At 38.6% G+C, this 72,089-nt stretch overlaps 2 protein-coding genes across 4 annotated transcripts; one reads left to right on the plus strand and one right to left on the minus strand.

The window, feature by feature from the left end:
* The first annotated feature begins 3,036 nt into the window (after nt 1-3,036).
* HOS1 (ubiquitin-protein ligase) lies at nt 3,037-34,238 on the plus strand. Its single transcript, XM_089141791.1, has 10 exons — nt 3,037-3,432; nt 20,043-20,430; nt 21,063-21,197; nt 21,309-21,484; nt 25,950-26,357; nt 26,643-26,801; nt 27,255-27,782; nt 31,959-32,096; nt 32,400-33,178; nt 33,265-34,238. Exons 1-10 carry the CDS (start codon nt 3,358-3,360, stop codon nt 33,437-33,439), a joined length of 2,961 nt encoding a protein of 986 aa, XP_088997917.1. The 5' UTR covers nt 3,037-3,357; the 3' UTR covers nt 33,440-34,238.
* A 7,295-nt stretch (nt 34,239-41,533) lies between these two features.
* On the minus strand, nt 41,534-49,708 carry LOC149029408 (small G protein family protein / RhoGAP family protein). Of its 3 annotated transcripts, none has more exons than XM_089141804.1 (10): nt 49,589-49,708; nt 49,095-49,160; nt 48,711-48,985; nt 47,510-47,572; nt 47,412-47,430; nt 46,891-46,989; nt 46,718-46,795; nt 46,392-46,636; nt 43,162-43,324; nt 41,534-42,310 (listed from the first exon to the last, which is right to left on the minus strand). In XM_089141804.1, exons 2-10 carry the CDS (start codon nt 49,153-49,155, stop codon nt 42,165-42,167), a joined length of 1,149 nt encoding a protein of 382 aa, XP_088997930.1. In that variant the 5' UTR covers nt 49,156-49,160; nt 49,589-49,708; the 3' UTR covers nt 41,534-42,164. The 3 variants fall into 3 exon arrangements, with proteins under 3 accessions (XP_088997930.1, XP_088997927.1, XP_088997924.1); XM_089141801.1 differs by having other exon boundaries at nt 41,535-42,310; nt 49,095-49,190; XM_089141798.1 differs by having other exon boundaries at nt 41,535-42,310; nt 49,095-49,196.
* Between the last annotated feature and the right edge of the window lie 22,381 nt (nt 49,709-72,089).

The raw sequence follows: 72,089 nt of genomic DNA on the forward strand, positions 1-72,089 counted from the left end.
AGAAAATAAAAAAAGATGAAGCCGAAAGAAAAACTATTCTTTTTATGATTTTTTATTTTTTATTTATTGGTAGGTGAGAGAAGATGACAAGTTTTTTTTTCTTTTCCCTTTAGTTTGATAAGAATAAAATATCAATTTTTAAAAAAATTTTTAGTAACAGTATAAGTAAGGGTGTCGATTCAGTACGGTATGGTACGGTATTGAATTTGAAAACCTCAAACCATAACCGTACCGTACCCTATTTATACGGTACGGTATGAAAACGGTAATTTAAAACGTACGGTATGAAAACGGTATAAAATCGGTATGGAAAAACGGCACGGTTCGGTATACGGTGCGGTTTTGTTACGGATTGTCTTGCTTCTCTGTGCCCTCTTCTTCTTGTTTTGTCACTTGTAATGGGCTTTTTATATGGGAACAGTTCTTGCTTTTTTAAAGTCTAGATATGTGATGGTGGAAGAAGCCACATATGCTGATATGCAATTGCAAAGCTCCGAAATGCTTGAGCTCAGCAACATTGCCATGATCTACAAAAACCCATAAAAGAGCAATCATTAAATCTATTCATTATTTTCTGTCTTTGCTTGTCGTCCAAGGGAGAGGGAATTCTTCTCTCAAGACTTCCAATTCATTCACTAGATTTGTCTATTCCATTGCCCCCTCGACCGAGTCCATGCCACGCAAACGAATAAGAAAGGGTAGTAAATAATAATTAGATCATAACATTTGATTAGTTACTACCCAAGCATTATATAATATCACTCTCATGCTCCCAACACCGACAATGTTCTCTATCTTTGTGACTCTTGTCCTCCGATTCTTCAAAGTGAAGCGTGACTCTCTGAGATAAGTTTAGGGTTTAAACTTTAAAAGGGTTAATATCTTTACGGTATATGGTACGGTAAGAATGGTATTTATTTCTTTCCCCTTTAGTTTGATAAGAATAAAATTTCGGTGCGGTACGGTAAGGTTTAAACGTTTATTTTTTTTACGTTTTTAACCAAATTGACACCCTTAAGTATAAGATCAATTGGCACTTTAGGTTTAGGGTTAATTTTTCCATTGACTAAGGATAGTAATGTAATTTAATATTGAGCATAATAAGTAATTACAATTTCAAGATTATTTTAAGATCTTTAAATAAATAAAAATCCCATGTCATCACTTAACTAATAGCCTTAACAATAAGGGACATAGTAATTATGGCAAAGTTTAAAGTCAAAATAGTAATTTCATAAATTAAAAATAATAATAATAATTAAATTATATAAGGGCAACCGTAATTATCCCAAAAATCTAATGTTGAGTTGGTGACAATTGAAAATGCACCAAGAGAGGAGCTACACTTTTATAAACTTTGCTTGGGTCCTACGCATTTAATGCAGAGGACCGTCAAGCCAGCCGTCAAATCGGAATTTTGGTCAAAATTTCGATCTTGACCATTGAAATTCAACGGTCGAGATTCAATTTTGACCGAGATTTCGGAATTGACAGTCCGAAATCTCGGCTTGATGTTAATGCGCATGACCCAAGCAAAATTACGCTTTGCAGTTTTGCTGATCAAGTTTGTCAATCAATTAAAAATAAATAAACAATTTAAATTATTTTTCGATCAATTTCTTGCCAACCAAACAATCATAATGTTCGTAGAACAAATTTAAAAAGTTTTCCCATTCTCAAAATCCCACCCGGTAAAGTCCCTTATTCAAATGGGTCCTTAGCCTTAGAGTATACGGTCTACCTTCTATTAGCTGCTGCAGAGATCGAGATTCTGATCTGCCCCTTTGCTCTAGAGTCCAGAGAAATGGTAGGTGGTTTCTCTTCACAATGTTAGGTTGTACATTATAACTATAATGTGGTTTCTCTATTGTCTTCTTCCTCTCCTCCTCTCTTCGAGTTCTACATCTTCCACATCTACCTCATCTATTCAAAATTTTTTTCTTCTCTTCTCTTTTGTCTCTCCTTGGTTCATTCTCCGCCTCCATCTTGATCTGTTGCATCTTTCTGTCTCTCTTACCGCCTCTCTTCTTATTTCCCTCTATTGTTTTTTTTTCCTTCTTCTCTAGTTGTTTCCATTCCTCCACTCATACCTTTCTTTCTTCTCTCCCTCTTTCGTCTCCCATTTCTCTCTTCTCCAACTCTCTGTTTTTGTTCGGTTAGAAAAAAAAAAAAAAAATTCAGGTTGAAGCGCGCTTTGGTGCATCCGTGGAAAAACTACAAATCCGGAAGTGAAAGTTTCTACTGTGGTGAGCTTTGTAGGTAGTCCCCTCTTGCTGCTGGTCTCCGCATCTATTGTAGTGACGGATGGCAGTTCAACAACTTGTTCGCAATAACAGTGCTACCACCGCAACAACCAACTTTTCGCCCTTGTGGCGTGTTTTATGTCCGCCCTTGTGGAGTGTACGTGTCTGCCTTTGTGGCATGTCTCCCCCTCTGTGGGCATTGGTTATAGATGATACGTATATTGTGTCTACTGTGTTTACTGTTATAACTCTCATTTTAAGGATTTATTGAGCTTGCCCCATTCCTTAGTTTGGATGACTCTGTCTATTGCATGTACGACAGTTTTGATCAATTTTCGCTCCATGGTTCGGATCAAACCTTGTGTTTTCATACAACTATCTTTTGTATTTTCCTTTTCTATTGTGTGCCTGTATTTTCTTGGTTTATGAATGAAGTCTTTAACTTCTTATAAAAAAAAAAAAAAAAAAAAAAAAAAAAAGAAAAGAAAGAAGAAGAAAAAAGAAAAGAAAAGAAAAGAAGAAGAAGACTATAATGTTGTTATTTACAGTCCTGTCTGTTTTTTTTTTTATTTTTTTATTTTTGTGGTGAAAAGTGAAAACCCCTTTCATTTTATTATTCTTCGTTTTTGTCATATTTCCGCGATTCTGTACTTCCGAACCACTTGTTTTGAAACCATGGATTGCTTGCGTGACAGACCATTCGAACAGCTGGGTCACCCGACCCACCCGAACCAGATAAATGATTTCGGGCCTTATGTGGCTCCATTCGACGATCCACCGCCGCCGAATGATTCAATCGACCCTCCATTGGGTTTAAGTGTTTAACTTTGATCTTCCATGTCTGGTTTGGTGCCTCAGAATAGAACCAAGCAACTCGGCAGCAAAAGAAAGCAGAAGTCTTCAAGAGTCGAGTGAGAACATGTGAAGAAGCCCTCAATGTTATTCTTGATTGTCTTCTACTGTTGATTTGCAAATGAGAAACCTATAAACTCGTGAAGGCTTTTTCAAACAGAATCAAATTGGTATCATTCTCTCTCGTCGTATTTCTGCTTTCCGTTAGGGTTCTGAAACCGTTCGAATATCGGCCAAGTTCAATTGTTTTACTCTATATGCCATGGAGAGGAGAATGTCCCACGAAGGTAGTCAGAGCTATATTCCACAACCAAACTACGACACCCGGGCTGTAAAGGTACAACGCTTTCACTGGTTTACTAGTTTGTGTCCTCCAGTGGTCCATTTAATGGAGTGATTGGAGCTTTGTTTTTCCTTTTATAATTTCAATTTGAAACTTGAACAAGTGGAGCTCGTCTTGTATGTTTATTTTCGACATTGGAGCTTGTGGATTATACTCTTGAGTGGGTAGTGAAGTGAGGGGGAAAAATGAATAATTGATAACTGTCAGAAACGAAAGTGGAAGTTGCACTGGCCTTAAATGATCTTCCACAGTCATCTTGTTAATTGAGTTATGGAGTTGGGTTTGGTATGATTATTCAAGTGGCAGATAATTTGGCATTACTGCATCAAAAGACGTAGCTCTCAAGTTGCAACACTTAAGTGAGTTACTTTTATGTTAGAATGGACAATTCCTATCTCAAAATTCTTTCCAGTTAATGCATTGCAATTTTAGGGGGACTGATAGCTTTCATATTAAGGGAAGTAAAGAAGAATCAAAGATCAACTCTATCACCTTCTAAAGAACTTTATTGGCATAGGTCTCTTATGAAAAATGGTGTTATTCCACCAAGAATCAGAACCAATCATATGGAGCATATTTTGGGATCAAATTGGCTGCCCTGTGATGCTCTCTTTTTATTTATTATTTATTTTTGGTGTTGTCATGTCTGAGATCTTGCTTACTTAACCAGTTTACCTTACAAATGCATCCTTATTGTTTTGTTTCTCATCTTATTATGAATCAATGGTCCTAACTACTTAACTAGTCATGCTACCAATGATGGTGCCTATTTGATCATGCAGATTATGTCTCACATTGTCACATATCATTTCATCCTCTTCAAAGTCAAACTAATTTACATTGTTACCTGTAGTATCTTTGAAGTTGGAAGGTATTGACTATGATTAGTTTTCTACCAATGTTGGGACTATGGAACTTTCATTCCTTGATGGATATTAAATGTAGCATAAGAGCCATTGGTAAATCTTAAGGAGTGATATAATGTTAGATTACACTCTCTGGAAAGGAAATGGCTTCCAAACATATAAGAGGAGCTTTGAATATGTGAATAGATGATGTAGACGCTTTATATATAGATGTTTGTGTGGTATAACTTTATAAGCTCTCATGGAACCAGGTGCTAGTATGCTAAATTGATAGTTATAACATGATTGGGATCCTAAGATAGCATTGGGGATTTCTGGAAAAGCATACGATTGCTAGACTTTCACCCGCTTATCTTCTATTGGGATTTTATGATCTTTTTTTATTTTATTATACAATTGGTATATAGTTTTAGTCACTTTGACAAGATGGTCGAGAAGGTGGATTATCCCATTGAATACCTCTAGTCAGTTCTTGTTAACCCCTAAGTCCTATAGTTTTCTTACTCATAATCATTACAAGAATGTATTTGTTCCCTGCGTTGATGCAAGTGAGGGGAACCAATTAGGCCTCACTTCATTCCAACTCATAATATGTGGTACATTCCTCTTGGCTGTAATTTTCAACTAAAAGTCACCTTGTTTATTATATTAACAACCAATGTCCAATAGTCTGATTATAGAGGAGAAGAAACGTCTAGTTTTCTCTCATCTTTGGAACCTTGTGCTTGCATTATATGCCATTTGGAGTCTAGAGTTTAGTCAAGTTTTTAAATTCTATTCTGGTCGTAAATGAAATCTCATTTCATCTCGGTATCTTGGTGGGGTTGAGACAATCAAGATACTGAGATTTTGGTTGAAATCTTGCCTGAACTTGGTGCAATGCCAAGTTTCAGTGGTATGTTTAGGTGGGTTTTATGCATTTTTTGGTTTTGTTTATTCTTGGACAGACTATTCTAAGGCCTATAAACACATATCAACTGGTTTTTGACTGAAAAATAATCCACAATGGTCTTGTAGATTTGTGCTTATGCTTGGTTGTATATGGTTGAAACCATGGTCTCGCGAGATATCTCGCTATTTTGAGATAGCGAGACGAGAGGAGAGACGAGATTTGCAAGATGGGAGATGTCGCCACATCTCGCCAAGATCTCGCCACATCTCGCCGAGATCTCGCCTCTCTCTCTCTGCAACCATCAAAACTTGCCAAAAACTTGATTTTTTGCCGGAATTTGTTGGGGATTCAACTTCTAAACATCTTTAAGACATCTACAACATCAAATTATCGTCATTCAAGCCTATTTCAACTAGATCTTCAACAAAGGTAAGATTTCCCCCCAAATTTGAATTTTTTTCAAATAGCATATTCTACAATGGGTGTGAGAGTCTAGTGTAAATATATGTTGATCCACAAGCTTTGATCTAACTTTCATGGAAACCAACTTAATGTGGCATTTAAACCTATATGTGACATACTATAGTGATGAGTTGACTTGGGAGTCATATGTGGCCACCGTTCAGAATCAGTTGATGCTGAATGCTCGAGTGATACTCTTGCTGTCTTGTAGTCTTGTAATCTTATTACTCACATACTCTTGTGATTGTGAACTTATGGATTATGATTTATGACTTACTAAAAGTCTAAAACTTCTTATGGTTGTAAAATTTTGAAGACATTTAAGTTCTTTAATAGTTTGATGTGTAATGTATTTAATACTTTATAGTTGATAACATGAATTACTTGATATGTCTACATTTATGTTTTACACATAGGGTTGACTTAGAAGACATACTTAGGGTTATTTTCTCATAATTCTAAGGCCACCAATGTGTTCAAAAGGCCTTAAATAGACTAAATACTAAATTTCAGCCCAACCAGGGCCCTAAAACCCACCGAGATGGGTCATCGAGATTACCCAAAATTTTAGTAGATCTCGACCGAGATCTCGCCATCTCGGTCGAGATCTCTCTATTTTGGAGTGGTGAGATCTTGCTCGAGAGCGAGATCTCCCACCATGGTTGAAACTAAATGTATGTCACATATCTAAACATGCTTGAAGTATAAAGTGACATAAATGATAAGCAATTTCTATTGAAGTAAAAAACCTAGACCTAAATTAAGGTATGCATAGCACGTAACTAGTACATACAAACATAATCAGTAGTCAAGTATCAAGTATAGGGCACTTGCAAACTTTGCAAGAATAACAATTTACATAACAACTCTGGTTTGTAGGAAATACGAAACCAACAAAATTTCTCTAGAATATAGACTAATAGGAGCTGTTATGTCAGCCTCGCTCAATCTCACTGTAAGTTTGTTAGACTTGATGGGTATTACACTTTGATTGTGACACAGAGGAATCCTACATTATAGACTTTGAGAAAATTAGATGTAATCTGACGCCACAAACATGTATGTTGCATCATCAACATATAAAGGCAAACCATCCGAAGATATGGGTTACCAAGTTGTGACGTACTATCACTATTGCCCATTGATCCACCATCTTATGAGTCATATGGTGCTCTGTCTAGAGCATATACCAAGTGATGCAAACAGAAATTCTAGGGTTTACCTTGTAGGGATGTTGCTCTAGATGTACGTTTATTTTAGGATCCTCTTCAATAGAATTAGTAGTCAATTTGGGTTTAGAATGTTGAAGGGAATGGGTTGGTTATGGATGAGTTTTATCACTTTTGGTTTTGAAATTGTTAGGGTTTGAGAGGATTTAGGGTTTTGGGAATTCAGGGGATATGGGGTTTCTTTGTGAAAAGGGCTGTGAAGAAAATATTTCATAAGGGATTGGTTTAGGTTAATGTTTTATGGTCAAAAGATATGAAAACCCAACCCATGGGATATATGTAACAAAAAAAAAAAAAAAAAAAAAAAAAAGAGAAAAAAAAAAAAAAGAAGCCGGGAAAAAAAAAAAAAAAAAAAAAAAGAAAAAAAAAAAAAAAAAAAAAAAAAAAAAAAAAAGGGGGAAAGAAAAAAAGAGGGGGGGGGGGGGGGGGGGGGACCCCGAGGAAGAAAAAAAAAAAAGAGAAAAAAAAAAAAAAAAAAAAAAAAAAAAAAAAAAAAAAAAAAAAAAAAAAAAAACCAAGCAAAGAGGAGGGGCCAGCCAGCCCACAAAAACACCAAACCCAGATCGACCATATGATAAAAGCACAGGCCCCCACAAAAGAACACCCACACACCCGGGGAGGATAAGTGGCAAGGGAGCAGGCCCCCGAGCACGCCGCACCCCCGATCGGATAAGTAGGCAAGGGCCCGCCCGGACGAGGCGTAAAGAAGCTAGCCATAACATAGGATTAGATTGCATCTTGGAACATAGGATCTCTAACTGGTAAGAGCTTAGAATTGATAGATGTTATGAGAGAAGAAGGATTAATGTAGCTTGCATTCAAGAGACTAGATGGAGGGTAAAAAAGCCAAAGAGTTGGATGACTTAAACTTTGGTATCGGGATAAAACAAATAAAAATGGAGTGGGTATAATAGTGGATAAAGATTTAAAAAATGATGTGGTGGATGTTAAAAGAGTGGGTGATAGGATTATTGCTATCAAGCTTGAATGGAGAAAGAGTTCGAAATATAATTTGTGCAATCACCTCAAGTAGGACTAGATGAAAGTCTAAAGCTAGAATTTTGGGAAAATATGGGTGGATTACCAAGAAATTCGTCAAGGAGAAAAGATTATCATAGGAGGTGAGTTAAATGGACATATTGAAAAGATCAAAGAGGATATGAGAGTGTTCATGGAGGTTATGGTTTGGAGAAAGGAATGACGAGGGATTTCAATGGATGCTACGCGATCACAATAAATACTACCAAAAAGAGAGATAGCATTTAATTACCAAAAGTACACATAGAAGCCAAATAGATTCTCCAACTAGAAGGACCGATAGATGGTGCAAGGATTGCAAGGTGATACCGGGAAAGCAACCGCACAACATAGACTTGTGGTCTTGGATATGTGCTAGTCCCAAGAACACATAAAAGGTCTAAGGTAAACCATCCCAGAATAAGATGGTGGAATTTGAAAGGAGAGTACTCTAAATCCTCGAATGAAGTAGTCAAACAAGGAAAATGGGAAAAGGGGATACCAATGCAATGTGGAATGAGATGGCTATGTGAAAGAAGGTGGCTAAGGATGCTAGGTGAATCAAAAGGAAAGATCCATCAAGAGAGACGGGTGGTGGGATAGTGAGGTCAAGCTGCCATTAGGAATAAAAAGGCTAGTTTTAAGACATGGCAAAGAACTAAGGATGTTGAGGATCTTCAAAGGTATAGGTTAGATAGAAATGAAGCTAAGAAAACGGAAAAGCAAGGGAAAGAAAGTATGAAGAGTTATACAATAAGTTGGGCACAAAGGAAGGGGAAAAATCTATTTATAAGATAGCTAAGATGAGGGATAGGAAGAGTAGAGATCTTGACCATGTTAGATGTATTAAAAATGGAGATGGTAAAGTATAGTTTGTGAGGAGGATATTAAGAAAAGGTGGAAACCTACTCTAGTACTAAATGACACCAAGCACTATGGACATACACCACCAAGGCACGGCCGAACATATACGTAGAATCGATTCCGAGGTAAAAAAGCAAGGAGGATGAAACTCCAAGACACAAGGTCCGATGAAATCCCAATTGAAGTATGGAAGAGCTTAGGAACCCATGGACAGTTTGGTTGACTAAGTTGTTTAATAAGATTATGAGCGGGGAAAATGCCGGATGATTGGAGGAGAAGTGTTGTGGTTCCAATTTACAAAAATAAAGGAGATATTCAAAGTTGTAATAACTATAGAGGCATTAAATTGATGAGCCATACGATGAAATTATGGGAGAGAATAATTGAAACCCGGTGAGACACAACTACGAACGGAGAACCAATGGGTATGCCGGGAAGATCTACAACGGAGGCTATTACAAAGGAGACTATGGAAAGGTATAGAAAATGTAGGAAAGACCTCATATGGTATATGACCTAGAAAAACATGATAGAGTCCCTAGAGCGTAATTTGCAAGTACTAGAGAAAAGAAGTGTTGCAAGTAAATATGTAGATATAGTTAAGGATATGTATGATGGTTCGGTGACTAGTGTTAGAACAGTGGGGGGACAAAGTAAGGAATTCCCGATAACAGTTGGGCTACATCAAGGGTCAACTTTAACCCATATCTATGCACCGGTAATGGATGAATTAACCAAAGACATTCAAGATGAGGTCCCCGGTGTATGCTCGGATGATATTGTGTGATTGATGAGACCCAAGTGGGGATTAATACCAAATTAGAATCATGGAGAGTAGCTTTGGAATCAAAAGGCTTTAAACTTAGTAGATCGAAGACAGAATATCTAGTTTGTAACTTTAGTCATGATCGGCAGATGATGAAGTGGTGATACTTGACGATAAAGAGATTCCTCGAGTGATTGTTTTAGGTACCTAGGTTCAATCATAAGTAAAAGAGGTGATTTAGAAGATGAGGTCCCAAAGAATTAAAAAGGGTGGATGAAGTGGAGAGGTGCACCGGGTCTATGTGATCGCGTATTCCATTAAAGCAAAGGAAAATTATAGGACCGTGTCCGACCAGCTATGAGTACGGGCAGTGTTGGGCTGTTAAAAAGAATCAAAGATAAACTCAGAGCAGAAATGAGAATGCAAGATGGATAGTCAAAACTAGGATGGATAAGATAAAAACACAAAGAGTGCGGAGTCTCCCATAAGGAAAGCTAAGAAATCGTAGGGGCACGGCCACTCAACGAACCTAAAATGCCCTTCGAGAAGAAAATCCAATTGAAGGAACTAGAAGAGCTAGGGGTAGACCTAAGATAACCTTAGGAGAAGTGGTGAGAAAGGATATGTATAGCTTAGGCCTTGTATCTAGCATGGCCTTGAACAGAACTGATTGGAGGGCAAGAATCCATGTAGCCGACCCCATTTAGTTGGGAAAAGGCTTATTGTTGTTGTTGTTGTTGTTGTATGCTATGGATGAGGGAAGAAGAAGGAAGGCTAGGGATGGGGTTGTGATGTTGTTTTCTTACTTGAGAATTGATGAATGCTGGATTCAAGAACACTTGCTGAAATTGAAGAAGCAAGCAATCCAAATCCGCTGTGGCCCTCCCAAGAAGACCACGACCTTACTTGCTTCCAAACTCAGAATTTTATTAATCAATTTCAAGATGTGGTCACATGGTTTGAAGGCTTTATTTATAATTTCAAATAAAGAAATAAAAAGGGACTCTAAGTTGAAAAACTCATTAGGACTCTTACTGCCTAACCAATTCTAACTCAACTACTAATTGAATCAAGGCTTTGACTCAAGTAAGAAACTCCATAACTAACTCTAAAGGACCCCAATCCATATTCTAAGAGTACATATGGAGTCTTAAAGATAAGGAGAATTAAAATGGACTCATATTACGGGATTCCAATGTAATTAGGAACCTCACCTAGACAAGGACTCTTAAATAGCTTACAAAATACTAATGGAAAAAAAAAAAAGTTCTAAGGTCCAGACAACATCCTGGACTCGATGGGACCAGACCTACAAAGTAAAATTACTAAAATACTCATGGTTCAAATTCGGGCCCCAAGGGTTTGGGTAATCAACCCTAGGCGCTGTTGGATCCCTGAAAATAATTTACATCAACATGTATGGTGTCTAGTGTGCAGGTGATGTGACCCTGGATTGCAGGGCCAGATATAGGACCTTTTTGAAGAGGCAGTTACTGAACTAGGGTTCAATTCCTTGCTGTTTGGGTTTAATTCTCTAACTGTTCAGGTCTAGAATTAATGGACAGCGGCTAAACCTTGCTCAATTCACTCTGAGAGGCCTGCGGTTAGGGTTAGGTTAAGCTCCAAGCTTTGGATATTGAAGGGGAAAGTCTAGGGTTATGTTTAGGAGAGGATTTGGTCTGAAAAAGTAAGAGAAATATTCTGTTTCAAGAATCTGCAATTGCATAATTTTCCCAAGTAAATAAGGTCTCCTAATGTGTTTAGGACTCTTAATTAGGGATAGGATTTGGATTGAAGGTAGGGTAAGGGGTGGGGATGGTAGTCCTAAAAGATTATAGGCTTTGGGCTAAGGGTTGAGGAGATATTGGGTTTCTAATAGGTTTAGGGTTTTAGGTTTTCAATGAAGAAGATAAAGTGTGGGAAAACTCTGCAACTTCAAAGAGAGGGCTGTAATTAAGTTTGGAAGTAGGGAAAAGTAGAGGAGGGAGGTGCAATCCTGGGGGTAGGTGGTAGGGGAAAGATATAGGGGTTCTCTAGGTTTTACTTAGGGGAGGGGGGCTGCCGCCGTAGGGAATAAGAAATAGGGGGAGGCTTGCGATGAGGTAGGAGAAGGGAATTGGGTAGGGATGGGGGTTTAACTTACTTGATGGGGAAGGGCTGGTTGACTGAAGACTGAGTTGAAGGGTACTCAAGGGCTGCTGCGAGCTTGAAGAAGATGAAGAAGAAAGCTGTAAGCCTGTAATTGCACAAAACACTCTTAATCCCTCAAACCGAGGTCATGGGCTAGGCTCCCATTAGTCCAAGTCTCTGAAATTTTATTTAATCTTCAACTGAATTGCTACAATGAGGTGGGGGCTTTATATTGCCTTACACTTGAGCAAAATAGACTAGACTCTATCTAGAAAACTTAATTGGACTCAAACTAGGGAATCCACTTTGGATTGGGATTCCCTTATGACTCAACAACTTAATAACAAACTAGAAAGGAGTCTTCCAAAAATCTCCTAAATAAATAATAACTTGCAAAAGTAAATGACTAATTTCTAGAAGGAATCATTGTTGAAAATTGGATTCCAATGAAGACGTAGACTCTAATTTATAATCCAATTGAAAAAAAGAGAGGTAGATATGGGATCCTAAAAATATCAAGGATTTTTTGGGACCCTTTTGGTGTTCAACGGGGATGGGAAAAAGACCGTAATGCCTTTTGAGGGTTCATCGCTTTTTGGTATGCTAATGTGGCCTGATTTGTGGTCCAATTTTTGATGGACTTGATGTGGGTTGGGTATGGGAACATTAGCAGGGTAGGGGAACATCTCATCGATAAACAAGGATGCAATATTGTCATCCTGTGAATGGGAGCCATATTCAACCGTAGGATACGATGGATTAGTGAGTAGGCATGTGCTCCCCCATCTCATTCAATTGATCATATGGGTTGAAATAGGATTTATTCCTCTTTGAGGGTGCTACAAATGAATGACCATCATTAATAAAAGATAGGGCATGCCAATACCTACTTGATCTGGTTGGCGATACCCAGTCCGCCTATAGAGCCAGATAATCTATCAATATGCATCATATCAATCTATCTACTAGGTTGAAACTGGCCAAGAGGTCCTCTTGAGTAACCCCTAGTCCTAGTGGATGAGGAGGATCTGGGCCTGGAGGGTAATTTAACATGGTCTTAATCCTGTGTGGCATGTATATACTGTGATTCTCTAGTGAATCTGAGGGCTACTTTGTATTTGGCAGTGGAACCTCAGAGTTCCCACATCCATCATAGTCTCCACCACCATGGCACCAGCACCTCCATTGTTGCTAGCATCACCCCCGCTAGTAGCAACATCTCTAACATCATTACCACTATGAACCTAAGTTTGACATTTACTAGGAGCTTGAATCTCATCTATATCCTGTGCCTGACTCTAGGGTCAAGCCTCACTTTGAGATTGTACTCTATGGTCCCTATGCCACCGACACCACATGAGGAAATGAACTAAGCCTCATATTTGTAGCTGTAGCAGCTCTACGGCTTCCATAGCCTAGAATGATACAGCCGCGCCATCTTTTGCATATACCTGACATTCATCAGCCATTAACTCATTGGCATCAATATCAACCCATAGTTGTAAGGCGTCGCCTAGGTGTCCGGGCACCTTCGGAGTGCCTCAAATCGGCGTCGCCTTATTTTCAGGCAATAAGGCGAACTGCCTTGGGGTATGAGGCATCTCCTCAGGCGCCTCGGACGCCTTATACTCCAAGGTGTCTGCTTTTTTCTTTTTCTTTTTTAAATTAGATGAAAGATGCCAAAACGAAGGCATATATTGAATTAATTATTAGATTCCAATTGTAAAGTATCTATTGTTTGAACCTATATGCATATTTATAATGATGCTACATGTGATCAAATGTTAAAATAAAAAAAATAAAAAAATTGAAAGAGAATAAGTTCTTGACTCGAGTCTCACACTCTCACTCTCACTCTAATCCCTAATCTCTTCCTCTCTTCCATTCCCGCGACGACACTCTGGCAAGCAGCGGCCAGTGACAGGCGACTTCTTCTCTTCCTTTCTTCCCATGACTTTTTATTTAGGACCTACTATGTGTGGTTTGTAGTATGTTGGATGACTTGAGGTAGGCTAATGTTAGTTTTTTTTTTTATTATATAAGATATGATAAATTTATAATGAATTAGAGTGAATGAGACGTACACTAAAAATTTCACTTAAAATGCCTCAACCGCCTCAAAAGCGCCTTAGAGGGCGCCTCGTCGACTCATCGCCTCAACTATCATAAACCGCCTCGCATCGCCTCATCGCCGTGACAACTATGCATCAACCTCCTCAGCTATAATAGGGTTAGGCATCCTTCCAGGCTGATCGAAAAGTTTCTGGCCTCTGTCCCTCACCCAAGCCACAATAGGGTCTTAGTCATCTGAGTTGACGTGAAAAATATTGACGAGATGGATGGTATTCTTGTGCTTATTGCTCTATATACCCATGCATATGTATTGTATCTTTAGCCACAAGTTATAGTGCACATACATTAGGTCATTAAGGTGTTGAGTATCCAATCTGTTCGCCTCTTTGATTGAATCAGTGTAAAAGTACTCCAGGTTCTTTCACATCCTCATGCAAAATGTATGGGAGAGGACCTTGATTGCTACTCACTTTGAATTCTTTGATGTTTTGCCACACATGATCCACCATTCATCTGATTACAATAAAAAAGATGAAGTTATTATGCTTATGTTTTAAAATCATTAATCTAAAATGTTATTTTAAAACAATACATATCACTTGTCAGTACTAGGATCATCGCGTGCCAGGCCTTTTATTACAGCTTCTGTTCCAATGTTCCATTTTGCGTATCTAAAACTTTTCATTTACAACCATTTATAATAGTGGTTAGATTATTACTAATTGACTTATTCACATTATTAACTTATTTCAAATGGAACTCCTTACTCTCTCATTGTAGTGTTGCTCATAGATGGAGAACAGTATTTGGTTCCTACTTTGCAACCATTTGCTTCATTACTTGTATTATATCCATGTCCAACATTAGTTTATTGTTATATTGGTACATGGGGGTTCGGATAGTATGCACAGTTACAGATCCACAGTTACATATTGTCATAGTCAATTTGTCAATTTTAATTTCATGTGAGGTAGATTACGTAAACTACTATTACTCACCAGCTTTACACAATGGATGCATAATTTGTTGTGTTCAACAGTCACTGATGATCTTTAGGAAAGTTTTATTGCCCCTTGGACTTATGTTGCCTTCATTGTCAAGTAAATGGTGGCATGATGGGCCCCTTCAAAGCAGATTCCACCATTTGTAGAACCTTTATCACTGGGTCCAACTTTTTTACCTCATTACCTATCTCCAGAAATTGTCTGATTAAATGGTTGTTTATGCCTCTCTACACCCTGAGTGCTAGAACCTCTCCATTGAAACCACTCTTCAGATGCAAACATAGCTCTGAGTCCAGATTTCCCAGTTTCAATGCTCCTCAATGCAATGAAGTTAGTGGTGAATCTAGTAATCCCTTGACAGAGTAGGCCCCCACCACTTTTTTCCTTAAAATAGATTTAAGGCATAATTGTGATTGTACACAAAGTTTGTTACCTTCCTTGCTTTGTCAACAATACTTCAAAAAATCTCGATTTTGTCAATGTCTTTCAACATGAGATCAAGGCAGTGGATACACATTTTGCCCAAAGAAGGCTGTGTTTCTTGTTGTCTGTTAACTTCTTGCCAACCTTTTTTGAATTTACCACCATTGTCCATTATAACTTGGAAATATTTTGCACCCCAACCTCAGTCACCACTTCTTTTAGGAGGCTGTAGATGTATTTGACATCCTTTATTTCTTTGGATGCATCCACTGACTTCAATAATACAGTCCTCCTACTGTAGTAAACCATAACTCTCCTAGAATGGCTTCATCTCTGCTATGTACTCATCAACCTCGGCCTTTTGTTGTAGTACCCATTCATTATCTCATATGGTGTGGTTGGCTAGAAGCAGTGTTAATCATAGTCGGGTAGTAAGGACCCTGTGCAGTGTTTGCTGGATGGTGGTGTACACAACATCCACCATGCTATTGGCTCATTTACCACACTTCATGTTCTTCTAAGCCCCCATTGTTATTCAGCTGCTGAGCATGCTTCTTTCTATACATCTTGGGACCTTGCTGCAGGAGAGGATCAACTCGTGGGAGCACTATGGTTGTGATGGAACTCCATGACTCTATGGTCTCCTGAAAGGATTACCTAAACCAAGAAAAACACCCCCCTGAACTAGATGTTCCAATTCTAGCTGCTCCAGCTTTAGAAGTACCAGCTTGTGTACTATCTCTTTGCCTTTCTAGCTCCTCAGCTAATGATGCCCTACTCTTTGCCGTTGGTTGGCCCATTTTCTTAGCTTTCGCTGCTATCTCTACGTCACCAGGCACATAAATAGGATCATCATTGTCATCATCATCGTCATCGTCATCATCGTCATCATCATCATCATCATCATCATCATATGACCATCTCCAATGGAAGGTCTCACTGCCTCTTCAAGTGTAACCCTTACTCTCTCTTCCTTTACCTTCCTCTTGGTCCTTCCCTCCATTTAATCTTTTATAGGACTATGATATGCACTTCACATCTCTTGAAGTCCCAGTTAGTTGTTGTTTGAGTCTATTAGACCCACCCCCCATGAACCGCTAGTGACGAAAATTTCATGCTTTTCTTTTATCACCATCAACTGGAGTACCATGTAGCCATGCAGTGTCACCTCTAAGAGGTCACTTAGTTGGCCTTTGGCTTTGCTCCTCTTGCTTCTGTAAACACCCTTCTCCATGCCCCTGTGAATTCCCGTTCCTGCCTTTATGAATATTGTCTTTCACTGTTTGACGTTATCACTGTTGTTGGGTTAAGGCTGCATGGAAGAATTGCTCGCGAACTCTGTTCATGCGGGAGCCTTGGGCACTGGGTTCACCCTTTTTTATGGTCTGCCATTATCACTATTGCATGCATAAAATGCTTTCATAAATCACTGAAGAACATTAATTTAATTTCTTTTAGAGAAACAAAACAAGTATTTAGTTATCTAGTATTTGTCCCCTTACCGGTATACTTTCATCATACATAAAACCATCTTTTAAAACTTTTGCCAAAATAAAATTGCGATACCATAACAAATTTGTCTATGAAATGATAGGGCAGCACCTGAAAAACATGAAAACAGCCCTTTAATATTTTCTTTCATTTTCAAAATCAAAATTGGTATTTCCTCTTTATTATATTTTCTTATATGACTCCTAATTTTGATAAAATAAAATAAAAATTTTCGGAGTGGAGAAATATTTTAACAACGTGAGGCTGTACATTGGCCCTTGGCATTCAACATATATTTATTCGATCCCGGGCCAGAGCCAGGATTAGACATTTTGGGGGGGGGGGGGCAAATAATGAGAGTTCGGGTCATCTCCCGTTTGGCGAACACTAACGCTTTTTCACCAGGGGAGGGCATGTAGGACCCATTGGGAGTCTCACATTTGAATTATTTTTATCATATTAAGATGTGGGGCCCACACATTAAAATATAGATAGATTATTAGGACAACTAAGATTTAATATACAATTATAGGTAATTATTAAAAATATATTGAAATAAAGCATGAGGGCTATTGTACGAGTACAATTGTTAAAATTTAAAACATTAAAAAATCATGAATAGTGCGTACTAAATTTAGGAGTAAATCATTGAGAAAAATCAAAGAGATAAGATTAAAAACAAAGCTTAGCAAATAAAGGTAGAAAAATCCTAATATGTAAGTGACATGAGTGAAGAACAAGATGTAGAAGTAGAAGAAGAAAAAGAGAGAAAATACTCAAACGAGGGAAGAAAGAAAGAAAGAAAGAAGGCAAAGGAGAAATTGTAGGAGGAAACATAGATTTGAAGTCCGTTGACTAAAAATGGGGAAAACAGTCAATTTCCATAAATTAAGTGGGAAAAAATTTAATGGTTTTGATTAGATTTGATAAAATTGATGGTTGAAATTTTAAATGTCTAGCTACCACCTTCCCAAGAATATTTATAGTAGGTAAAACTTAAAAGTAATTGAAATTTTAGGAGAAAGTTTAGGGAGTCGATAGTTCTAATTAGATTTTGAATTGGCAATTCCTTAAAAATATGTTTCTAATGGGGGTGGGGGGGGGGGGGGAGGCAAATAATGTATTTCACACATGGAAAGAGAAATTCAAAGGAGAAATAAAGAGAATCCAAGAACTTTTAAAAAAATCGAGGGGGCCATGGCCCCCTCAGCCCCTGAGTAGCTCCGCCTTTGATTCGATCACTATATGATACATTTATCATATATTTCTTTTATATTTTTGATGAAAAAGCAGATTCTTTAAAACCTTAAAAAAAAAAAAAAAACATATTGCAAAATAAAAAATCGACCAGTGTTCAGCATATATTGATAATATCATTGATTGAACAACTTCTGAACATATATTTTCCAAAATAATAGTTTAGAGAAAAATGGTTGGTTGCGAGAAGGTTGCCCCGGGTGCTTGAATTGAGGATGGTTGGAGGCGCCCTTCTACATCGGGAGAGAAATAGCCAACCGTACTGGGATTCCAGCCTAAGCCTCTTGAAGGGTTTCCAAAGCTAGGCGTGCGTTTTGCCTACTTAAATCTTGGTTTTGGGAGCTTCAATCCACTACTTCTATTTTGCTGTTGTTTCGTCAACAAATACCCTTGGTTTGAAGTATATTTTGCTGAAAATAGTCAAGACCTTTCTCTTATGGGGTTTCCTGTAGAAACCAACATCTCTATTGAAATATCGATCGACATTTTTGTCATACATAGGCCCCTTGAGATACTGAAATCTCAAGTTAAGTACTGAAATTTCGAGATTTCACAATGAAATTTTGTTCCAAAAAATTTTGGCCTCCCATTTCATCTCCCCCTGGGGGGGGTCAAGACATTTGAGATCTCACGAAATCTAGCTGTGATTTCATTCCATAGTTCTGATAAAGTTCTTGAAAATGAGTGTGATAGCATAACTTCATCAATATCAATACAAATTTGCCTCATTTTGGAAGTTGCGACTTTGGTCAAATTTCTAGAAATCATCGTGGTATTTTCAATTTTCTTCTGGTTGGATTTTTGCCTAAATTAGATAACAAGCTTCCTATTGGAGTTCACTTCTTTATCCCGGCTATAGGTTGGAACACTTCTGATGTGTTCCATATCCCCTGAAGAATATCTTTTCTATGGTGCACAAGTGGGATGTCATCACATGTTATTTGACTTTTAGAGGCCATAAGTAATTAAAGGAGTATAAAGGAGAAAGCTTTTCCTCTTGCTTTGGTAAAATTCTGTGAGTGTGGGGGTTGGGGGTAGGGATAAAGACAACTATAAACATGTTTTAGGTCACCTCCATTGTGAAATTCACATTATTTAAGATAAATAATGTGCTATATTACTGTAGCTGGCTAGCTCTTTAGGCTTCCTTTCATCAAAGAGAAGCCCGCGTTGCTGTTTCTGCACCCCTCTCCCACCCAAAAAGAAAAAAAAGCCTCAAATGTACGGGTAGTTTCTTTGCATTTGTCTATTTGTAACCAAGAAGGTTAAAACAGATTTATGACCATATCCTTTTGCCCTTGTAGAGCAATGTGCCAATTACTTGAGGGGCCAAATATCTAAAATTTGCAGATTCCTGTTTTCTATTTCTCTCTCCTCCTTTCTCAATCAAGATCCAAAGTATGCACAGCAACCTTGTACTGGTACTTGGGACATTTTTCTGTTACTTGTGGTCCCCAATAACCATGCGGTTACCATTAATTCACAAGAACCTTTATAACACCGTTATCAGTGTTTCCCAGCAATCTATGCTGCACTCCTATCAGCAGTTTAAACTACCCATGCAGCACTTCATCAGTGGTTTGCAGTGACCTATGCTGCATTTTTGTCAGTCATCTTTGTGCCCATTACTATTTGTCTTCTTAAGAAGGGCTTATGATGTGGCTGACTTGCTGATGCTGATATGATGTTTTTGATTGTAGTTGGTTTTCTCAGTACCTTGTTCTGTTTATTGCTGTCTATATCTATTTGACATGATTTCCTTCTATTTATGCTGATGATTGGTGTGCTTGGATGGAATGAAATTCTTTGTGCCCTGATATTTATGGCAAATATATTTGTCCAGTACTAGTTCATATGTTGTGTTTATCACTCATTCACACAAATATTTTACCCCCGGGGGGGGGAGAAGAAGAAGAAGAAGAAATAGAACAAACTTTGTTCTGCAGTAAAATGATTACTACCTTGACACACTTCAACTGAACATGGTATTGATTTATGGATCCTTTTTTATCTCAATCTGTTTTACTGTTCTTACTACAGAATATCTATTTCTGATTGGATGTTTAGTTGCTAGTCATCATAATGTCTTGTATAGGGCATTTATCCTTGCTATGATTTTTCCTCTTTCAGGAGACACTGAAACACTTAGCATCAGTTGATCTGATTGAATTGTGCAATGAAGCAAAAGTTGAGTGCTGTCGGGCAACTAGAGACTTAAGGAGCTGTGGACGCTATGTGGATTCTGTGTTGAACTCATGTGGACATGCATCACTTTGTGCAGATTGTAGTCAACGTTTTGAACTATGTCCAGTTTGTCGGGCTCCAATACCAACAACTGGCAAGAGAGTCCGGCTTAGACTTTATTATGAATGCATAGAGGCTGGTCTTATCTCCAAAAGATGTGATGATAGATTCCAGATGAACAATGGTGACAATCACTTATCTGTTGATGTTGAGCGTCTTTATTGTCTATTTGATGTGGCCCTGGATAACAAATTGGTTTCATTGATCTGCCATTGTATCCTTTTGTAGATTTTTATTATTTTTTAATCAAACAGGTAAGCTGTTATGAGTTAAATAAGGACATAGTTGAACTTGTATCTGTCAACAGGCATTTTGAAGAGATGCTGACTGATACATTGTTCACTTTTCTTTTCTACTTACTAAACTTGGGGAAGGGACTAATTTTGTTCATAAAATGCTGATTACTGGCTGATATGCTTCGTCTTTCGTACATTGCAAATGTCATTCCTTATCTATGTTTTCTTTGAAAGTTTTAGCAAGTTTTCAATTCCTCCTCTCCCCCCCCTCCGTGGGGCGAAGAATTTAACGAGTGCATATAAAAACTAACGTTGAAATATTAAATTGAACTTCCATTCATTATTTATTATCAGTTATATCATGTGAGTGTTCCCAAAGCTTTTTTGTACCATAGAAAATTAGGTATATGCTTTTGGAAGTTTAAAATTTTCGAAATTTCATCTCTTTCAAAGACACATACATAGTTTCCACCCTTCAAAAAATCTTTAATATAAAGAATTGTTTTTAGAAATGTTGGGGATGATTGGAACTTCAGTTGTGTATAATATCCATCCTTGCCTTCTTGTTTGTAATTCCAGTGTTATTTTGAGTTCTTAACAAATCCCAAAGATGTTACGGATGTTTGTATGGATGAAAGTGCTGTATCCAGTGATCCAGCGATTGCTTTTCTTTTGGATGAAGTGGTTGTTAAGGATTGGTGCAAGCGTACTTTCAGAAACATCATCAGAGATCTTCGGAATATTTGTATCCTTTTAAGTGGTTCACCTTTTTACTTGCTTTTACCTTTAGCTAGTGGTAGTCCAATTTATTCTTACCATAGACTGTAGAGCTTTATGTCCTTAGCATCTTTGACAGATAGTCTTGTTAAAGAAGAGATGCAAAGTAAAACATGTTCACTTTCAAAGTTTTTGGTGCGGCTTAATGGGATTTCTAGTGTTCTTGAGGTTTTGGAATTATCATTCCATGAAACTCTTTCTGCACAGTTTCATGACTTGCATCACCTTCAGGAGAATGCGTCAAAGGCAAAGCAGGTGAAATTCTTGATGCCCTCTCTGCTTTTGATATTCAATGGATGTTTATGGAAGTTTGGTAGCTGTTGTATATTTACTTTTTAGTTGATCAATTATGACTACATAGGTCACTGTTTTATGAATATGGGGGAAATTCCTAGTTGTAGTCTTTAGCTGGACATTTCAATAAAGAAAGGCAATAGGTTTATCTGGTTTTTAGCTTAAGATCAATACCTGTTTTACCACCCACTTCAATTAAATTTCTGTTGTTTGGTGTGGATGTCTCCCTAAACAATAAGTTAAAAAGTTTGCCCTGGGATATTTTAAACGATTTTCTCTTTGTTTAATTAGCTTGGTTTATATGAAGTTATAATCAACAAATTTTAGAAGGGAGACCCTTGGATCTTCCTATTAAATATTTCAGGCATGAGAATACTGTTCAAGTAGGATAGGACAAAGAAAATGACTGTTGCACATCCTTCAGTGGGTACTTCGTGTGCATGAATTAAATCAAATTTGCTTTATTTATGAGACATCAGTGAGTATGTAATGGACTTCTCTATGGTATTAGACTCAACCAATTTACCTTTTTGAGTGATAGACTTATTTAGGATAATAGACTGAACCTGTTCAGGTTTTTAATGACGTATGTATGGGACTCAACATATTGTATCAGTGGGTCTTATTTTGTTCTAGCATGGGTATTTATGGCATATTCTGAGGAATTTTATTGTCTCAACTCTCAAAAAATTTTCCCCTCAGTACATCTGCTTTGCAGGCAAAACAAGATCTGAGTGGATTTTGTTTCCTATGTTCTATCCCAAAGGCCTCACCTGATCTCGTTTTCCTCACTTAAGCCTGTGCACCCTCATCTCCTCTATCCGTCTGGCCTTGAAAATCTGGCTAGGTGGTTGACCTCAACAAGGATGACGCTCTCTTCATTTAGTGATTTGGTTTCTTATTTTCCTTATTCATCTTTCATGTTTTCAGCCATTGTCTCTGTTTTTGTCAGTTCAGTTGTTGACTCGACCTGCAGGTGGCTGGCAATACAGGGGCAGCTTGTAGCATTTATGGAGGGATGGAAAATTTGAAAGAATTGATTTAGTCTGGTTTCTTGTTCTAACTTTTTTGCATGTATTGTTATGGCTTGGGCTGGAAGCCTCGTTTCCTTCCACTAATTCAAGCGATTCAGTCAGTAGTATAAGTCATCTCACAGAACATTGGATTACTTACAACTTCATGAAAATAAAAATGCAAAATTGCAAGTCCAATATTGCTTAGCCTTGTCTTCCTCCCCCTATGAAGATTCAGTGCTCTTTCAAAACAGTGATGTTGTGCATCAGATGGAAATAAGAAGCCCAGAAGAATTCATCTATATTTTTTGTTTGTCTGTTCATCTGAAAAAAGAAGAAGCCCAGAAGACAAAAGAGGTCTTGTCGGCCATGAAAAAAATTATGCCAAGTTTTATGTTTTATTTTGCATAGTTTTTATGTTCAAATTAAGATTGCATTCTTGATTTGAACTTTGTGTTTTGCACCCTCAAAGGTTACCTTTAAATTGAATTGTCTCTTAGCTAGTCCGTCACTGGTATGGATGATGAGACTTCCATTCCAAAAAAGAAGTTATGAGATCTTATTTCAATAAAAAGTTTTCAATTGAGGCCATAGTCCCTGCTTGCTTCCTCTGTCTTGGTTTGATTTCTCTTTCATTATGAGATTAACCTATTTTCAATAAAAAAAGAAGTCAAAATTGAAGCCAACGGAGGCGGAGATGTCCATGATTCTGATGCTAACAAACATTGTAAAGCCTGAAATCCAGAGGATATAAAAACCAAGGATAAAGATTAGTCCTTTTACCTATTTCTGATGGCATAATTGGCTTTGCAGTTGTAGGTGAGCAAATGCTAGAGTTGTTTAGGGGAGGCAGCTTAGTTCCTATTACTGGTACTGAAAAATTCTGTCATTATTTAGACCTCACAGATCCAAGCTGGAGTAATCTCTGTCAGCTAGGGAGAGATGAGAGAAGAGGGTAAAATCAAGTCATCTGTAGAAAAAGAAGACTGGAAATAAGAAGCCTAGAAAATTACTACGGAGGATATCTCCACTTTCCTCTATCAAGCACTTTCATCTTGTCACTATTACCAAAGCAATCTACTGCAAGAAATATGGGTGGCAGAGGATAGATAAGTTGAGGGTGCACTCAAGAGAGGAAAGTGAGATCAGAATAGGGCTTTGGTAGGTAGAAGATAGAAAACAAAATTCACTGTCGGATCTTGTTTTCCCATGTGTTGGCATTCTAGGAGAGTGCACTGGATAAAAGATGTACTGGGGATGATAAGAATCCATCTTTTGTTTGCTTTCCCGTTTGAGTCATCTTAGAAAACTAGAGCATATAATGGGGGTTTGAGTCAAATCCCGTTTTGATTTTGATGTAGAAACTGGACAGAACTGACCTGGCTTCATTGGATCAACTGGACCATGTCAAATCATCCCAGCTAGTCTTCTAGAAAGGCCATAAGATGCCAGAACACTGTTCACTTGAACTGTGTTAAAGTTCTTTTGGAGTCTTGGTGGAATATTAATTTCAGACTCTGATGGGCGCCCACTTGAAGGTTTTTACTGCACTTTTTCAGACGTTGATAATCCATGCATGTGGCTGAATTATAAAGCCTAGTAGTTTCTAAAAACATCTAGTAATTTCAGTTAGTAACCTTTGTGTTTTCTTATTGCTGAGAATATTAGATATATAACTCAGGAAAGTGTAGCCATGACCCCCCTATTTTTTCTGAACAAGCCTTGCTTTATAAATTTGTAATTGTTCACATCCCATAATGATTTATGAATCTGATAAATAGGTTCGCCTTTGAGCATGAAGAATTTATTGTCCAATTTGAGTGAAAGAAGGCTAGGGCCTTGCTGTGAGAGATCCAAACACCTTAAGCCTAGGGAACCTTGCTTTTGATGCGAAATCCTGGGGTTGAATGTGCCTTGCTGAGAGGATAAATCCACCTATCCTTCTCTTCTTTTGTACATAGTCTATCGTTACTGTTCCTTTGTCACTGCTGCTGCTATTGAAAGAAGCCCATCGAATTGCTTGTGTTGCTGCTGTTGATTAAAGAAAAATCTCAAACTGAGAGTCTGAGATAACCCCTTCATGAAACTGCTTTATTGATTTGCTGGAAGTCTACTATTGGAACAGGTATGTGACTGATATGTTGGACTAATTAAACCCCCTTCCATTCCCCTCCATCTTACAAGCTCCGTTGAGTTTATTAGCCTTCCATCCCTTGTCACCTTCTTTTTCATTCATTCCATCCTTCCTTCCACCCCTTCATCCATCCAATAATTGGAATTGAGTGAAACATGTATCAGTTGTTAAATTGTATGCAAGCTTCATTCTACCCCGGTTGATCATACTTCTGATTATTGTTTTGTTTCAGACTTTAATTTACTAATTTGTAATTCTGTCATTTTCTCTAGTTTACTGATTTGTGGGGTTAAGTGGGGCTAGGTCATCCTTGATCTTAGTTTCACATAAGAAGCCGAATCTGACTCAAACCCATGGTGTTGGATCTAGATATTAATGGGTCATGTCAGATCTGGATATGTAATTCTTACTTTTAGTTACTTTCACACCAAAATATATAGGGAGTAGCATGGGAATGTTGGTTCAAACTCAGGTTAAAACGATTTGAATCACAAAATGTCTTGGATCTAATCTTGTCCATTTTATGCCCTACGGAAAGCCCATGCTAGAAGGTGGATCTTTGTGGAACTATAAATTCCTCCATTTTGACCAAGTGATCATGTGTTATCTGGAAACAACCTCTCCATGAAAAAAAAGGGGGTTGGGGGTTTGGTGGTAAGGCTGCATACATTATTAACTTCCCAGACCCCATAGTGGTCAGAGCCTTGTGTACAATGTGCTCCCTGAGAAAGCTAATGTACTCTTTTGACTTAATGACTCATGATTTTCTTGTGGCAAGCTTTTGTGCATGGTAAATGAGGTTTGGATTTCTCACCATTGATTGAATCCTTAGCTGATCAGCGCAACAAAATATTTCGGTCTGTGCATGTGTCTATCATCAGGTGCAGGCTATGTGTATCCGTGTGTATGTATCTCTTGTATTTAAAAATCTCCTTGCAGCAATCTGTTCAGTTTTTGGCTTTTACCAAACTATTGTTTTATATATTATCATCTAGTGAGAAATTAGTAAAAATGTTATTTGGTGGGAGAGATGTGTATGTAGCAATGTAGGTTAGACTTCTATGCTAACTTTTTTCAGTATCATTTGACAAATCTATTGTTTATGACATATGCATTTTCCACGTTTCATAGTCTTCACAGAATACATTACTGTTTTATTATATAATACAGGGAATACCACGTAAGAGGTATACTTCAGAAGTTCTTGATTATGTTTTCAATTTTGACAGACATTTGTACATTACCTGATGATTTTGCTCTGCTTACTTGTGGCCCTCAGCATTTGGAGATCATGACTTGGTGTATACGACATCAGTTTCTTGAGAATGTCAGGTCACGTTATTCCAACTTCACTTCATGGCGCTCTGTTTTTCGTGAAAGGAAATCAGCTGCAGTGAAGCGTGCGTGGCCAGAGTCAATAAATAAATCTGCTGGATCTGCAGGGCAGGATGGATCATCTTTGTTCATTGAAGATGCCCTGTCAAATCTTCAGAGAGAACAGGGACATGATATGGGAATAGCGGATGACCTTGAAGTTACATCCTTGCAGATGGATGGGGGTTCATTATTCTGTAGGTCCTTAACGGATGGGGTTGAAGGGTGCTATCCATTTGAAAATTTACGAGCCGCTGCAGATTTACTTTTTCTGCATGGAAGCTCAGATATGATAGAAGCAAAGCGAGCTATTGTATCCTTTTATATTCCCTCTCTTAAATGCTTATGATTTGGAGCTTGGTATGAACTTTTGGATTTCTGCATATGCCTTAAAATATTTAAATGAAATTTCAGGAATTTTTGCATATAAATTTTTTAATCATTTCATTTCAGATCCTTGCTAATCCGAAATACTTTGGTATCTTGCGAAACTGTAACTGTTATTCGGTTCACTGTAAGCTCAAACACTGTTGTGGTGCTTGTGCACAAACATGTAAAAATTATTATTGCCTCTTTCTTTCCCTTAACTTAAGTGCAGTTCCTCTACTACTTGTTTGATCGTCACTGGACGATGCCTGATGCAATGTGGAGGCATTTAGTAGACGATTTTGCTGGCACTTTTGGTGTGACCAGGCATTCACTACTAGAATCCTTGACATTTTATCTTCTTGATGACCATGCAGATCAAGCTTTGGAGGTACTTTGCTTAAGAGCCACATGCATACTCATGGACTTAGACTTCAGTAAATGGTTAAATTCAAATATGATGTGAATATTAGTCTTTTGATCCTCATTATAACTTCTGTAGTTATGCTCATTTAAAAGGGGAAAAGTATCTACAGAGGATATTGGTGATACTATATCTGGTTTCTGTTGGATGCCTGCCTTCAGATGTTTTTCTTTCATTTTCACATTAGTTAGCTTATCAGCCAATATACAGGGAAAATTTCCGTAGAGGATCCAGGTCCTTGTTGGATGGTTAATAATCTTGTCATGTTTAGATGTGGACTATGGTGGATCCCGGTGGATCCCAGAAGCAATTTTATTGAGTGGTTAATTGAATTGCTCTTGGTGGTAGCACTGAATTGTTTATCATGCTGCCAATTTAATTTCAGTTTCTATACTGATGCTTTTCTTCTTTATTTGTTAGGAAGCTTGTTGTCTTCTCCCAGAAATTGCCAGCCCAGCAATGCATCCAAAAATTACACAAGTTCTGCTGGAGAGAGAAAATCCTGATGCTGCCCTGATGGTTTTACGGTGTTCTGGACGTGATGGGTTGTGTGCCTACACGAATACTGGACATAGTGAAGCACAATTAGTTACGCTTTCTGAAGCAGTGACAGCTGTTCGGGTGAGAGTTGAAAGTGGACTCTTGACTGAAGCCTTTATGTATCAGAGGACACATTGCATGAAAATGAAGGATGAGAGCTTGAAGCACGGCCCATCCCAGGCTGTTTCGGATAGTTTGAAAGGTCATCTTGAGACTTGGGAGGACCGAATGGAGGCATTAGTATCAGAAATTTGTTGTCTATGTATACGTAGAAATTTGGTTGATCGGATGATAGAGTTGCCTTGGAATTTTGATGAGGAAAAATATCTCCATAGATGCCTCTTGGAATATGCCACTGAAAATCCATCAACAAATGCTGGTAGTCTTCTTGTGGTATTCTATCTTCAGGTAATTGCTTGGTACCATTAACCTAATATAAAGTCCTCTGTCTTGCATGCTGGTTTCTATAGGACTCCCTTTTGGAAGTGTTCTTTTTCTTCTCTATTACTCAGTGTTTATGCTCTTAATTGCGGAATGGAACATGATGGTTAAATCGCTGTTATGTGTTCATCCAAACATTTGCTATTACATGGGTATATATAAATAATTCTTTTAAGGTATTGTGAGTCACGTACTTGTGACATTAGCTTTTTGGTCATGTCCCAGGTTAAAGGCTCCCCTGTGCCTTCTGAATTCTGAGGCTGATCCTTACAATACCATGATGAATCATGAACATGGTTTTTTTTTTTTGTGGGGGTGGGGGTAATTTAGACCTCCTTCCACCGCCTAAAGAGGAAATCTGAGCTGAGTTTTGCATTTATGGTTGTGACCAGTTCTTCATGCTTAAGTGCTTTTAATTATAGATGACTGTAGCTGCAGAGAAACCTGTGATCACTGCCAACCAAGCTTGAGAAGAGAGAAGGAGAAAGAGCGTAGTTGATGACAGGAGAGAAAGCTCAAACACAATAGGATAATCTCTCCATCGGCTAGTCTTCTACATAAGTAAAAAGAACGCTCTTCATTGGGAACTACTAACATACAAAGCTGATTACGGTAACTATAGAGGGAATTACAAAACTATGAAGCAAACCTAGACTGATCTAGTTACTATTTGCAATGAAATAGTATCTCACATTCAACAAAGGCCTTTAAGTGCCCTGTGCAGAGAGGCAATTTATTCCATATCAAAGGGTTCAGAAGAACTAGGGGCAGACCAAAGATGACCTTAAGAGAATTGGTGAGAAAGGATATGCATAGCTTAGGCCTTGTTTCTAGTATATAGTATGACCTCCAAAAGAGCTAATTGGAAGGCAAGGATCCATGTAGCCAAACCCCTTTTAGTTGGGAAAAGGCTTGTTGTTCATGTTGGTTCATCCCAAAAAAGCACTAGCCAAAGGTGCAACATACACCATCTGTGGTACATCACGCTACCCATGATATATGTTAATACTTCCCCTCAAGCTGGAGTATATACATATCTCATACCCACCTTGGACCCAGAGTCCGAGGACTTGCTGATAGCTTGGTAATATCTTGGTTTTTGGTTGACCGAGATGGAACTGAGTTACAAAATTACGTCATCTCCTACAAGATCTCGAGTGAATGCGATCTCAGTCATCTTGGTTCAATCAAATCAATCCACCATATAAAAGGGCCAGATATTGACTGATACCACCCTATCTCAACAAAACTCGTTTACATTGGTGGTTTGGACAGCTGGAGACTCTAGAACTGCAATGTTTAGCTCACGGTATAACATATCGGCGAATTTCTTCTGAAATTTGGCGAAATTCGTCGAGTTTGACAGAGGGCAAACTAAAAACTTGAGCAAAAACGATATTGCAAAACGATTTTCCGGTGAAAATCTCCAAAACTTCGGCGAAATACTTGAACTTCCAGCAGCCTCGCAGGTTTGACAGCCAGAGAATGAGAGAAGAACCTCTAGTCGCCAAAAGGAGTTGCAGAGAATAGGAGATGACTAGCCCAGTCGCTGGAAAATTGATTACTGGTTTATGCCCTCCCTTCCGAATTCAAGGAAAGCTGAGGCGGAATGCGCTCCACCAAAGGAAAGTGATAGAACCTTCAGGGAATCCCCATTAATTTACTCTTTTAACACAAGTATGGAAGAATCACAATTTAACAGCTAAAGCTCAGATAAGCAAGAACAATATAGAAGTAACAGCAGACTTCATTGAGTAAACCTGTACGGTTAAAACCGATGAATACAAACTGATTCTACTGACTGATAGACAACTCTGAAATTAAGAAAAACAAAGTAAAAACTTAGATAACCCAAAACAGCACAATGGCCAGGCCATTCCCGAGAGGTTTCCCTCTCCCACAAGCACTGCTTGTCTCTTTCTCCTCCCCCTCTAGTCTCTCTTACATAACAGAAAGATCCTAACAAACTCTTACACATTTACCCAATCTTCTTCTGCCACCTGGACTGTCCCTTCTGCACCTCTGCTGTGAGCACCGTAGTGGTTGCTGTCCAATGGGAGGCTGCCATCTGTCCTCTCTTCATTTTGATCCCCTGCAGCAGCTGGAGGTGATATTGTGTTCTTCCCCTTATTCCTTTTCTTGTACACCCGGGTTATGAGGGGCCTATCAGATAGCTTTGGATCTTGATCCGCCGCTGCTTGCAATCTCAGAGAAGAAAAGGCCGCTGCTTGCAGTCTTGGAGAAGAAAAGGCCGCATTCTTGCAGTCTCGGAGAAGAAAAGGCCACTGCTTGCAATCTCGGAGAAGAAAAGGATTTTGGATTTTGCCATCCATGGCGGAAAATCAAGACCCCAATTTTGTGTGCTGAGTCCGCCGTTGGGAAATCCTTGGCCGCTGGCCCTCTTCTTCTCCGGTTCTCCCTTTCTTCGTCATCTATCTCTACTGTTCTACCTCTTCAACTCTACCTCTCCGGCTATGATCGATGGGTTCCTCTGGCCATCTCAGCCTCTGCCTCCGTTGCCAGCGATATGCTTGAACTCCACTTGAAATGTCGGCTACAAATCGGTGAAGTTCGCCAAGGGGCGAACTGGCGAATTTCACCAAGATGTCACACCCTGGTTTAGCTCAAATTTTTATAAAATATTTGACGAAGCCGCTGGATAAGGGTATTGCTACTTAATCTTTAACATCTATAACAAAAATACCATGCTAAGAAGTTTTGTAAGCATGAGCAGATGTAGCCTCAGTTGAAGGAGGGCCAAGCTGCCAAGATTAGGTTTGGGTTACCTGCAGTCCCCAGAATGAAGGGCTAGAGTGATTTCAGTTATGGTCTGCGGGATGGCCTATGGGTGGTGATCCCAAGTGGGTCTGAACTGGTGAGTTCTAAATCTCTGGTCGTGATAGATTGGTTCTAATGGTTATGTACAAGATAAATTGGTTGGATTCAGCTGAAACGGTAAATTCTTGAGATGGGGTAACATGGGGTGAAAACCATGTTGTCCTTGGTTACCGGGTCAAAGGAGTGAGAACAGAAATTTGGATCGAACATAGGGTTTAATATATAGATATCCTCTCCAAGTTTAGAAGGTTTTGGATGGGTTTTATGAAGTTCTTGGTTTTGTGATCTCAAGAATGGGTTTCAAATCAAGAACTAAGATAACTTGGAATTGGGGATGTTATGGCTGAAGTTTGGCTGGAATGGGATGGTTGAGCAGCTGACAAAATGAAACCCTCTTGATGAACAGCTCTGTGACCAGAAGTAAGAAGTATGGGGAAGAAGATTCTAGCTTATCTTCGTATAACCATCAGCTAGAGTCTTGTGTAGGTGTATATAATATATAGCAGCATAGGTTGCAGTAACCAAATAAAAGGTTTCTACAAACTATCGAAACTGCTCTTTTAGGGAACCCTACTAAGAGAATAAGTCTGATTACGGCAAGCAATTACAACTATAGAGGGAAGTAACAACTAGTGAGCTAACCTAGAGCTAAGCTGGTCACTAGTTACAACTGAAATACTATCCCATGGTATAGCATGCTCCAAACCATGGTACACCAAAAGAAATATATCTTAAATGAAGTCACTTTAGCTGTAAACATTGAATAGGATGATACTAGTGAAAAAGACACTGCTTTAAAAAGAGTCAAGAGTAGCATACCAGACAAAGACATTGAACATGTGTCTAGACTATTAAAAAGCACTCCAAACACTTCATACTCCCTACCTCTCCCCCTTTTTTTTTTATTTTTTTTGTTCTATTTTATGTAGATGGGATTTTGTATTTATCTTCCACCTAATAAACTATAGACGCATTTCAATAAGCTGATGCATTGCAGTTGCCAAAATGTTTTCTGTGACTTATTCTGTCACACTAGTATATGTCATTTATAATTACAATTGGTTGATGTTGAAGTTTCATTTTTGTTTGAGATTAAATAGTTATCTTAATTTATCTTCACATGATTACTGAGCATTCCCTTACAGCGAGGATTTCTGTGCTTTCCTCTTTTAAAAAGGTGATTAAATTGTAGGGATTTTGTGACTACATCTCACTGACATCTACCTTTCAACACTCAATTATTTGTTTCTTCTTTTAGTAGCGTCACTCTGCATGAAAACTTATCCCATTTACTTATTTGCACAGCGATTTCGGTATGTTGAGGCATATCAAGTTGATTGTACCCTTAAGAGCTTAGAGCAAGACTTTATCTCAAAGACTTCTATTGACGAGGATGGTGTTGCAAGGATAAGATCAATGAGCCACTGGAGAGGTCAATTGGTTGTAAGTAGCCTTTGACTACATTCTTTTTGAATAATATATGAAAGTCCTCTCAAGACTAAAAGATCCAAGGAAATAGGTTATCGAGAAGGAAAGAGAACATAAGATTCCTGATTTCATCTTTTTGTAGTATATACATGCAGTTCGGATGAGTTGATCCATCGAATAGTCTTAAATTGATCTAGGAATTGTTGACTACTCCTCTACCCTTTGAAGAAAGAATTAAAAATGGATGGGCATCTGAACTTACCTTTGTTTTTTTTCTTTTTTTTTCTTGGGTTGGGGGTGGGGTGTGTGGGTTTGCAGGATAACTGCATTGAGTTACTGCCCGAAGTACAACAGCAACAAGTGAAGATTGGAAGCTGGCCTTACTTCGGTAGTTGTGATGCGAAGGAACTTGAAGTTGTGGGAACATCCAAAGAAACTGAGGGACAGCAACCACATTCTATTGGCTTTGTCATTCCCTCTACTGCTGATTCTGTTATTTTTCAGATGGATCGTACCATGCCTCCCAAAGAGACTTCGTCCTTTGAAAGTCCTGCTAAACTTGGCAGTTCATTCCTCCATTCCCACCTTGAACTTGGTTCCCATCTTCCTCCATACATTCTCCGTGCGAGGTTACCTACCCGTGTTGGGGGTCCATCAACTCCTCACAACAGAGAAAATTTGCATTCAAGTCAGAGTTTTGCCAGGAAACAGAGACCACAAGTTGGTTTAACACAGAAGTTCACTTTCGATGGTGTCCGAGCTCATGGAGTTAACCGAGCTAGTCCTCAAAACCATACACCATCAAAAAATTTGAGTAGGGGTTCAATGAAGGTTCTCCAGAGTAATTACCTTCAAGATGACCAATTTGATGAATCTTCCCCTGAAATGGAACAAAATGGGTTCACTAACCATATAGAAAGTGCTTGTCCTAGGTTTCCTCGTCGGGTTTCAGCTGATCCAGTGACTACACCTAGCAGGAACCACCGCTTAGTTGATTTTTCCCATGATCCAGGTCCCACCGTATCTAGGAAACCACCTGTATCGGATAAACCATGGACTACAATTTCCCCGCATGATCCAATGGATGTCTCTTGGAGGTGAGTATGCATTTGTACGTTGACTCCAAAAGTAGAAGTCTTTTCTAGCTGAATTTATCTAAGTGTTGCTTTTTTCATTTGAGCAGCTCTGGAAGTAGAAAGTTGGATGTTGACATCATGAATTCGCAAAATGGGTTGAGATGGAGATCAGATGAAGCCAGTGATGATGAAGAAGAACCAAGCCCGGAGGTAATGTATGGCGGAGCTTCTTTTGTGACGCCCTTGAGGGGTAAGAGAAGAAGTATGCTCACTAGAAGATGAAGGTTGCAACTGTTTATAGCTTACATGTATCTCTTACCCTCTTCCCTCGATCATTTATTACATGTCAACATCTCAAGACTTTATTTTGAGTGAAGAAGGCAGCTTTGTAAAGCAGGATTCTTGGATCACCAAAGGTTGGGGATCCAGTGTTCGTATATCCCTAGCTTCTTATGATTCCAGTCACGGATGCCAGTAGAAACATATATGAAGTTATGACAGGCCTCCAATCAAAGCTTTATGTGAAGCTTTCACTATGAGGTGAGAGGTGAGTGCTTGTAGATGGCTGGTCAATCCCTCTGGAAGAGCTTAGATCTTGGGCTATTTTGCTCCTTTATTTCCAGTTTGCATTCCGTAATCAGCTGGAACAACCTCAGGAGTATTGACTAACATTTTGTGTATCCATGGGGTTTTGAAGAAAGAGGCTTGTCTTGTCTTGATTTGGTTAACCACTGGAAATGAACAACTTTTTTGGTGAAAAAGCTATTGTACCATATATGGTTTTGATGCATTTTTCTTGCGATTTCTTTTCACGTCAAGAGAATTCATCTTAATGACTTCATTTACTGATAGATCAACGGATTTAGATGTTAGACAATCACTTTGTTCAGACTGGAAATTGTGTGAGCAATGATAAATTGACGAGTTTCTGGTTCTGCATTTTCAAGATAGTTTGTAGGTTATTATTTAATTTGATTTGTGATTTTGTACATTACAAGTGATAACTATGGTTAAGGATCTAAAATGGACACGTGCAGTTTTCTTAATCTAATTGCACCGTTGAGTTAGACAAGGCCTTAAATAGGTTGAACACCAAGTTTTTGGCTTCAAAAGAAGAAACAAGATTCTCTGCTGTGCACAGCACTACAGCAGTGGAAACCCAGTAGTGAAATCCGTTTTACCTTTACCTGTTCATTTCCAAAACCCGATTAGTTAAAAAGTTCATTTCACCTTCTGGAGATGTGGTAACCTCGACCCCTCAAATTGCCAGAGTCACGGTCGTTATCCTTACGGTTCTCCCTGCTGGGGCCCCCTCCCATTGCTCTAGCCATAAGCTATGGCAGCTCCAGTTCGCAACCACAGGGGCCTGCCCTGTGAGGCCAGAGTGGACTCAGCGGTCGGCTCCCATTTGAATTACATTAGGGCGTCTTTTCTTTTGCAAGATATGGAGAGATATTGCGAGTCCTCTGTCCCAGATTCCATTGTTGCGGGCATCTAGTTCACCGGTATACCAAAGAGTCTCATGCTTACATTGTTGTTACTAAAGTAAGTCCTATACCGGACCATGAAGACCCTGGTCGAGCTTCTGATTTCCATTCCCATCATCATATTTTTTGATCAAAGAAACAAAATCTATCATTACTGGATAAAACAAAATACATGTTCCTCATTCTGGTTGAGGGTTAGGTTCAAACTGTTGCTACTAATGTTCCTTGTAGCAAGTGTATCAAAATAGTTGATTACCAAAAAAAAAAAAAAGTGTATCAAAATAGTTGAGTAGTGTCGGGAATTTATAGTTACAAAAAATTGCATGGGTTAATTTGGATTTAATGTCTACCAAATCAGTTATTTGATGGATAGGCCAGTTGCTTTTGGGAGGGTTATAAAAGCTAGGGGTGATTGTCCGTCATTGATCCGGACTTTTTGAATTTGACTGGAGTATTTCAGCCCCTCCTTCATCGCCTTCACTATTGCTTCCATTGAGTTGCTTTTTGTCATGTGTCCTGCACTTGTCCATATGATTTTCCCTCGTTCCATAATCCCCGCACTCTAGCCGCTGATGTCTAGTGGTTTGTTATGAACCCTTGCACAAAGCAAAATGGTATCATTAGTAAATTATACCACACTCTATTGGGTGGTTCTGGATATTGCCATTTGTATCATTATTTTTGGAGGGTGAGCACTTCATGTCTAGAAGCCATCTTGTTATGTTGTGCAATATTTTGTAGGGGTTGGGTTTACTTGTTCCAAAGATTGCATTATTTTGTTCTTTCCAGATGAAGTAACACGTGGTCACAAAAACTGAGAAGAACCAATTTGTTTTTTGCATGTCTGGTTGGAGACCAATTAGTAGATGATTGCATAGATGTAGGATTGATTGTTGGGCTAGATGTTCTGATCGCAAGCCTAGGGGCGTCCTGCTGCCCAGATTCTTTTCGTTCATCATCATATTGGTGAAAAAATCTCCTCATGCTCTGCCATAAGAACTTGGAGTCCATATCATGGTGAAGGTAAGGTAACCCTGCAATTCTTGCTGAAAAAACAAACAATGCGTTTGAGTTCTTGCTCTAATGATTACCTCGTTTGCTTGATACCAAGAAAAGAAAATGCTTGCAATATTTCTGATTTTTACCCTATTAGTCTTTGCAACCTTTGTTATAAAATCATCGCAAAGATTTTGGCTTCTCGTTAGGAAAAGTTTCTCCCTTTGTTTTATTTCTCTTCAACATAATAATAATATAATAATAATAAAAAAAAGAAAATAAAAAGAAAATAGAGAGGAGGAAATGAGGTTTGCCACTATAAAAATTGATCTTTCAAAAGCTTGTGATAAAATGGATTGGCAGTATCATTGCTATATTTCATTTTCTTGGTTTTAATGAAACTTGGATTAGCCTCATTTCCAGTCTTATTTCTCATGTATCCTCTTTGTAAAGCTTGAAGGTTCCCCTTAAGGTCTTTTTCAACCTTCTCGTGGGTTGTGACAAGGATATCCATTGAACCCCTACCTCTTTTTGTGTGCTATAGAGGTTCTTTCCTGTATTTTGAAAGTTTATCACTACTTGTATGCCTTCAAAGGCATCAACCAGTGGCACTCCAGAAATAAGTCCCCTATTGTTTGCAGATGATGTTTTTATTTTTTGCAGAGCAAAATATGAAGATTTTGATTCAGTAAAAGCTGCTTAGAACTGTTTTCGGATCTAACGGGACAAGAAATAAGTTATCAAAAAAAAGTTGAATCTGGTATAGTCCCACCACCCACTATGAGGTACGAGAACAACTAAGTAAACAAATAGGTATACCCATGATGGATTCCAACAGTAAGTATCTTGGAACTTACCTATTTCACTCTCTAAATCTAAGACACATGATTTTGAATTTTTTTTTTAATACAAAGAGTTTCTTCTAAGCTCTCAAACTAGAAGGCAATAGTCGTGTCTCTAGTTTAGCTCCAGCGGAACCCTAGCGTCTCGTTCCGAAAGTTTCTTCCGCTGCATCGCTTGAGGTGGAGAGACGCCTCTTCCATTAACCTAATCTTCTCATCCCCTTCCGGCCTCCTCTTCCTCTCTCCGCCTTTCTGCTTTTTCCGGTTTTTTTCCTTTTTTACTTCTTTCCCCTGCTGCTCCCTTTCCTCTATCCGACTCCCCTCGGTTATTCGCTTTCTACCCCGTTTCGCCCTCCATCTCCCTCTCTTCGATTCTTGGTCTCGTTTTTTACTGGTTTTTATCCATTAAATCCCTTCTCATCTGCCATCTAAATTTTCTCAGTTTTTCGTTTTTTCATTTTATTCTTCTCTGGTTTTGTCTATCGCCCCTATTTCTCATTCTCTGTATTCGTTTTCAATTTTTCCGGGTTGTATCCATCGTCCCTACTCTCTCCATTTCTTAGCAGTTTTCTCTTCACTCCTCTATTTCAAAGCTTCTGGAAAAAAGGCAAGACAGTAGACAGGATGGTTGACCCGAGTGTTGAGCTATTTTTCCGGGATTTTAAAGTTTGTTTGGTTACGTTTTGTTTGTTTCTCGCGATGGTGATATCCGGGTAGCGGCTCAAGATGGGAGTTCAAACGGGTGTCTTTGCCTCAACAACCGAGTGGCCTGCCGTCTTTGCGTTTGTGGCGTGCTCAATTGTTGCCCTGGTGGCGTGTGGTAAGCCCTTGTGGCATGTGTTTTGTCCGCCCTTGTGGCGTGTTTTGTCTTTGCCTATGAGGCTTGCGGTTTTTAAGCCCTTGGGGCGTATGGTTTGTTAGCCCTTAAGGCGTGCTTGGTTTTCGCCTTTGAGGCGGGTATGTCGCGCGGTGTCCCCCGATGGTGTGTCTTCGCAGGCGGTGGTGGTGGTTATGTTTATCATTCCCATTAGGTTTTTCTGGTTCTGTGGTTGTCACAACCAATCGAGGGTTTATTGGGTTCGGTCCATCCCTTAGTTTTTGTTTTCTCTTTTTGTTCGGTGTTTATGTTTGTGTTATCTTTTAATTATGAATGAAATGTTTGAATCTTTTGACCAAAAAAAACAAACTAGAAGGCTAATAGTCTCGTCTTTGCAGGTAGAAGGGTAGGAGTTCATAATGAAGCCTTTTTATCAAAGCAGGCATGGAGACTTCTAACGGAGCAACAATCTCTGTGGGCCTGGGTCATTAAAGCTAAATACTTTCCACACCTCTCATTCTTTGATCTCAGAACACAAAAGAGAAAGGGATTGGAGTGCTTTGACATCCGTCTTCTCTTTTGCTCAAATATCGCATCAAAAGAATTGACAAGAACAAAATTACTTTCTTTTGGTAAAACCCTAGATAATAGGTATTCTTGGACTCTTATTACCTGACGAACTTTAGTCAATCATTAATCTTGTCGCTAACCAATAAAAAATAAAATCCTATATTAATCTAGCAAGTAGAAAGTACGGGGTCGAACTATGGGAAATTAAAAGGCTAAGTCACTGAGATTGAATTCAATTAAACTAAATTTAAACTAAATCTACTAATTAATGCAAAAACGTTAACTATGAATATGTGAAGATCTTTGGGATTTTGAATCCCCAATGCTTTTCCCTAACCGATATAACTCTACACTTCAAAGCAAATTAGGGATGGTCTTCCTAGATATGCCCTATCTTTGCAAGACTATCGTCCTTCGCAGAAGCTTGGCACGCTTAGTTTGCTGAGCTATAGAACATCTTTGGCCAAACTCAAACACAATCAACTAGAAAATATAGAACAATCAAATTAATGAAATAAGCATGGTTCATCTACATCCCAAAGAAACGGAACTAGTTACTCATTATCACAAAGTTCATAAGAAAAATAAAGATGAAACATAGGGAGAGAGAGAGAGAGAGAGTTGTGGTCTTCTTCTTCAGCAATGAGAGATATGAGAGCCGTGTTCACCGTCTTCTCCTCTTCTCTGTGGCTAGCTTCTCTTTTATGTCTCATGTACACAATGAATGCCCTCTCTTTACCCATATATTCGATCTTTATTTGTTTCGATTTTGGAAAAATTCAAAACTAGAAAGTTGTAGATATTTTTGATATCGTTCCATAGCATCTTGAATCACCGAAATCCAATATCATACAAGAGAGATATGCCCAAAATACTGAAGGTAGGTTTGTTTACCCGATTTTCAGATTTATTACCAATTTTGTTCCTTAGACCTCCACCTATTTCCAATTTGGCTAAGATCTCACTTTTCATGATTTATTGAGCAGCAAGATTGAATGCCATGATTTAAAATCCACCAATATCTAATATATTTGCCAAATTTATTTTATATTATCCCCAATAACCAAAATCACCTTATTCTTGAAAAATACACAAAAATACTCAATTAGCTCTCTTTAATTAAATAAGTATGGGGAATTAAATCAAATAAATAATGGTAAATGCATGCTTACTCCATATATGCATTGCGTATGGTGGACTCCTTGAGGGGACCCACTATGCCCCACCTGTATGCAACCCTTGAGCGTATGAAGCTTGCCATGGAGGCAGCAAACCCGAGAGGGCATCGGGCTTTCTTGGATATTGTATATGCATGATGGACTACTCATTAGATACATCCACTGCATAGGGTCGGTAAGTAAATATTGTGGGTTGTTAACTTGTAGGTATTGGTATTTCATTCAATCCTAACTCTAACTTTTAACTGTAAACTTTTTTAATTGTGCAGCCTATTTTCTAAATCCTAGATATCAATATAGTGAACATTTGGGGAACCTGATGGATGCCCTGTTACAGGTGATTTCGGGGTTGGAGCCAAACCCAATGCTCCAATCATTTTGCCACAACGAGGTGACACATTAGGAATTTCAAACGATTAGAATTTGTATTTATTGTTTAAAGAATTTAGCTAATCAATCAATACAAATGATTGTACTATTGCAGATCAAGTTGTTTAGGGAAGCATTTGGGTCCTTTAATGGAGATGTTGCTATACGGGGCAGAGAAACTAGTAATCCAGGTACTTAGCTCCTTAATGCATAAATGCATTATTATTATTATAATTTATAGATAAGTCGATTTGATGTTAAGTATTAAAGTTCTAACTTAATGTTTTTGTGATAATGTAGTTGAGTGGTGATATCTCTATCGGAACAATGCATCCAACCTTCGGAGATTAGCAATCAGGATCCTTCTCTTAGACTTGCTCTACCTCTAGGTGTGAGAGGAATTGGAGTACATTTAACATGATCCACTCCAAGAGGAGGAACCGGTTGGGAAGCCAACACCTAAATGATCTAGTGTTTTGTCACTACAATATGAGGTTGAAGATATAACATGTCAGGGAGCAGGCTGAGAATAATCTACAGTACAACGATCTTGATGATATATTTGAGGTGGGCGTAGATGAGCAAGATCCCTTCACTCAATGGATGTTGGATAGGGGTGAGACGATGTTGGACCAACCTAGAGGGAGGCCTAACCAAGAGCTAGCTCAAGCTATAGGGATTGATGTGGACGAATTTATGGCCTCTTGAGATGGACCACATGCAGAGGCAGCTGGTACTTTAATGAGGATTGGATGATGGCACCAGGCACGCAGGAGCGGCAAGATGACAATCCAAATGACACACTCGCTCCCAGTCAGACAGGCAAGGGAGATGATGATGATGATGGTGGTGGGTGGTGGTGGAGGCATTGAAGAGCGTTTGCATGTTCCACTACCAAAGACACAACAACCCCCACTCATATACACTGGGGAGAATCATTTCACACATGCCACCTAGGATTATAATCATGGTGGTGAGCAACATTGTTGTCTTGAATATCCTGATACGAGCCACCATCGGAAAGGGAAGGGCCATGGGAAGTAGTAACAACACAGAGGTGGTTATGATGATGTCACCTTCCCACACGAATCTTATGGTTACAAATCCTATAGTTCTTACGGATCCTATGGTTCTTATGTAGAACCTTCGGATCCGACGGACAACTTAACAGGAGCGATGGGGTCCATGAGTTTGGATGAGCTCTGTAGGCTTCACATATGCTTATGGGCCTACTGGTATTTATGGTGTCCCTCCTTCTCATGCATAGTATGGTATGGGTATGGGTATCCCCTCTAGTACTTCGTATTATGGGCACTCGTAGGATGATAGTTACTATGAGCTTGATCTCTCGAGGTTAATGTCTATTGATGAGTCCATAACTTGACAGTCATTGGCATCAACAATAGCATCATTAGGCATGCGGTAGCTTCCTTGGCCCTATTCTCACTTCCCTCACATGGGAGTTTTCTTGGAGGCGGAAGATGATCACTATAAAGCTGCAATTGATGACTATCTAGAGCACTATCAGTATCAAATGAGAGGGGATAAATATGTAAAAATTTGTTGGGGGCAAGGATGGGTTGGAGAAAGCATAGTCAATGGGAGTTGAATCCACCTAGGCACACTACTTGGAATTAAGAGTTAGAGATTTGAGATGATTGGATGACTCTATGTACTTGTATAATGAATTGTAGACTTTAGATGATTTGGTTTATATGAGTTTCCAGATTTTTAGTTTCACGGTTGCATACAATTGGACATGTGTTGATTAGGAACATTAGTTCAGGTTATGTTTTAAGTCAAAATAACATTCTCAATGTGTTTATTGGCCTCAAATTAGGCTACATGTCAAAAATCAAGCTAAAATTACCCAAATACCCCTCGAAACTGGGGGTTGATTTTTCATCTAACCCATGCAAAAAGTCGCCCGAAATTTCGGTCTGTGTTGCCGTGTCGGTGGTGTCGCCAACCACCGACACAGCGACACAGTTCCGACATTTCGAACTTGATTCTTGGATAAATTGAATGTATTTTAGCATTTTCAGGAATTTTGTCTTATAATAATGAGTTACAAATTTACAGTAAATCGAATCTTTAGTTTTTCTGCCCATCGGTGGCTGTATCTTATTAGGCATAAAGACCCTTGCCTTGCATAAGCATGACCAGTACAAGTCCACAAGGGAATTTTCTTTTGGTGCAAGTCTGCACGGAATATGTCATGGTTAGAGGAGAATTATGTTCATCTATTATCTTTTCGTACTTTCTATCAATAAAACAGGAACGCGAACAGCATGGATGTTTAGCTAGCAACGCACAAACTAGTCAAGACTGAAAGAGATTACATCTGTGTATAGTTCCGTGTTCTGTATTACCCCTTTATTGGAGGAAGGTTTGACAAGAAATCATGAGGACACAGAAACCAAATCAAAGATTTTGTTTTCTATTGTAGAAATCTAATATATAACTGTGAATCCACAATTTTGCACATCAATTACCTATGAAACACAAAAACAATTATGGACATCAACCTCAATCAGATGTTATATAACTGGCAAAAACATCAAAAGAGAATTAAAGATGGTACTATAGACAACAAGGTCCAAGTAACCCTATGGACGACCTGTGAAGGTTTGTTACAGGACATCCTTTTCAATTTCAAGGCAATGAAACTAATTCTTCTGGATCGAATGCCAGTTAGTCCATTAGCAGTCATCTGACTATGGAGGGCTAGGGCTCAATAAACGGAAGTTATCTCCAGACAGTCTCATTTGCATCTGTAAAAATTGTGCTATGATGCTCAATAAGACACTGAACAACCTCAATAGCTCCAAAATCGGTGGGTGAGCCGTCATCGTCTAAGGGAATGGCAGAGGATGCATCAGTCATGTCACCTTCTGTAGCAATCGCAAATTAAAAGACATTGGTCATCCCAAATAAAAGTGGTTAAGCAAACCAAAATTTTGAATTATTTTATAACCTCTTCAGAAACTGCAGGGAAAGGTTTGGAAAAAAAAAGAAAAGAATATCATGGTGTTTTAAAAGAATGCTATGTAAATAGAGTGCATTTGAGGGAAAATGAAAACTATGAAATCCAACCCTTTTCTGAAAACAAGGGATTGCAACCCATTCCATCACCAACACGGTTATTTGAATGAAGTGGAGAATAAGAAGAGAATTGGATTTAAATAAAAAGTTGAGACAACCATAAACTCAATCATGGCATAGAAATGGGGGCTCTCAATGAGAAACTTTGGCTTCTAGAGTGTCTTGGACATCCTTGCAGAAGGACAGAATCTAGACTCCTTGGTAGAGGGGCAACAGAACTCATATAAGCTCCAATAGATTTGGGTTTTAGCTCTACAAACATCTTTTAAAGAAATCCTTTTCATGAAATAAAGGTCCTAAATATATCAGAGAGAATGGAATATCAAATGTTCATACTTTAAACAGAACAAGAGGTGCAAGAAATAGACACACAAGGAAAAGGGGGCAATTTTAAAATCTGGTCCTGTAATGAAAACCCAACTTGAAGTATGGGAACATATATAAGATTAAGCAGTAAATTCTGGCAATCTTCTTCAAACTTTGAGGCAAGTCCCCTCAGATGGTTTAGTGACTTTAGAGATGAACTGTAAGGCCATTAACCAAGCTGATTTTTGAGGCTCAAGGTCTAAGCTAACACTATAATTGACTTTTAACCCACAATGCATACATAGTTCATATAATTAAATTAAGGAACACTTACCTGAAAGAGTGTCCCAGTCACTGTAAGCAGGTTTTTGATCTATGGTATTTTTGGAAGGACCCTCAGTTGTATGATAGCAAAACTGGCTAAAATGATCTGGTCTTTTCCCCTTCTGCCAAATAATAATAGGAGCCATTTCCACAGCAAGACTGTGAGCATCCATCTGCATGTAAAGTGGTTAGTTGACAAGCGCAGCACTGCTGGACCATATACTGCAACCATTCCATATTACTTATTCATATTTCTGACTGTCCAAGATTTTTACTCAAGCCAATTTTTGTAACTGACAAATAATGCATCATATGTCATTGGGAGACAATAATGACACATGTTCATAACCAAGAATGTGATTGTTCGATTAGAAGCAAGTCCAGGGTTGGGTTCTACGAATACTGGGCCTTTGATTCAATGGGTTTTCCATGTAATAGGCCACTTTTATGGGTCAAAGAGGTGGCAACAGCATCAGATGTTCTAGTTCCATAATTATTTTGGTATGGTTTTTAAATTGAACGGGTCAACCAGGGATTCAGTTTAAGTGATTTTAGTAGTTTTTCTTTTTAGAGTTTCAGTTGGGCCAGATTAGGAGTAAACGAAGTCCATCCCAATTTCTTAGTCAGTTTAGCTTAACTAATAGTTTACGGATTGGGGTAGGCCTTTCCTTTCTAGTAGGAGTCTATTTTTAAGTCTTATATATGAGGTCAAAAGGAAAGCAAGTATTTAAGTAATAGGTTAAGGATTGGCTTAGAATTTTGCTTCTAAGTGTTTATGCCTGCCACTTGCTTTTCTTTTCTCCCAGCAAATAATCAGAAAAACCAAGACAATAGGTTATAGTTTGATACTGATTCTGATCTGCAGCTTTGAGAGAGAACCCAGATCAAGGTGAACAAACTTTAACAAATGTACCCAAGCAGGAATGTGAAATGAAAAAAAAAATATTATTCTTTTGAAACTTGCAGAGACCTCACCTCCTCTCAAGCTTGCAGATTTTCTTCTTCTTCTTCTTCATTGTTAAGACACCATGTAATGAATCCCAACCATAATTTAAAGAGGAGAAGAGATGAGGGAGAAAGTAGGACTGAATGTAATTACATAACTCTAGACTGCTATCTGTAAGAAGAATCTGAGACAAAGCTTGAATAAGATTCTAAGTTTGAATTAAAAAAGAAAAAAGAAGAAAAAAGGGGAATAAGATTCTAAGATAAAATATGTACAGAGGGACTCATAACTACTCCACCACAGGGATATTCCCATATTGTGACTAGTCTTCAACTACATTGAAGGAGTTGGGTGACCAAATCGTACGCTTTGGGTTGCTTATGGAAGGAGAACTGTCAGCCACAATACTGAGCTAAACCAATTTGAGACGGATTTGTACATCTCTCGTATTATTAAATAATGGAGGTGCAGCATTGTTATATTTTGGAAAACCGTTTAAAACTTTTTGGACCCCTATTCCAAAATATATTTTATCAGTAGGACAGGTGTGATATCCTCTACAATGTCCGATTATATTCAAAACAAAGAGAAGGGATGGAAGGAATGAACCATATTTGCAGAGAGGATGGGGAGAGAAGAGATCCACAGCAAAACCCTACTGCGTCAGGCCACACAAGCTAAAACGCATTCATCCCAAAGTTGAGATTACATGTGTATGAGTAAAAGAAAAATAGAAACCTATCCAACTAGAAAACTAAATGCCTAAATGGGAAACTAAATGAAGACTCTCTGATGCAGATTAATCACTCAAATAGGCTCGGTTTAGGAATAGCCTAGGTTTGGGTTATATACATATTGGGACTGCGAACCCAAAGCTTCCCCCCCCCCCTGGGCGAATAATAGGTAAATTCTAAGGGCCTAAAGTAGGGTAATTAGGTTGAGAACTTAATTAGCTCTATATACTTTGTTATTTTTATGTTATAGATTACCGTTTTGCTGGTTTGGACCAGCTTAATTCATTAGAACATTCCCTTTGTGAGATTAATGGAATCTTTTCAAGTGTTCTCTTTTAATTGTTTGGTAGCCCAGATTAGGACTTCATTTTGAGCCTGCTTCAGTTTCCTAGTCAGTTTAAGCTGTCTATCTGGTTAATGATTAGGCCTTTATTTTCTAGTATAGGAATCTAGTTTTGGGAATTTTATATGAGGTTGTAATGGAGGCAAGTATTGTACCCAAATTCAATCAATGAAGTTGCTAAATGTTGCCTTCTTCCTCCGTTGTCCAAGCTCAGTTTGGTGTATGAACTAATCCCTGATGGGATTGGTGTTGAACCAAATGACTACTTCCAGTAGGAAAGCATCCAGGAGGTCAGTTCAAGCTTCCTTTTAAGTTGATTGACAATCTCCTTCAATTCCTTGAGTTTTCTTCAACTGTTTCAAATAAAAAGGCTTTTCCTTCAGTAATAATTAGTTGATTATAATCTTCCATTTATCTTGAGTTTCATTTCTAAGTTTCTAATTCCACAAAACTGCAATTACTTGGCATACAACTACTATAGTTCTTCCACAATCAGACCACAGCATCTCATCACAAACCCCCACACTTGGTCCCCTTGCCAATCTCATCCATCCATCAAAACCTAAATTCCAATTTACTAGTTATTTACATTAAAGCCTAATATTTGATTGAATAAGCCCCGAACCCAGCTAAACTCAATCCAGACCCCCTGGCCTTAGTTCCAATCCTAAACCCAACATTCAAAGTGTACCCCGATTGGTTGGGGTGAATCTTTGGCTCTATCGAACAGACAGGGAATTGAAGCCTGCACCAGAATTATTGGTAGTCAAGAAGTTATCAGATAGAAAAGGAGGCTTAAGATATCTCCCCAGGGAAAATAATTTGTCGATTAATAACAGCAACCTTCCATGCATTTTCGAAACAAAATCTGGTTCTAAGTTAATCGAGGCAATAAAATACACATTCTTCAAAGAATGGTCACCTCTTTTACTGAAGTGCAAGAAAAATAGGGATCCATATGCGAGGCTGATGAAACCCCTAGGTTAGCTGATTGCCCAGGAACTCAGGTTTATCTCATAAAAAATTAAAATATATAGCATAAATTAATTACAGAGACATGACTGCTTGACCAAGCAGAGACCATGTGATAATTAGTGACCAAATGCTCTGGCAAAACATAACAAACAGATGGATGCTGATTAACCATGGATATAATGTTCTTTGTAAAGACATACTTGAAGAGATAAGGGATGCATTTGTATATTAGGAAAGGATACCTTATTAAGAAGTGACTTCTGGCTCACACGCAGCAACAGTGCGGTGACAAATTCCAGTGTCATGTAGTTTACATTTGGAAGTTTCTTTAATATGCTTCTCATTGCGTGTACGCTAGAACGAGCATCTCTGATTTCTTGATAAAGGTCAAATGTAGTAAGTGGCTCAGGAAGGCTTGTAAGATAACATTTCACCAGTGCTGCGACATCCATTGGGTTTGCACCCTCTGGCAATGGGGCATCCCAATCTGTAGAAAATCAATATACAGTTACTTAATCTGATACAAGCCCCTGACAAGTGGTCAGAAAACTATTTTGAAAAAGGATACCTTGGTTGTATACCGAAATCAAATGCTGAATAACCTTTTTATCACCTTCAGATCTGAACAAGTGCTCTGAGTTTAGTCCTACAAAGCAAACAGACAAATAAATTTACTGTCAGAAAACTAATAGTTACATAAGGAATATATTGACATCTTATTATAATATTTTTAATGACCACCTGATAATATGAGATAATCTGCACATTTGACCAAAATTTGAGGAACAGGCCTGGTGGACTGTTGTCGTTGTACAGTTATCTCAATTGCAATTCCAAATACTGAGGAAAGAAACAGTTAGAATTAAACATCTAAACAAGTACCACAAAAGAATAAAATAAAAAAGAGGGATGTTAATACAGTAAGTGGTTACCATCCAACCCCCCCCCACCAAAAACAAAAAAAAACCCACACACAAAGTAGTATATCAATCTTCCAATACTCAAAACAACATTATTGAGATGGCAAACCTGTGCCAGAGCACAATCACTGTCACCAAATTACCAGACTCAAGAAGTAAACCATCAGTGGTAATTATTCTCTGGATGTGTGGCTAACTATGACCACGACAGATCATTCTGCCAGTCATGTAGCCACACAACCAAGATATTAAACATCAAACAATTCATATAAAACAAAAAAAATATCTATCTATCTTTAACATGAAACATATAATATACTGATCAAAGGATGTAAAGCTCACCATCAGTGCTCGCAACTCCCTGCAGAATGAAAGACAGGGTAAGAGCTTTGGAATAAGAAATTGAATACAAAACTGAAAATCTTTCATGGCTTACTTACCTTTTGCCAACGTTCGATGTTATTTAAAATTGTCTTACTTCTTTGTGCAGTCTTTTTTGCCACCTAACAACACAGCAGTACATGATGGCTGTTCATTAGATTAACAAAGAGACTGAATTCTACACTCACTTAAAACAATTACTGACATAAGCAAGCACATGTTTGTCGAATCCTTTTGATAATTCCATACAAGGCTATATAATTTTTGTCTGAGAATTTACACAAGAGGGATGGAAGGGGGAGTCAGGGAATGCAGCTCAGTCATTAGCTTAGTTCCACCTTCCAAATACTAAGATTAATGCCCTATTCACCCTCCTCTTTCTCTTATTCCCTTGTGACTCTTCAATTAAAGATATGGAAAAGATTCCCAGGAAAAATGAAGTGAACCATTTAACCCTTGCTCAGTCAGCAAGGATTGATGCCTCACAAGTAAGAGGCCATGAGTTCAATTCTCTTTGGGAGCTTAACTATCAAAAGAAAGAGAAAAAAACAGTTTAAATGCTGTCAATTATCCTTTTCTCCACCACTCACTAGATCTGCATGAGAGGATCAGATAAATATTTGAAGTCAGACAATCAATGCAGTTCTTACATGAGAGTGAGACTGTGCTGAAAGAGGGGGAACACAAGCCTCCCAGCATTTACTGTTTCCTCAAGGCTCTTATTTTTGAAACTGCACTTGAAAGAACTGTTTAATGATTTGTCAGTCCTTGCTGCCAAAGCAGGCTCTTGTTTATTGGTTTCCACTCCTGATTATAACCCGTAAGTTGAATTTAGCAGGCTTAGTGTGATAAAATCCTATAACAGTGACTCCTGAACCAATCCTAATTAAAGGAGGACTTCTTCACTATTTTACATGGGTTCCTGGTGAGACTGATTCCACATCACCAAACAAGTCATTTTGCTCATGCCCTTAAGAAAATGCAAAATGGGTAGTTTTTTTATTCTGTATGATTCACAAATACTTCTGACCTTCAATCTGATAAAGGCACTTGTTATTCTGAAAGCCAGTGCAAATTGGGAAGAATTCACTCCTTTGAACAAAAAATATGTGAATCATACCACATATTGGACACATATAGCTCAGATATAATTATGCAATGAAGCCATTTACTTCATAGGACATGTTGGCAGCTTAGATAAACAAGTATGAAAAGGCATCCCTCCAGTAACCTTGTCTATTGTATCGCTGTCTGTTTTACCTCTTCAACTTTAACTTTTCCGACAGCAACCTTGTCTTTTGTCTCTAAGATGCCCTTCTTGAATAGTGTTCCGGTACTAGCTGCAGCAGAACGTAGGCGTTCCTGAACAGCATCCTTTGATGATGGTCGAAGGGTAGTTTTCTGAATAAGGTTCCATCGGCTTTTCACCAGGGAGCCAACTTTTTCTGCAGCATCAGCAACATTTCCCTTTGCGTCTTTTGCAACCTCCCCCACAAACGTCCCAGCCGATTGTCCAGCTTCTTTCAGCTTGATCCCTGCAATTGGGCATTTTCACAAACACTTCAAAAGAAGAAATAGGAAATCGCAGCAGAAGTGCAGAAAGAGTATATTTAAAATGCTAAACAGAGGACTCTTAGGACTTACCTGAAGAAGAAAAGAAGCCACTAGCCTTCTCTTGCCACTGAGGCGAGACAACGGAAGGCATGGAATCTACGCAGGGTACTAAAGGTAATGATTAACCTGATCCTAAAAAAGATCAACCGAAACACACAACATACATCAAGGAGATCGATAAACACGATTTCGCAGTTGCTTAAAGATCCAAACAAGGAAATTATTAATTCACAAAATCCAATAGATAACCAATGGCTCATTTTCTGAAATATTAGGAGATAAGATCGAGCAAAAAATAGACAAACTTCTACTAAATCTGAACTCCATCATCCGAGTCAATCCATGATTGATTCTCAAGAAAATTTGTGCATTTATAGTGATTTTTCTTGGAACTCTACAAATGACGATAAATGAAAACCAGGTTTTACTACTGATCTGCTCTGGCAATCAAAATTAAGTAATCAAAAGAAAGAGGAAACACTAACTCAAGTAATCAGGGAACTTTAGAAACCCTAGTAATTCACCTTTCTGTTCTTCTTAGCGAGCAAAGTGACGAGCCAAAGAGACTAAGAAACAAACTAACGCCGCTGACGGGAATCAAAGAAAGAGAGAGAGACACAGCGTTTGGCTTTGTGCAGTTCGAAAAATGAAAGAAGACTGGAGAGAACCGTATCTTTTGACTAGGATGACACGTGTAAAACTTCAAGTAGGTAACAGCGAATAATATGTTGCCACGTGGCAATTATTGTTTGTGCTCTCACTTGGACGGGGACAGCTAGTCTTGGTTTTTTATGTCACGTCATGAGTGAGTATTATAGTAGATATTGATCGTGGCGGCGCACGTAAACGTGGAAGAAGATCACGACCGTTGGGATAAAAAAATACCGTGTGAAGGGTCCAGATTTAAATAACCTATAGACGAAGATTTAAATTCGATGGGATCGGCTGTACTGGATACACAACTCTTCTACTTCGTGTCGTCCGCTAAACTAAAAGTCTGAAACTGAAAAAACAAAAACCGAAAAAAAGAAAAGGGATAACGAAGATCTTCGCGTCATGCGCATCTGAGTCAACTCTTGACCAAGTCTTCGTTTTCTTAGGGTAGAAGTCAGAGTTCACTTAAACTTGGAAATTTAGAACCAACATTCTCCATTGACAACTGCAAGCAAACAAAGGCAGGAACATATTGCTCCCTTATACCCTATGAAACTTATTAGTCATTTTATATATGGTGCCTTATCCTTTTAAGATCTCTTAACTCTTGTCTATGGAGGTATTCTTTTGTATTTTCTTTTTTTTTTTTTTTTGTTGTCAACTCCGGTTTTCAAGGCTTCGCTATGACTAATCCGGTGTTTGACCCGGCTCGCACACTTGGCTATGGTGGGTGAGTCTCTCAGCGGAAATTTTTTACATCCACAAGATTTCGATACCGGAACCTTGCTTAAGCGGACCAAACTGCTTATCACTTGGACCAACCCCCGTTGGTATTCTTTTGTACTTCTACAACTTGTGCTCCTCATGTTAACTAACTTTGATGGTTCTTGAAAAAATCCAAGAGTAAACAATTAGGTAAAAGGAGCAAAGGGTTACATCAGCGCTAACCCAGGACGAAACCAATTTCATCTAGGGTGGCTGAAATCTAGAAAGGATGAAGCAGTTGCTCATCTCATATTCAAATTCCTTTTTCTCCAAACTGTTGGGAGTTTACTTAGAAGTTACGTTCGGCTAGTTATGAGAAGATAGTTATGATTTCCTCTGCAAATACCTAGTGTATTGCATTTGTAAGGATAAACTCAATTCAAATGACTACATTACACTTTTATCGTTTTATTTTACAATTAGTTTTTCTTCTTCCCTAGTTATATCGTAAATGGCATAAGTTCACTATTGAAAGAACCCCACGAGTTTGGTTGTTTTATCTAAAAAACTATCAAAATCCTTGATATGCCAAGACAGAGAAAATTCATATAGCCTGATTGTTAGATTCTCTTGTGTTAGTTCCAAACCCTAGCACACGAGCACATCATAGCCAAAATTTGTTCGAACAAACTCACATCCTATCCTTGGCAGTACAACAAGAGTTTTCAGAGTTGCACATCCTTCTCCTGAAGTTTTGAAGCAAATGAATGGCCTATCTTTTATATTGTGCTCAATCCTGAAGATAGTTCTATACATATAACCAGCAACAAGAAACTGGTTATCACCTTCTATATACATGCTTTGTAGTTGTTTTGCTTTTTTTTTTTTTGGTTGCCAACCCTGGTTTCCAAGGCTTTGCCCTCACTAATCCGGTGTTCGACCCGGGTAGCACACCTGGCTGTGGTGGGTGAGTCTCCCAACGGGAATTTTTTGCATCCACAAGATTTCGATACCGGAACCTTGCTTAAGCGGACCAAGTAGTTGTTTTGCTTTTACCCATGCTTGAGGGTTTCTTATAGCCAGGGCTTCTGCAACCAAAGCCATCTGAACTTCACAACTCAGCAAAGCAGAACAATTTTCGTCCATCATTGACTCTTCCTGTGCCTTCAATGCCATTTTCTCATTCTCATACACATACAAAAGATCCACGTTTATTTTGATCTAACCTAGTTATGGGGCTGCCCTGTAATTGTTTTTTTTTATCTTGATTGCTAGCTCATCGGAGATTCCATTGATGGATGCTTGACTCCATTGCAGTGCCAACTTAAAGAGTTCTCTTGGATTATTAGATTGTTTCCCAGATAAGCAGCCAGTGTAGTTTACCATATCGACCATTGTCCAAAATGCAGACATAATTGTTTTAGCTTAATTTTGTCCTTTTAAATCGATGAAACAATTGATAACTGTAAAAGGAGTCAGCTTCTTGTAGCCAGAAGAAAGAAAAAAATAGGAAAGAGAATTAGCTTCAAATTTGAATTTTTCAAATTCAAATTCAAATCCAAATCCAGCCCAAAGAAATTAAAAAAAAAAATTAAAAAAATTAAAAAAAATAATAAAATAGAATCAGTTTCAAATTTGAATTTTTCAAATCCAAATCCAGTCCATTCTAATAGTCAGAAAAACTTAAAAAAATTAAAATTTTTTTAAATAATAAAAAAAAAACCAGCTTCAAATTTGAATTTTTTTAAATTTAAATTCAAATTCAAATTCAAATCCAGCCCAGAAGTATACCCAGCTGCAAGAGGCATGTAGCGTTCATTTGACCCAAAAAATAAAATAAAATATCGAGTTCAAATTGTATTTTAGTCTATCTTACTTGTAACTCAAACATTATAAATTAAAACCTTACACTCACGTTTGAAGCGTGGATGCAATTCACTCAAACTAAAACAAAAGCTACAGCATTCTGATTTTGAACTTTGTCAAACCTACCAAAAACGGTTTCTAGTGTTTTTTGTTTTGAAAAAAAAATAATAAATAAAAAATCGTTTGATAAAATTGTTTTATTTGCAGTATCTTTAAAAAAATAAGTTAACATGTATAAAAAAATTTTGCTTTGACAAGTGTTGGGGGCAAATGCACAACCACGAACAAAAACACAAGCTAAACATTTAGGTTAAAATGTGGGGCCGAAAAAAAAAAGGGTGGGAAAAAAACATATGGGCACATGAATAATTGGGTGAGGGAAAAATAAATGAAATGAAGGGATTTTGTGAAAAATATTAAATGTGGATCTCATTTTTTCACAAAATCTCACATATTTTGTGGGCTTTTGAAAATACATAAGGTGAAAAAATTAATATGTTATTGACCAGCAAGGTTTAAAGTATCCCACGATAACATACGATATTAGCCCCTATACTTATTCATATTTGACCAAACCGATACGATACATCTCGATACGTCAAATCTTAGGAGTTATACATAATAATTATATTTCTGGTTGTAAATTATATCCAAATTTGCTTCTAGATTTTTTATTATTTTTTTTTGGTAAGAAATTTTTATTAACCGAAAGAAAAAACAACCCGCTAAACAGACTAGGCAACCGGAGAGCATAACTCCTGAAGCCAAGGAATGGAAATAGGCCAAACCGTCGTACACGGGATCGACAGGGGCCTCCTTGCAAGAGCATCCGCAACTGCGTTTATCGCTCTTGGAACAAAACAGAATGAGCACGAGAGGAAAGATGAGCATAACTTAATTCGCTTCTAGATTAGCTTTCGTATCCGTTGATGGGTATTCATTATTTATTCGATTACTAATAGGATGCAGATATAATAATACCATTTTTCAACCAATTAAATTATCGAATTAAGTTACTTTGTTGGATTTATCTTTTTATTGTTATAAACTTTTAACTCAAGATATGAACATTTTTCTAGATTTTCTATTAAAATATATACAAAGGGAAATCCTGAGTGGAAAAATGCACTAAAATAAAAAACTAAAATGAGTATAAAAAATAAGAGTTGCTAAAGTCTTAAATGTCAAGCACAACCCTTGCGAGTAAATTCAAAAATGTCAACAGATAGATGAAAACTCGAATAAATGTATTTGTACCCATTTAGAAAAATCTATATGATAGGATATATAAGAATCCATTTCAAAATCGATAGAATATTATACGAATCTATATGATAGGATATATACGTCGGGGAAACATTATATTTGGCAACTCTTGAAAAAATAAGCGTCACCAAAAATGACTTTTTTTGTAGTGTGAAGAGATGATATTGCCATTATATAATCCGAATTCGATTCATTTACACCCCTAGTTATACTTATATCCCCTATATAAAGCTACCAATTCTAGAAAGAAAAAAAATCATTATGATAACACACAATAATAACCAACGATATGACTCTATTACGAATATTCACATCCCTTCCTTCCCACCATCTTGCATGTAGCATGGTCCCCACGCGTTTGTAAAAGCCATTCTCTCCGACTCTCCTTTTATCTTATATTTTTTTTTCATTAGAATTGGTAGTGATAGTGGGGTGAGGACTAATTATGCATGTAATATGCCACAGGGAGCGTCGAATCAGTGATTTTTTTTTTTGTGTCTGAGGTTCATCTGGGTCAGCTTGCACACACCTTGATTACATCCTCAGAAGGAGCTTTGTCGTTCGCAAGGGTCTAACCATGACTTCTTTACTAAGAAGTACCGCTCATTATCGACTCTGCAACCTTTGATGGCACTCCTTTATCTCGTATTATCTTTTGACTCTATCAAGTCCTACACGTGGCCCACTTTCATACATCAACACCGTCCAATATGTGGGACACCATCTCCTTACATGTTTTATACCGAAGGTATCCTAGACTGCCAGCTACGACTGTGGGTCCCATAATGTTTCCTAAAAGGATTCGCTTGGGTTAGATATCGGGTCTCCTTAAAGAAATCTAGATGCTATAGTTCGGATTGCTTAAAGAATGTGAAGAAGAATCAGTGATGACCGCCAATGGTGGATTAGTAGAGCGGTTAAAAGCCTAACTTCCCACGGGGAAGTCTTGGGTTCGCACTCATCCGGCAGCACCTATATATTAGTAATATTCCCCGTCCCCTATATATAAACTCTTCGGATTCAACAAAAAAAAAAAAAAAAAAAGAATCAGTGATGACCCATGTAGATGCCATTTATAACAATGTTGGGCTCAATGATAAACACAAGTTTGAGATCAGGTGAGAGAAATTCATTATATTTTCTGTGCAGAGAGACTAGAGGGGAATGACAATGGGAACAAAGTTTTGGAAAGCACCGAAATCCCCCAAATGCTTGTATATTTGAAAAAAAAATTACCCCTAAAATTAATGTTTTTTTTTTCTTTTTTAGTAATTCCTAAAATTAATGTCACCTTTTGAGTTATTCAACTTATCAATCAACCCTTATAAAGTGAAAATATATCACAAGCAACTCTTGCCGTTAGAAAATTACAGTAAAGTGCTAACTTACATATTTTAAAAAGACAAGAATAACCTTAAATCTTATGTTCAACTCATTTCTTCATCTCCCTTTTACAGTTTGCAATTTCTTTATTTTTCAATTATGATTTCTCAAAGAGTTTAGGAAATATGGTTCAAGAATAGTATTTTTAAACTTACTATGTGAGGATGATATTAAAAATGAATAAATAAAAACTAACTGAAACTAATGATGTTAGTAACAAGGGAGATCTCAACTCCCTAATATTAATGCCACCGTTTGAGTTACCTCCTAATTTTTTATGTCACCCCTTGAATTATTTCAAATTTCATTCCACAGATTCAGGTTAACCAAATAGTTAATTTATGTATTTTTAGCACTTTTATAGTAGAGATGAAATCTCTAGATTTCACCTCATACCCATAAATCTACATATTCACGTTTTTAGTGTAAAAAGATGAATCTCTAGATTTCATGAATCCAGATCTATGGAGTCAAATCTATGGGGTCATAATTCATAAATTAATTATTTGGTTAACCTGGTGGATTTATTTGTGATTTTTGTAAATGTGCAAATGTTTAATGCTTTTATAATAGAGGTGAAATCTCTGGATTTCACCACATACCCATAAATCTACAAATTCACGTTTTTAGTGTAAAACGATGAATCTCTAAATTTCGTGAATCCATAGATTTACACAACCAAGCAGGTATAATGAAGGACGTTGAAGGTCCTGTTGAACTTCCCTATATACAGCCTGGAGAGGTGAATGGGAGGAGGGTGGTTCGTTGCAACCAGGAGGCCTTAAAGGAAGGCAAGGAACGTTGGGAGTCCTCCCTGGTTGGGTTTGTCTTTGGCAAGACTCCATCATTCACTGCCATGAAACAATATGCTGAAGATAATTGGAGCCATGTGGGAGCAGTGGAAGTTTTCGGTTTGACGAATGGCCTGTTTATCTTCAAGTTCCCTACCAAAAGCCTGGCCAAACAAATCATGGATGAGGGACCTTGGGGTTTTGGTTCTAGAGCTTTTGTTTTACGGCCATGGTTGCCTTTTGTGAATCATCAAAAGAAAGAAGAAACGGAGCTTCCTATCTGGGTACATATTTATGGATTAAATCTTCAATTTTGGACACATAAGGGTTTAGCTTGTATTGCTAATATGTTTGGGAAACCATTGTTTACTAATCGGAGAACTTCATCGTTTGAACGTCTTGCTTACGCGAGGTTTTGTGTAATGGTTAAGGCATCTGATGGGCTACCATCTTCCATCCCAATTGAACAAGAAGACGGAACCATTGTGGAACAGCCTGTACAATATGAATGGGCTCCTCCTGTATGCACCAAGTGTGCAATATTTGGTCATAGGGAACAATCATGTGCTAACGCAATCTCGACTATACTACCTTCTCAAGAGCAGCAAACTCCGCCGCCGCCGACGGATCAGTGGCAAACATTGGATCGACGTCGAAACTCTAATTCTAAGGTGAATGGAAGAGGTCCAAACCAGAGTAACTCGAATCTCTCTGGGACTCATCAAACAACATTGGCGGAAACGAGTTTGAATCAATCTCAAACTCCTAAAACGACATTGGCGGGAACGAGTTTGAATCAATCTCAAACTCCTAATCTGGGCGTTCAAGCGGGACCCACCACGAACAACACGATGATTGTGTTTGATCCAAACACGTTGTATCCCCAGCAAAATATGGAATCACAAGGGACGATAGTCTCCTTGACACCGCAAGCTCTACAACCTAGAAATTCTGGATCAGTGAAATCTCGTGCACGGCTATTCTCTAATAGAACTGACACTTCGGATAACGTGAATCGTTTTAACAAGAATAGGTTTGCTCCTCTTCAAAATAAAGAGTCTCTGCCAAACCTCATTGAACATACAAACCAAATGGATAATATGGAGATTGGTATTAATGTGGTGCAAGGTGGGGGTGGCCTTGAAACTCACCCAAATCTTTCTTCCATTTAATTTATGATTTTTGGAGCTTGGAACATCAGGGGACTATGTGATGAGGATAAGGCTAGTGTTGTTCTTGATTGGGTGAAACGTAACATGCTTGATGTTTTTGCTTTGATAGAGACTCGTGTAAAGATTCATCAATTTGATAGGGTGTCCCGCCCTTTCATTAGTCATTACCAACATCTTACAAATTATTATGATGCTCCTGGTGGCCGGTTATGGTTATTTTGGGATGAAGGGAAAGTACAAGTCCAAGCTTTGAAGGTTTCCAATCAGATGATCCACATCAAGGTAAAGTGTCGTACTACTTCTCAAGAGCTTGCTTTAACCTTTGTATATGGTTCCAACTCTGTTAACGATAGAAACCACCTATGGGAAGACTTAACAATATTAGGCGATAATATGACACTGCCTTGGGCTGTTCTAGGCGACTTCAACGCATACAAATCCTCATCGGAAAAACGAGGTGGACTCCCACTTCGGCCTAGTCAAACCTCTCCTATGTCTGAATGCTTTCACTCCATTGACTTACAGGACCTCTCATGGTCTGGGTGTAAATACACATGAAGTAATAAAGGTACATGGACCGGCAAAATTGATGGTAAGCTTGACCGTGTTGTCGTAAATCCCATGTGGAATGATTGTTACCCACTCTCTTCAGCTCAATTTCAGAATCCCGGTATTTCAAATCATAGTCCGATGGTTGTGTGCACTGGTGACCGCCCTCGTATACGTGGTAAACAATTTTACTTTGCCAATCATTGGGTGGAGCATCCAAATTTCATTCCTTTAGTCAAAGAAGTGTGGGCTCGCCCAGCCCCTGGTAGACCCATGTTTGCCCTCATGCATCGCTTGAAGGAATTGAAGGATGTACTTAAGAATTGGAGTCGTAGTACCTATTCTAACTTGGATGGAAAAATAAATGAAGCTCAAAAGTTAGTAGATACTCTCCAATCTACTTTGATGACCAATAATTTTGATGATCAAGTCATACTTCAAGAGAAACAGGTAGTAGCAGACCTTAAATTTTTCATGGCAGCCAAGGAGGCAGAACTACGTCAACAATCGAGGGTGAGGTGGTTGCAACTTGGAGATGGGAATTCTGAATTTTTTTCATCGCTCCTTAAAATCTAGACGAAGTAGAAATACCATTACAGCAATCACCAAAAATGATCTCTCCATTCTAACTGATCCTGATTAGATTAGAGTTGAGGCGGGTAGACACTTGAAGAAGCTTATGCAGGCTCTCAACCCTTGGTTTGTCCAGACTTTGAGTTACCTCTAAATAGGCATCTCGACTTTGCAGATGGAGAATGGCTGATCAGACCTGTTACTAATGATGAAATTAAAGGGGTTGTTTTTTAAGTAGATGATGATAGCTCACCTGGAACTGACGGATTTGGGGCACTGTTCTTCAAACATTGTTGGGATATCATTGGTGAGGATGTCTGCAAATCTCCATACATGATTTCTTTGACAACCTTCGCATGCCACAACAGGTCAAACTTTCTAGACTTACCCTAGTTCCAAAAGGGGAGTCTCAGAATTCATTTAATGATTATAGACCTATTGCGGTGAGTTCGTTGTTATACAGGTTTATGGCAAAAATTATTGCAAATAGGATGAGGGGTATCATCCATAAACTAGTAGACCTTACTCAGACTGCTTTTATCCAAGGAAGGCAAATTAGTGACAATGTTCTCCTTTGCCAAGAGCTTCTTTATGGCTACCACACCAACACTGGTCAGTCGAAATTTGCAGCTAAACTGGACCTCAAGAAAGCTTATGACTCAGTACAATGGGACTTCCTTTTTAAGGTGCTTTCTAAACTAAATTTCCCTCATAAATTTATTGATTGGATTAAGCATTGCACCTATGAACCCAGCTATGTTGTATTTGTGAATGGAGCTCAATCCCCAATGTTCACTGCCAATAGGGGCCTTCGGCAGGGCTGCCCCCTGTCCCCTTCCCTCTTTAATATTGTTCTACAATTTTTCTCTGATTCCCTATCTAGCGCCGCTGTATCAGGTGTTTTTGAACATCATCCTTACTGCAAAGAGCCTGGGATCACAACAGTTTGTTTTACTGATGATTTGATTGTATTTGGAAAGGGTATCCAAGCAAACGCCATTGCTTTGCATGAGTCTCTTGAGCAATTCAGGGCGCTGTCGAGCCTCTCAATAAACTATGGTAAATCCGCCTTGTTCTTTGGGAATTGCCCCATTGATATCAGGACAACTTTCACCAATACCTTGGGCATACCAAAAGCAAACCTTCCAATCAAATATTTGGGCATCCCTCTAGGCTCCAAATCTCTGCGAGCTACTGATTATGATGTTCTACTTGACAAGATTGAAACCAGAATACATTCTTGGAGCTCAAGAGCTTTCTCTTATGCTGGACGATTGACATTGATAAAATCTGTTCTTATGGGCATCATTTCGTATTGGATAAATATCCTTGTTGTACCTGTTAGTGTCTTGGATAAGATTGAGATGTGAATGGCAAGATTTCTTTGGAATGGTAATGCACACACAAATAAATACAAGGTGGCTTGGGCTAATGTTTGCTTACCGTATGATGAGGGAGGGCTTGGCTTAAGGCGTTTGAGGGAAATGAATGTTGCTGGTCTAATGAGACACCTATGGAAGCTTGCCTGTGGGGAACCTTCATGTTGGACGAATTTTATTCGAATTCGGTGGTTGGGAAATCACTCGGTTTGGTCTCTACCTAACCTAACCGGTGTTCGTTATCTCTCAGTCATATTCTAGACACCAAGAAATCAGCAGCTAGTCTCATTCGATGCCTTATCAAGGATGGGAAGACCACAAACTTATGGGACGATCCCTGGTTAAAAGGAGGGGTTTTGCAAAAGGAGGGCATGATGATTGCTCAAGCACTTGGTAGACATACATTTGACAAGGTGCACAAGCTTTTATTAAATTCAGCTTCATGGCAATTAAGAACGTCTGACCCATATATCTTGGAGCGGTGGGATGAAATAAACAATACCCACATTTATTCTTGCCTTCCCTGTGATTCAGTAGTTTGGATGCCTAGCACAAATGGTATTTTTTCGCTTCGCACTGCATGCAATAGCCTGCGTAAGAGGTCTGATAAAGTTGCTTGGTCGGCGGTGGTCTGGGCAAAACGAAATCACCCTCGTTTTGCATTTATCACTTGGCTAGCATGTCTAGAACGCCTCTCAACAAGAAGCCCGGTTGCGTAATTGGGGCGTAGTGACAGAGACAACTTGTGTGCTTTGTAATAGATGTGAAGAGAACTTAGATCATATCTTCTTCTATTGTACCTACTCTAGTGAAATATGGTGTCATATCTTAGCGCTAAATGGGTATACTATGTTGCCATTGGCTTCTTGGAAGGATGAACTCATATGGATCACCACACATTTTGCAGGTCCGGACAGCAAGAGCTGCAGTCCGTTGTTTCTCTATGACAGCAACTATATATAGAATTTGGGAGGAAAGGAACAGTCGAATATTCAATGGTACTACTACAGAAGCTCAGGTGGTATTGGGAAAAATTAAGAAGGATACCCGATTGCGATTCACACGCCCTCCACTCAAAGTTACTGACACTCAAGAAGATAGGAATTTTTTTGCTTGATGGCACATTGGGGTGACTTTTCAACTTCCAAAGGCAATTTGTCATAGATGGCCCAAGCTAGAAGGTAATTGGGTGGCTATAAATTGTGATGGTTCTAGTCGAGAAGACATTGGTGGGTACGGAGCTATTGCCCGAAATCGTCATGGTAAGGTTATTTTGCTTTGGCAGGTGGTAGTAATGAGAAAAATATTACTCGATTGGAATTATATGCGATCAAGCGTGGCATGGAGACTGCTCGTGAAATGGGTTTGACGATGATAGAAATTCGATCTGATTCCATGGTGGCCATCCAATCTATTCAAGGACATTTTTCTACATCTTGGAGGGTTGTTGATTTGATCATGGAGATTAGGGAGCTAAGGGGTGGTTTTTTTATATGTAATTTTGTTCATCATGTTCGGGAGATTAACGTTTGTGCGGATTTCTTGGGAGGTATTAAGAGCGGACTTCCTGGCAGGTTTCCTTAATACCTCCCAAGAAATCCATCTAGCTGCATATGCTCTTCCGTTAGCTCTTTCTGCTTTTGTTCGGGATGATGCTAATGGTAAGAAATTTTTCAGAATGTAATTTTCTTTCTTTTTTTTTCTCTTTATTTAATCAAAGCTCCTTTTCTCCAAAAAAAAAATCTCATATTCATGAATCTAGAGATTTGTAACCAAACAGGCCCTTTTGGGATTAGTAGGACCCCAAAGACAAGGTGGGTGGTATAGAATGGTATATCCAATTAATCAAAATATGGCACATAATTGGCTCAGATCTCCATCCACTTACTATAGATTTAGTTGGAGGGAAATCAAGAGGTAAACGCCTGTTCCGATTTGAGCGCCAAGTTTCATCATCCGCCTAGGAAGGAAGTTGGAATACCAAAAAAAAAAAAAAAAAAAGGTTGACTCAGGCATCTCTTTAGCAGTGAAATTGCCTCAAAAGTTGGATAATTGCAAAACAACCTACAAAGCATGGAACAAAGAGGTTTTTGGCAAAGTTCAAGACTCCATATTTAAACTACAGAAAAAGCTAGAAGATATCTATTGTCTGGAAGGTGGAATATGCTTGGATGAACAAATCCAGTTTGTAGAGAATGAACTCGAGGAACAACTTGCAAGGGAGGAAGAGATTTGGTACCAAACATCCAGGATTTCTTGGTTACAAGCTGGAGATCTTAACACCTACTTTTTCCACGCCTCAACAATCCAGAGAAGACAATCAACATCGTATCTTGAGGCTAAAGAATCTAATGGGAATTGGTTAACTAGTAATGAAGATTGAAACTGTCTTAACAAAACTAATTCAGCTTTCACACCAGAAAGGTTGTGATTCCCCTGCACTCCAAGAGATCTTGCAAACAGTGACACCTTTTATAGACGACAATATGAATGTTGAGCTAGAAAGGATACCTACCCGAGAAGAGATCAAATGTGCACTTTTTTTCATGCGCCCACTGAAGGTGTTGGTTCTTGATGGGATGCCCTCTCTATTTTATCAGAAGTTATGGGACACAACTCATAATGACCCCGTTGAATTTATACTGGATTTTTTTACTATAGGAATGCTCAATCTGGATATTAATGTTTCCTGCATCTGTCACATTCCTAAAATTGACAATCGAGAGACTCTCGAGAATTATAGATCTGTCAACCTTGTGGGAGTTGCTTCAAAACTTATTTCTAAGATTCTTGCAACAAAGTTATAAAGGATCTTAGATGAAATAATCTCTTCTTTCTGTCAGCCTTCATCCCATTAAGATTGATACCTGACAACATTTTCATGGCCCATGAAATGTTCCACTACCTTAAGAAAGCTAAAAAAAGGCAAAAAGAAATACATGGCCCTGAAGTTGGATATGAAGAAGGCCTGCAATATGTTGGAGTGGGTGTATGTAGAAGAGATTTAAATAAGTTAGGTTTTGGCAACCGGTGGACTTCCCTAGTCATGAGTTGCATACGGTTAGCTTCCCATAAATTACTCCTGAATGGCAACATCAGCAGCCAGATTGTTCCCACTCGTGGCCTCCGTCAAGGCGACCCTTTATCTGAGGCTATTTTCATCTTATGCTCCCAAGGGCTCAGTTCAGTCATTCAAAGGTGTTAGGTTTTTTTATTAAAATCTATATTATCTATATATTAAGTTTCAAAATTGGTCTTTGCATTTCTTTTATTTAATTGTTTTGTTTGTGTGTGGGACCCATGAGGTAAGGGTGGTAATGAGGCACCATGTGTAAAGGAGGCACTTCATGACCTTGGTTATGAGACTCTTCATGACATTGGTCATGGGTCTTAAAGGTTTTGAAATTCTAACTGCTGACATTCGTTTCTCATTTCAACTTCATGACCATTCATGGCCATTACCATGAGTGGGGGTTAAGGTCTTTGAATGGGTTAAATCCTATTCATTCCAAAGAAGTGAATATGAGAGTTACTTCCCCAAATAGTGGGGAGGTTAGGTCAAGGGGGTTTATTCACATTAGTGGAGGAGGGACAAGCCATTGATTCTCCATTAGTGGAGAATTGATTCTCCCCTTGTGAGGAGGTGTGGTTTGGGCCTATATAAACCCAATCCTTCCTTGCATATTGTGTGCAATTGAGACACTCCTCACTCACATTGTTTGTTTTACAAAGTTCATTTCTTTCTTGAGTTGTATAAGTGTTGTGCTCTAGCTTTTGGCTCCTTGAAGGGACTAGAAGAACTACCTCATCTTCTAGTTGGAGGTTGCTTTATCTTGGAGGTGGTGGTGCGAAGAACCCTTGGTAGTAGGGTGCATCAATTACCTTAAAGACAGCATCAAGGTGTGACTCAACCTCTTCAATCGGTGGTTTGTTCGGTTGCAACTTCAAGCTCTTCGGATTTGCTAAAGATCTTCATCTCTCAATTGTATTGCAATTTATTTTTTGTGTGTTTGAAGAATTGTAATACAATTACCCCCAACAAGTTTAAGTTAATTGATTTGGAAGATCCAATGGCAAGTCTTGGAGATGGCGACTTCAACAAAGACGGAGACAACAACATTGAGGTTGTTGATGGAATTAACACCGGAGGAGATCCTTCAAACAATACCGTTGAAGGCAATGTCAACAAACAAGGTGAAGACACATTCGTTGCCATAGATGGTATGAAATATCCATTCCTTGCTACTCATGATTCAATCCCCACTAATGTAATTCCAACAGTGACAGATCTTATCCCAGATTTGGGTAAGATGAGGATTGTCACTGAGTTCGACAAAATCGAATAGTTTGGAGGTCAAAATTTCAAAAGGTGGAGGCAAATGTTGTAGTTTGCCTTAGCCCAAATTGGGGTGGCATTTGCCTTGACGGAACCCATGCCAAAAAAAGTAATGATCCTATTAAGGAGGGCAAAAGGGTGGCTTGGATTCAAGCGGACTACCAATGCAAGAATCGAATTCTGAATGCATTATCTAATGACTTATGCCATGTGTATAGTTCATTAGAATATGCTTATTCGATTTGGGATGCTTTGGTTAAAAAGTATTCTTTTGAAGATGCTGGTTCAAAGAAATACTTGGTGGCTAGCTTTCTAAATTTTACTATGAAAGATAGTGACACAATATCAACCCAAATTGATTTATTTCAAATTGGGGTTGGGAAGCTAGCAAAAGAGAAAATGGTCTTACCTGAAGAATTTGTAACCGGTGCCTTGATTGAGAAACTTCCACCTTCATGGAATGCTTTCAAGTTGTCTATGAAACATAAGAAGACAGGATTGACCTTAGACTAGTTGGTTGTAAGGATCAAGATTGAAGAAAGGAACCGGTTCAAAGACAAAGGTGAAAAAGACCTTGGAGAAAATCGCCTAAAAGCGAATTTGGTGGAAACCAATAAGCAAAACAAGAAGAGGAAAAGTCATCAAGACTATGATGAGTCTTCTAAGAAGAAGAAATTGGTTTGTTTTGTTTGTGGAAAGGTTGGCCATTTCAAGAAAGATTGTAGGTTCAAGAAGAAGAAAACTGAAAAGGTGAACCTAGTTGAAGATGATGTGTTTGTAGCTATGATCACAGAAGCCAACCTGGTTGAAAAACCAAAGGATTGGGTGTTGGATAGCTATGCTACAAGACACATCTGTGGTGATCTCAAGATGTTTTCCTCTTATTCCATGGCTCAAACAATGAAAAGGTATTTATGGGAAACTCCCAAAGTGCCCCTGTTATGGGAAAAGGTAAGATGACTTAAAAACTCACTTCGGGGAAGTCTATTGTTCTCACCAATGTTCTTCATGTGCCGGATATTAGGTGAAATTTAATTTCAATTCCTTTGCTTAATAAAGTAGGAATGAAGTTGGCTTTTGAAAGTGATAAGGCAATTATCACTAAAAACAATGTATTTGTGGGAAAGGGATATCTTAGTGAGGGATTGTTTGTACTTAGTATTTCCAATGTTGTAATTGAAAAGGCTAGTACCTCTTCTGCTTACTTTGTTGTTTTGTCTAATTCTTTTGATTTGTGGCATGGTAGGTTAGGTCATAGTAGTGTAAAATATATCACCAAACTATGCAAGTTAGGGATGATCACTAAAAAGGTGGAATCTCCCAAGGACAAGTGTAAATCTTGTGTGGAGGCTAAGTTAACCAAAATGCCTCACAAGACTATGGATAGAAAGAGTGATCTCTTGGAATTGATCCATAGTGACTTATGTGACTATAAGTCATATGAGTCAAGGGGAGGAAACAATTATGTTATCACCTTCATAGATGATTATTCTAGATATACCATGATTTATTTGCTCAAATCAAAGGATGAGGCCAGAAAGGCATTTATATCTTACAAAACAGAAGTTGAAAATCAACTTGGCAAGAAGATTAAAAGACTTAGAACTGATAGAGGGACTGAGTATTTTAATCTTGATAAGTTTTGTGAGGAAAATGGAATTATCCATGAAACAACCGCTCCTTACCAACCAGAATCAAATGGGGTAGCGGAAAGGAAAAATAGATCTCTTAAAGAGATGATGAACTCCATGTTGTTGAGTTCTAATGTACCACTTGATATGTGGGGGGAAGCCATGTTGACATCATGTTATCTATTAAATAGAATCCCACATAACAAGACCGGTATGGTTCCATTTGAAAAATGGTTTGGTAGAAAACCAAGTATAAAACATTTACGTGTTTGGGGCTGTTTGGCCAAGGTGTTATTACCGGATTTCAAGAAAAGGAAACTAGGTCCCAAAACATGTGATTGTGTGTTCTTGGGGTATGCGATAAATAGCACGGCATACCGATTCATGGTAATTAAATCCATGGATGATGTTATTGAATCAAATAGCATCATAGAATCAAGGGACATTGAGTTTTTTGAAAGTATATTCCCCTTTAACTCCGCCTTACCTATAAGTAAGGAGAGCCAATTGATCAATGGGGAATTGGATCCAATTGAAGAGAATATCAATCAATTGGGTATTAGTGATGGAAATCAATCAAGAACAAGCAAACGATTCAAAAGACCCAAATATAAGGATGATGAGTGGCTTGTTTACTTGGCAGATAAGGATCCTCTTAATTATAAAGAGGCTATAACATCACTAGATGACATCTTTTGGAAGGAGGCAATCAAGAGTGAACTTGATTCAATCTTGGCGAATAATACTTGGGAATTGGTAAATTTACCAATTGGCTCTAAAACTTTGGAGACCAAGTGGATATTTCGAAAGAAGTTAAAAAGTGATGGGTCCCTTGATCATTTCAAAGCTAGACTTGTTGTCAAGGGATTTAGGCAAAAACCAAACATTGATTATTTTGACACATTTGCCCCTGTGTCGAGAATTGCCTCAATAAGGATTATGTTGGCAATAGAGTCAATACATAACTTGGTCATCCATCAAATGGATGTAAAAACTGCTTTTCTAAATGGTGACTTAGAAGAGGAAATTTACATAAAACAACCAAAACGTTGTATTGTAAAAGGACAAGAGCAAAAAGTTTGCAAGCTTCAAAAATCCTTATATGGATTGAAGCAAGCACCTAAGCAATGGCATGAGAAATTAGACAAGACTTTAATTTCAAATGGCTTTATCATCAACAATGCCGAAAGGTGCTTATATAGCAAGTTTCACGGTGGTAAAGGCGTATTTATTCTATTATACGTAGATGATATGTTGATAATGGGGACGAGCTTGGCAATAGTGAATCAAACTAAGCATATTTTGATGTCTAATTTTGAAACAAAAGACTTAGGGGAAGCTGACATGATTCTTGGGATCAAGATTATCAAGCAAGGAAATAGTCTTTCACTATCGCAAGCTCGTTATGTGGAAAACATACTTACAAAGTATGGCTACCATGAACTTTCAGCGGTCAAAACACCTTTTGAGGTGGGATGTCATTTGAAAAGGAACTTGGGTGAACCAGTGAACCAGAAAAGGTATGCACAAATCATTGGTTCAGTTTCATATCTAATGAATTGTACACGTCCGGATATTGCACTTGCAGTAGGAAAGTTAAGTCAACATACTCAAAATCCAAGTAAAGAGCATTGGAGTGCAATTGATAGATTATTAAGGTACCTAAAAGGTACTATAGACTATAGTTTACACTATAGTGGTAAACCAACAGTTTTAGAAGGGTATTGCGATGCTAATTGGATTTCGGATACAACCGAATCCTTAGCTACTAGTGGGTATGTGTTTACACTAGCAGGCAGTGCAATATCTTGGGAGTCCACAAAGCAATCATGTGGAACAGGCTCTACCATGGAAGCTGAGTTCATAGCCTTAGAGAAGGCAGGAACAGAAGCCGAATGGCTTAGAAGTTTAATGGCGGATATACCATTGTGGGAAAAACCGATGCCATTGGTATCACTACATTGTGATAACTAAGCGGCTATTCACTTAGCCAAGATTAAGGTGTACAATGGTAAAAGGAGGCATATACGCCTTAGACACAATCTTGTGCGATAGTACATAGATGAAGGAATGATAGCTATCGATTATGTGAAGTCAGAAAGGAATTGTTGGTGCAACCTAGAGGGGGGTGATTAGGTTGCAACTAGTGGATTGTCCCAATTTTTCGGTTTGTGCGGAATACAAGATAAATTGAGAATTCAAATGAATCTAAACAATACAAGCAACCACAAGACAAGTATTTTATAGTGGTTCGACTGCAAGTCACGCCACCCTCTCTTGGACTCAAGAGAGTATTCCACAGTGATTCTCTTCAAACAATGGGTAGAGATCAAACCCTTACAACTTGTTACGGGGCAAGAGCACCCTTACAATCTTTGTTTATCTTAGGGCAAGAGCACCCTCTTCAATCTTTGTTCACGGGCAAGAGCACCCAACCAATCTTGTTCACGGGCAAGAGTACCCAAAACCAATCTAATCTACCTAGACTAGAATTGAAAACAGACACAAGAGAAGGATGTTACCTAACAAGAGGTGTGACACTTACCTCTGTGTGTGTGTGATGCAATAAGAGTTGTATGCTCAAGATATGAAATGATGCACCACCAAAGCCCAATCACCTCAAGCGACTCCACAAGCTTACAACACCAGGTATGTTCTTCAAGGTTGGGGAGAAGGTGAAAGGCAAAGCACAAGGCCTTGCAATTGAGATCTTAGGATCACTTGGGGAGTGGGTGATCAAGTGCGAGTGTTGTGCCCTCAAATGAGGTGAATTGGGTATATAGAGCACCTTGATTGCCAAAACCCAACCCCAAAGGATAGAAAACGGACACATTGTCCCGTTCAGCCCGACGGCATCCGCTCAAAAGTATCCGTGCAAACAGCAGAGGATATCTCTTTAAACAGCCGATAGTCAAATCGGGCCAGCCACCCGTCACGGCATCCCAAGGACAGGAGAGAGTATCGACGGACGGACACCGCCGGGCTCTTTCTAAACAACGGGCTGGGATATGGCTTGGATTTTGGATCTTTTGATAATCCTAAGCGTGACACCACTAACATGTCCTAGGCACCTAGTAACATGGATTACAATATGGATGCATTACAGTGTGTGTATGCAAAGGGCCTAAGCCCCGATTTAGCCTAAGCTTGATCTTGACGGCTCGACGATTGGCACGGCTCATGTCCATCGGCATGGCATCTTGACTAGACTCAGCCACCATGTCGCTGGCATGGTTGGCATGGTTATCTGACAGACTCATGTCCATCTCAGCGCGGCAGACGGCGACTGCAAGGCTTGACTTGGAGTTGGTCCACGTCTCATCTTGAACTAAACATCAAACTCAATATAGCCATAGTAATCATGCTAACACAAAACCAATAGAGGCGATGGGCAAATGCGACAGGCATTTCCCAACAATCTCCCCCTTTTGATGATGATAAACACATGAATGATTGGAAGATATGAATGATAATTAATAGCAAATAAACACTAATTCATATACATGTTATTTACATGTTTTTCCATAATGAATTCTAATTCATGTTTGTTATCATCAAAACATGGTGAATTCAAGTTTCATGTTTGTTATCATCAAAATCAATGGAAGCCGATGTGGCAAAATGCTGACATGGCATTTTCCAACAGGAATCAAGCTGACATGTTCACAAAGGCTATGTCTGTCAAAAACTTGTGTATTGCATCTACAGGAATGGGGTTAATGCCTAATCCTCAGGTCACATGATGGATACCCTACCTATGTGAAGAGGCTAAATACCTGAATTAGGTTCAAGGGGTACAAACGAAGTCATGGGAAGATCGGTTTAGTACTACTATTTATAATTATTCCATTCTAGGGTGTAGATGAAGGTAATAGTACTACCACAAGGGTAAGGTTGAGCGAAGCTCTCAATTAGTCTAATCCCAAGGAATGTGGGGGGGTGTTAGTTGTGGTGCACATCAGATACTAACCTAAGTGGATGTAGGTGGTTTGGCCGCCGCTAATGAGAACTTATAGGCGAGTTCTCTAAACATTCATGAGTCCAGGATAAGGGACATGGCCAGTTCAAAAGTCCAATGTGTAGTATAAAAGGTAGCTCCAAAAGTCGACCTTTAGGACATGGATGATGGGGCGGTCAGTTACACTAATGAGGAAAGGTTCAAGGAGTCTGACTCTACCCGTACTATGTAGCGCAACTCATTAGACCTAGTGTAGGTTCAAGTCCGAAAGACACCTACAACAATGTGTCCTTTAGTGTCTAATAAAGTCACAACACGAGTCCTTTTTTGCAATTTTGAAACTTGTGGGGGATTGTTAGGTTTTTTATTAAAATCTATATTATCTATATATTAAGTTTCAAAATTGGTCTTTGCATTTCTTTTATTTAATTGTTTTGTTTGTGTGTGGCACCATGTGTAAAGGAGGCACTTCATGACCTTGGTTATGAGACTCTTCATGACATTGGTCATGGGTCTTAAAGGTTTTGAAATTCTAACTCCTGACATTCATTTCTCATTTCAACTTCATGACCATTCATGGCCATTACCATGAGTGGGGGTTAAGGTCTTTGAATGGGTTAAATCCTATTCATTCCAAAGAAGTGAATATGAGAGTTACTTCCCCAAGTAGTGGGGAGGTTAGGTCAAGGGGGTTTATTCACATTAGTGGAGGAGGGACAAGCCATTGATTCTCCATTAGTGGAGAATTGATTCTCCCCTTGTGAGGAGGTGTGGTTTGGGCCTATATAAACCCAATCCTTCCTTGCATATTGTGTGCAATTGAGACACTCCTCACTCACATTGTTTGTTTTACAAAGTTCATTTCTTTCTTGAGTTGTCTAAGTGTTGTGCTCTAGCTTTTGGCTCCTTGAAGGGACTAGAAGAACTACCTCATCTTCTAGTTGGAGGTTGCTTTATCTTGGAGATGGTGGTTTGAAGAACCCTTGGTAGTAGGGTGAATCAATTACCTTAAAGACAGCATCAAGGTGTGACTCAACCTCTTCGATCGGTGGTTTGTTCGGTTGCAACTTCAAGCTCTTCGGATTTGCTAAAGATCTTCATCTCTCAATTGTATTGCAATTTATTTTTTGTGTGTTTGAAGAATTGTAATACAATTACCCCAACAAAAGGGCCAAGACATCCATACTTATCAAAGGTATCAACATCAAACATCGAGTAGCTACTATTTCACATCTTTATTTGCATATGATTGCCTCCTATTCTATGAATTAAGACTTGATCATGTATGCAATTTGAAAGCATGCTTAGATCTCTATTGCAAGGCTAATGGTCAAGCAATCAATCTTCAATAAATCTAGTATGGTCTTCAACCCGAATACCCCCACTAAAATTCATGAGATGGTTCTCTAGTATTCTAAAGGTATCTTATACCAAACAACCCACTAAATATTTAGGACTCCCACCAAAAATTGGGGTCTCTAAATGTAAGGCTTTCAAGTATGTTTCAGAGAGGGTGTCCAATAAACTTGAAGGTTGGAAGTTTAAACTTCTCACACATGCGGGGAAAGATATATTGCTCAAGTTAGTCGCTTTTCTCTTCCCCAGTTCGTGTGTTCACACTTTAAGCTTCCTTAATCTACTCGCAAGGAGATCCAACAAAAATCAGCTAATTTCTATTGGGGGTCATTGGAAGGAAATTAAGAACAAAATGCATTGGATATCTTGGGACCGCTTATGCAAGGGTAAAGTACATGGGGGTCTAGGCTTCAAGGACTCGGGTTTGCAAAACATAGCTTTGTTGACAAAGGTTGCACATCTATTATGGTCTCAGCCAAATTCACTTTGGGCTCGGGTTATGAAAGCAATTTATTATCCTAGATGTTCTTTTCTTGCAGCTACTAAAGGCATGTAACGTATTGTAGGTCTGAATACCCGAAGGTCCAGTCGGAATAAACTGTGGAGTATCTGGATATTGAAGTCCATGATCCATACCCTGAGCCCATGGATCTGGATTCCACCGACGAAGAACCTGCCTTACTGGGAATCCAAAGAAGAAACTATAGAAACCCTGATGGACTGGGAAAGTGGATCACCAGTTGGAGTCAAGTTGTGTTTGAAGATGTCTAGTATCAAGGTAAGGACACCCCCACATGATGCTTAGGGTTAGGCTAGTGTTGGGGGTCAACCGACTGAGCAAATCACCCAAGTACTGAAAAGTACTAGGGGCGGTTGCTTAAAGCGGTTGATTGATCAACCAACCACCCAAGCGACCGCCCAGGTTTGATTGTGGGAATGAAAACCCTAATTAGCTCCAGTCCACTATAAGCAAGTAATCTTGACCTTTTCTCTCATTATTATATTCGAGATTACTACCGTGGACGATTAGGAGTCAGAGAACACGTGTGGGAAGGTGAAGGAAGCGTGATTTGCGAGGAAGATCCAATCCCTCGTCAGTTTAGCGAATCTTTCAAAGGTAAGTTGATCTCAAACCCTCTATATTCTTTCCTCATTTCTTTGAATGGTGTGAATCCATCCTTCTTGATTGGTGGTAAGTTATTTGTGATGGTTCTATCCTCCCATAAGTGATCTTGATTAGTTCATGTCCGAAAATGGATCCTTGCATCTAAATAAAGGATTTATCTGATCAAAGGAGATGATGTTGTTATTGAATCATTAAAATTCTAGGGTTTTGGTTTATGCTTGTGATGTAGGCTCCTTAAGGATGAGATTCAAATTTAGATCATCCCAAAATCGGTTTAAAA

The sequence above is a fragment of the Hakea prostrata genome, chromosome 1 (genome assembly GCF_041222555.1).
Source record: "Hakea prostrata isolate BN-2017 chromosome 1, UWA_Hpros_2, whole genome shotgun sequence".
Taxonomy (NCBI): Eukaryota; Viridiplantae; Streptophyta; class Magnoliopsida; order Proteales; family Proteaceae; genus Hakea; species Hakea prostrata.

Coding starts and splice junctions, on each gene's coding strand:
- HOS1 (XM_089141791.1), top strand. CDS start 3,358: ATGGAGAGGAGAATGTCCCACGAAGGTAGTCAGAGCTATATTCCACAA. Junction 21,485..25,949: donor ATGCGTCAAAGGCAAAGCAG/GTGAAATTCTTG, acceptor TGTGGCCCTCAG/CATTTGGAGATCATGACTTG. Junction 33,179..33,264: donor CCAATGGATGTCTCTTGGAG/GTGAGTATGCAT, acceptor TCATTTGAGCAG/CTCTGGAAGTAGAAAGTTGG.
- LOC149029408 (XM_089141804.1), bottom strand. CDS start 49,155: ATGCCTTCCGTTGTCTCGCCTCAGTGGCAAGAGAAGGCTAGTGGCTTC. Junction 46,637..46,717: donor GATTTCGGTATACAACCAAG/GTATCCTTTTTC, acceptor GATTTTCTACAG/ATTGGGATGCCCCATTGCCA. Junction 42,311..43,161: donor TGACTGGGACACTCTTTCAG/GTAAGTGTTCCT, acceptor CGATTGCTACAG/AAGGTGACATGACTGATGCA.